The sequence below is a fragment of the Oncorhynchus gorbuscha genome, unplaced genomic scaffold, assembly GCF_021184085.1.
Source record: "Oncorhynchus gorbuscha isolate QuinsamMale2020 ecotype Even-year unplaced genomic scaffold, OgorEven_v1.0 Un_scaffold_1565, whole genome shotgun sequence".
Lineage (NCBI taxonomy): Eukaryota > Metazoa > Chordata > Actinopteri > Salmoniformes > Salmonidae > Oncorhynchus > Oncorhynchus gorbuscha.
In genome coordinates this window covers 58209-130297 of record NW_025746304.1, presented here as the reverse complement: position 1 = coordinate 130297, position 72089 = coordinate 58209, and the positions used below count along the sequence as shown (strand labels likewise).

The 72089-nt window shown below is 49.7% G+C and overlaps 1 protein-coding gene across 1 annotated transcript; it reads left to right on the top strand.

The window, feature by feature from the left end:
* Positions 1-12955: 12955 nt before the first annotated feature.
* LOC124023249 (receptor expression-enhancing protein 3-like) lies at positions 12956-43928 on the top strand (the record flags this gene model as incomplete). Its single annotated transcript, XM_046337784.1, has 8 exons — positions 12956-13028; positions 17098-17174; positions 22143-22263; positions 22524-22641; positions 29920-30057; positions 36300-36317; positions 38152-38288; positions 43746-43928. Coding segments are annotated over 8 exons (757 nt in total), but the record flags the coding sequence as incomplete, so codon positions are not given.
* Between the last annotated feature and the right edge of the window lie 28161 nt (positions 43929-72089).

The following is a 72089-nucleotide window of genomic DNA, read 5'->3' as shown; positions in this document are numbered from 1 at the left end:
TACAGGGCTAGTAGCCATATGCATTAGACAACATGTTCTAGTCTACAGGGCTAGTAGCCATATGCATTAGATAACACATGTTCTATTCTACAGGGCTAGTAGCCATATGCATTAGACAACATGTTCTAGTCTACAGGGCTAGTAGCCATATGCATTAGATAACATGTTCTAGTCTACAGGGCTAGTAGCCATATGCATTAGACAACACATGTTCTAGTCTACAGGGCTAGTAGCCATATGCATTAGACATGTTCTAGTCTACAGGGCTAGTAGCCATATGCATTAGATAACACATGTTCTAGTCTACAGGGCTAGTAGCCATATGCATTAGACATGTTCTAGTCTACAGGGCTAGCTAGTAGCCATATGCATTAGATAACACATGCTCTAGTCTACAGGGCTAGTAGCCATATGCATTAGACAATATGTTCTAGTCTACAGGGCTAGTAGCCATATGCATTAGACAACATGCTCTAGTCTACAGGGCTAGTAGCCATATGCATTAGACAACATGCTCTAGTCTACAGGGCTAGTAGCCATATGCATTAGACATGTTCTAGTCTACAGGGCTAGTAGCCATATGCATTAGACATGTTCTAGTCTACAGGGCTAGTAGCCATATGCATTAGATAACACATGTTCTAGTCTACAGGGCTAGTAGCCATATGCATTAGACAACATGCTCTAGTCTACAGGGCTAGTAGCCATATGCATTAGACAACATGCTCTAGTCTACAGGGCTAGTAGCCATATGCATTAGACAACATGCTCTAGTCTACAGGGCTAGTAGCCATATGCATTAGACAACATGCTCTAGTCTACAGGGCTAGTAGCCATATGCATTAGACATGTTCTAGTCTACAGGGCTAGTAGCCATATGCATTAGATAACACATGTTCTGGTCTACAGGGCTAGTAGCCATATGCATTAGATAACACATGTTCTAGTCTACAGGGCTAGCTAGTAGCCATATGCATTAGACATGTTCTAGTCTACAGGGCTAGCTAGTAGCCATATGCATTAGACAACATGCTCTAGTCTACAGGGCTAGTAGCCATATGCATTAGACAACATGCTCTAGTCTACAGGGCTAGTAGCCATATGCATTAGACATGTTCTAGTCTACAGGGCTAGTAGCCATATGCATTAGACATGTTCTAGTCTACAGGGCTAGTAGCCATATGCATTAGATAACACATGTTCTGGTCTACAGGGCTAGTAGCCATATGCATTAGATAACATGTTATAGTCTACAGGGCTAGTAGCCATATGCATTAGATAACACATGCTCTAGTCTACAGGGCTAGTAGCCATATGCATTAGACAACATGTTCTAGTCTACAGGGCTAGTAGCCATATGCATTAGACATGTTCTAGTCTACAGGGCTAGCTAGTAGCCATATGCATTAGACATGCTCTAGTCTACAGGGCTAGTAGCCATATTATGCTGCAGACAAGTTAACTTGGCAGTTACGGTCTGCCTGTATCCACGTTTAGCGTTTGAAGTTGTAACTCTGAAGTCTTGAGGGCAGAACGAGGCTCCTGCACTGATTCTGACGTCGCTCTGGTTTCACCTGATCAAACTAACCTGATCATGTGGCTAATCACATGATTTAATTCACCAATGACAAAAATAACTTTCCAATGTACTGGGGCATGTGTTGTACAGCCTTCTCTAAGTGGTTATTCCAGTTATTTAAGCACGTTATGGTTTAGTGGATTATCTTGTCTCCCAAGTCACGGTGAACCTTATAAGCATGTGTAAAACCAGTTCTTCCAGACTGCTGTGTGGCGTTGGCTGGGTCCTTTCCATAGGTTAGTAATTATAAGGTGTGTTCATGATTGATTTGTTTTTGAGGCGTCGTGGAATAGGAATGTGAAATTAGTCGTGTAACATACAATGAACTCGCTGTTTATGTGATCATCAATGGGAAAAAAAATTGGGGGGGGGGGTCAATTTGAGTATTTCTTACTACACTGAACAAAAAATATTAATCGCAAAATGCAACAATTTCAAAGTTAAAGTTTATATTAGGAAATCAATCAATTGAAATAAAGAAATTAGGCCTTAATTTATGGGTTTCACATGACTGGGAATACAGATATACACTACAAATCAAATCAAATACAATTTTATTTGTCACATACACATGGTTAGCAGATGTTAATGCGACTGTAGCGAAATGCTTGTGCTTCTAGTTCCGACAATGCAGTGATAACCAACAAGTAATCTAACTAACAATTCCAAAACTACTGTCTTATACACAGTGTAAGGGGATAAGGAATATGTACATAAGGATATATGAATGAGTGATGGTACAGAGCAGCATACAGTAGATGGTATCGAGTACAGTATATACATATGAGATGAGTGTGAAGACAAAGTAAACAAAGTGGCATAGTTAAAGTTATATATAGTTATATATTAAAGTGGCTAGTGATACATGTATTACATAAGGATGCAGTCGATGATGTAGAGTACAGTATATACATATGCATATGAGATGAATAATGTAGGGTAAGTAACATTATATAAGGTAGCATTGTTTAAAGTGGCTAGTGATATATTTACATCATTTCCCATCAATTCCCATTATTAAAATGGCTGGAGTTGGGTCAGTGTCAATGACAGTGTGTTGGCAGCAGCCACTCAATGTTAGTGGTGGCTGTTTAACAGTCTGATGGCCTTGAGATAGAAGCTGTTTTTCAGTCTCTCGGTCCCAGCTTTGATGCACCTGTACTGACCTCGCCTTCTGGATGATAGCGGGGTGAACAGGCAATGGTTCGGGTGGTTGATGTCCTTGATGATCTTTATGGCCTTCCTGTAACAACGGGTGGTGTAGGTGTCCTGGAGGGCAGGTAGTTTGCCCCCGGTGATGCGTTGTGCAGACCTCACTACCCTCTGGAGAGCCTTACGGTTGAGGGCGGAGCAGTTGCCGTACCAGGCGGTGCTACAGCCCGCCAGGATGCTCTCGATTGTGCATCTGTAGAAGTTTGTGAGTGCTTTTGGTGACAAGCCGAATTTCTTCAGCCTCCTGATGTTGAAGAGGCGCTGCTGCGCCTTCTTCACGACGCTGTCAGTGTGAGTGGACCAATTCAGTTTGTCTGTGATGTGTATGCCGAGGAACTTAAAACTAGCTACCCTCTCCACTACTGTTCCATTGATGTGGATAGGGGGGTGTTCCCTCTGCTGTTTCCTGAAGTCGTCTCCTGCAATCATCTCCTTAGTTTTGTTGACGTTGACAATCATCTCCTTAGACTTTTGTTGACGTTGATGACTGGGAATACAGTCTGTTGGTCACAGATATACACTACATGACTGGGAATACAGTCTGTTGGTCACAGATACACACTACATGACTGGGAATACAGTCTGTTGGTCACAGATATACACTACATGACTGGGAATACAGTCTGTTGGTCACAGATACACACTACATGACTGGGAATACAGTCTGTTGGTCACAGATATACACTACATGACTGGGAATACAGTCTGTTGGTCACAGATATACACTACATGACTGGGAATACAGTCTGCTGGTCACAGATATACACTACATGACTGGGAATACAGTCTGCTGGTCACAGATATACACTACATGACTGGGAATACAGTCTGCTGGTCACAGATATACACTACATGACTGGGAATACAGTCTGCTGGTCACAGATATACACTACATGACTGGGAATACAGTCTGCTGGTCACAGATATACACTACATGACTGGGAATACAGTCTGTTGGTCACAGATATACACTACATGACTGGGAATACAGTCTGTTGGTCACAGATATACACTACATGACTGGGAATACAGTCTGTTGGTCACAGATCTACATGACTGGGAATACAGTCTGTTGGTCACAGATGCACACTACATGACTGGGAATACAGTCTGTTGGTCACAGATGCACACTGACTGGGAATACAGTCTGTCACAGATACACACTACATGACTGGGAATACAGTCTGTCGGTCACAGATACACACTACATGACTGGGAATACAGTCTGTTGGTCACAGATACACACTACATGACTGGGAATACAGTCTGTTGGTCACAGATATACACTACATGACTGGGAATACAGTCTGTTGGTCACAGATACACACTACATGACTGGGAATACAGTCTGTCGGTCACAGATACACACTACATGACTGGGAATACAGTCTGTTGGTCACAGATATACACTACATGACTGGGAATACAGTCTGCTGGTCACAGATATACACTACATGACTGGGAATACAGTCTGTTGGTCACAGATATACACTACATGACTGGGAATACAGTCTGTTGGTCACAGATATACACTACATGACTGGGAATACAGTCTGTTGGTCACAGATATACACTACATGACTGGGAATACAGTCTGTTGGTCACAGATACACACTACATGACTGGGAATACAGTCTGTTGGTCACATACATGACTGGGAATACAGTCTGTTGGTCACAGATACACACTACATGACTGGGAATACAGTCTGTTGGTCACAGATATACACTACATGACTGGGAATACAGTCTGTTGGTCACAGATACACACTACATGACTGGGAATACAGTCTGTTGGTCACAGATACACACTACATGACTGGGAATACAGTCTGTTGGTCACAGATACACACTACATGACTGGGAATACAGTCTGTCTCACAGATACACACTGACTGGGAATACAGTCTGTCGGTCACAGATACACACTACATGACTGGGAATACAGTCTGTCGGTCACAGATACACACTACATGACTGGGAATACAGTCTGTCGGTCACAGATACACACTACATGACTGGGAATACAGTCTGTCGGTCACAGATACACACTACATGACTGGGAATACAGTCTGTTGGTCACAGACTGGGAATACAGTCTGTCGGTCACACACTACATGACTGGGAATACAGTCTGTCTGGTCACAGATATACACTACATGACTGGGAATACAGTCTGTCGGTCACAGATATACACTACATGACTGGGAATACAGTCTGTCGGTCACAGATATACACTACATGACTGGGAATACAGTCTGTCGGTCACAGATATACACTACATGACTGGGAATACAGTCTGTCGGTCACAGATATACACTACATGACTGGGAATACAGTCTGTCGGTCACAGATATACACTACATGACTGGGAATACAGTCTGTCGGTCACAGATATACACTACATGACTGGGAATACAGTCTGTCGGTCACAGATATACACTACATGACTGGGAATACAGTCTGTCGGTCACAGATATACACTACATGACTGGGAATACAGTCTGTCGGTCACAGATATACACTACATGACTGGGAATACAGTCTGTCGGTCACAGATACACACTACATGACTGGGAATACAGTCTGTCGGTCACAGATATACACTACATGACTGGGAATACAGTCTGTCGGTCACAGATATACACTACATGACTGGGAATACAGTCTGTCAGTCACAGATATACACTACATGACTCCAGTCTGTTGGTCACAGATACAGGGCCTTTTTCAGACTCCTTGACTTTTCCACATTTTCATGTTACAGCCTTATTCTAAAATTACTTTTTTCCAACCCTCATCAATCTACACACAAAACCAGTGTTTGCTTTGTCATTATGTGGTATTCAGAAATGGTTGTTAATTTCTATTTAAACTTATATATATATATTTACGCATTACTTTGTTGAAGCACCTTTGGCAGCGACTATAGCCTGGAGTCTTCTTGGGTATGACGCCACAAGCTTGGCACACCTGTATTTGGGGAGTTTCTCCCATTCTTCTCTACAGATCCTCTCAAGCTCTGTCAGGTTGGCTGGGGAGCGTCGTTGCACAGCTATTTTCCCTCGATCCTGACTATTCTCTCTGTTCCCACCACTGGAAAAACATCACCACAGCATGATGCTTTCACCACCATGCTTCACCGTAGGGATGGTGCCAGGTTTCCTCCAGATGTGATGCTGCCACCACCATGCTTCACCGTAGGGATGGTGCCAGGTTTCCTCCAGACATGATGCTGCCACCACCATGCTTCACCGTAGGGATGGTGCCAGGTTTCCTCCAGACCTGATGCTTGGCCTTAAGGACAAAGAGTTCAATCTTGGTTTAATCAGACCAGAGAGTCTTGTTTCTCATGGTCTGAGAGTCTTTAGGTGCCTTTTTGGCAAAACTCCAAGCGGGCTGTCATGTGCCTTTTTTTACTGAGGAGTGGCTTCTGTCTGGCCCACTCTACTAGACATGTGGCTGGTCTCAGACAATCCCGCAGGTGGTGAAGCCGATGTAGAGGTCCTGGGCTGGCGTGGTTATATGTGGTCTGTGGTTGAGGCCGGTTGGATGTAATGACAAATGGACTTTGGAGGCAGCTTCTCTGGCAGAAGCTCTGGTGGACATTCCTGCAGTCAGCAGGCCAACTGCACGCTCTGTCATCTTACCTTGGCAAAGGAGAAATGCTCCCTAACAGGGATGGAAACAAATTTGTGCACAAAAATAAGCTTTTTGTTCATATGGAAAATGTCTGGGATCTTTTATTTTGGCTCATGGGACCAACACTTTGTTTTTCTATTGTTTCGACTTCTACTGGAACGTTGTAATTTCAGTTTGGATAATGACCGGGACAGATTAGAAACGCCTGTCAGTTTAAACTCCTCTTTCTCCCAACTTGGTTAAATCCAAAACCAAGCCCCGTTTATTCAGAGGGCCGTTCTACAACGCTTTGAGCGCTCTCCCAGGCTCCACGTTCACGTAGCCTGACATTTCAGTCACAGATTTAATAACGTTTGTCCTTGTATTTCAAGATTGAAAAATATAACGACATTATGACGTGGACCGAACTAACCATTAACGTCCCTTAACGCTCAGACAGTCAATGGCTGTAGTCATAGTGTATTCTTAAATAAATATTTAAGAAATCATGAATAATAAGCATATGTTTTTACCTGATAATAGACTGCTAATGATAACAAAACAACTTGTAATACCAAGATAGTAACGTTAAGTAGTCTGGGTTAACTTAGCTGACCTTCAATACAGGGAATTCAGCAGAGTTTTCAGAGACACTTTTACAACTCACTGAAACTGAAAATGAATATATGGGCAAATGATACCAAACATGATGATGATTGGCATTACGGCAGGCAGCTAACTGTTCAATTACACTTTCCATCCTTACTGTGGAAGGTCACTGTCTCTGCGCTGGTCGCCTGTGAGTGAGACAACGTAGCTAGCCAATGAGAGTGTAGTAGAACGCCCCTCTGAATAACTGGGTGTGGTTTTGGCCTAACTGCGTTGGGGGAAACGAAAGACGCCATTTTAACCTCAAAAGATGGCTGACAGGACCACCGCTAAATTGTGCTGTAGCAATAGATGTGTATTTCCACAGGGGAAAGCCATCAGCCCTTTAGCCAGATGTGTATTTCCACATTTGTGTATTTCCACAGGGGAAAGCCATCAGCCCTTTAGCCAGATGTGTATTTCTACAGGAAAAGCCATCAGCCCTTTACCTTTGTAGTTGAAACCAGTATTTCCACAGGGAAAGCCATCAGCCCTTTAGGATGTGTAAAAGCCATCAGCCCTTTAGCCAGATTTCCACAGGGTCAGCCCTTTCCAGATGTGTATTTCCACAGGGGAAAGCCATCAGCCCTTTAACCAGATGGGGGAAAGCCATCAGCCCTTTAACCAGATGTGTATTTCCACAAGGGAAAGCCATCAGCCCTTTAACCAGATGTGTATTTCCCCATCAGCCCTTTAGCCAGATGAAAAAGCCAGATGTTGGAGATTGTATTTCCACAGGGGAAAGCCATGCCCTTTAGCCAGATCTTAAAATCCTTTAGCCAGATGTGTATTTCCACAGGGAAAGCCATCTTTATGTGTATTTCCCAGGGGAAAGCCAACCCTGTAGCTGAAACCAGATGTTGGAGTTGATCTCTGCCTGGATCTTAAAATCCTTCCTCCGTCTTTATCCCAGTAACTCTATATCTGACTCTCTCCCAGGCTTCATGCTAGGAGCCGTGAGTGGGCGGTGGGTGTACTGTCAGACATTACATTTTCTTATTTTTTTACCAGAACTGGGAAAGTTGATCTAAAACAGAATGTCAAGGCTTGTGTGTCGTGTTTTCCTGCTGCATACTGCTAGAGAGGCCCCATTTCACACAATTGTTTCAAGAAGCCTCTCTGCATGCTCTGTCTCCTTCATGTTCAAGGTTTCTGGAGAAATATTCCTCCTCCCCTGTGTGAAAATACTCCAGCCTGCCCCGAGCGGGACAGGGTCTATTTCTGCAGGCCAACAATGATTTATGTTTTATTTGTCCATCTGTAGGTGCTCTAAAAACTAACGACTAACACTAGCGCTAACCTTACTCTTCTCCTAACCCTTAACATGAACCCTGACCTCCTTAACCCTTAACATGAACCCTGACCTCTTAACCCTTATCCTAAGCCTCAACTTAACTCTGACCTCTTAACCCTTATCCTAAACCTAAACTTAACCCTAGCCTTAACGTTAACCCTAACCTTAGTAAGTAATTGCTTATCAACGGGTAGTTTGTTGATAGTATGACCATCCTGTAAGCATCTACAGATGGAAAATCCGGATTGTCCAAAATAAAGCGTGACCCAATGATTGTGTCCCAGAGACCTGACGGTGGGGTACCAGGACAACAACCTCTCCTTCATCGTCAGCAAGACAAAGGAACTGACGGTGGGGTACCAGGACAACAACCTCTCCTTCAACGTCAGCAAGACAAAGGAACTGACGGTGGGGTACCAGGACAACAACCTCTCCTTCAACGTCAGCAAGACAAAGGAACTGACGGTGGGGTACCAGGACAACAACCTCTCCTTCAACGTCAGCAAGACAAAGGAACTGACGGTGGGGTACCAGGACAACAACCTCTCCTTCAACGTCAGCAAGACAAAGGAGCTGATGATGGACAACAACCTCTCCTTCAACGGCAAACAAAGGAGCTGATGATGGACTACAGGAAACTGAGGGCCGAGCCACACACCCCCCTAGAGGGCTGAGCCACACCCCCAGAGGGCCGAGCCACACCCCCAGAGGGCCGAGCCACACCCCCCATTCACACCGACAGGGCTGTAGTGGAGCGGGTCGAGAGTGTCCACATCAATAACAACCAATCGTGGTCCAAACACACCTACGTGAAGATGGCACCTTCAGATCCTCAAAGTTCTTCACCATTGAGAGCGTCTTGACTGACTGCTTGACATCCGACCACAAGGCACCACAGAGGGTAGTACGGCCCAGTACGTCCCTGGGGCCAAGCTTCCTGCCATCCAGGACCTCTATAGAGGGTAGTACCAGGGAGCATCCCTGGAGGATCCAGGACCAAAGATTGTCAAAGACTCCCTGCCAAGCTTGTCATCCAGGACTGTTCCAGGGAGCATCGGAGGAAGGCCCAAAAGATTGTCAAAGACTCCAGCCACGCTTGTCATAGACTGTTCCCTATTTCTGTACTGCAAGTGAGTCTGGAACCAATAGGACCCTGAACAGCTTCTACCCCCGAGGGTGGCAGGTAGCCTAGCGGTTAAGTGTTGGCACGGTAACCGAAAGATCGCTGGTTCAAATCCCCGAGCTGGCAGTTAACTCACAACAACAGCTCCCCGGGCGCCGACAACGTGGGTTTTTAAGGCCTTAACTCTGTGAGTCAGAGGGGTGAAATGCAGAAGCCTCATTTCGGTTGAATGCCTTGTTGTACAACTGACAAGGTTTTACCTTCCCATTAGACTAGTTGGTGCAGGAAGCTATTTGAACTATTCAACTATCTGCATTTTCACTGACTTGTATGACTCATCACATACGCTGCTACTCTGATCAGTCACTATATTCCTAGTTATATGTACATATCTACATCAATTACTTGACACTCCCTGTATATAACCATGTTATTACCTGGTACTTCCTGTATGTAGCAGTGTTATTACCTGGTACTTCCTGTATGTAGCCGTGTTATTACCTGGTACTTCCTGTGTGTAGCCACGTGTTACCTGGTACCTGGTACTTCCTGGTACTTCCTGTAGCCGTGTTATTACCTGGTACTTCCTGTATGTAGCCACGTTATTACCTGGTACTTCCTGTGTATGTTATTACCTGGTACTTCCTGTATGTAGCCGTGTTATTACCTGGTACTTCCAGTATGTAGCAGTGTTATTACCTGGTACTTCCTGTCTGTAGCCGCGTTATTACCTGGTATCCTGCAGGGCAGCTCCTGTTCAAACGGAAGAACTAGATGAGGTGTGATAATATGCATATGCTTTATCATTATCTTTACTTTAAATGGTGGACTAAGTCGTTGCTGTCCAGTAGGAAGGGACGTTGGCGTTTTCTTCCCAGTGTAAATCTACTTCTGTGGTGTGTCTACTGCCTGCTATCTGTGTTGTGGGTGGTGCTAGGTTCAGCTGATTTTTAAGAACAGCAGCCAAATTGAAGGAAAAATGGCACCTATTAACTAAGCAGACCACCGTTTTAATTCAACAAGTAGCTGTTACATGGAAGGACTTTTCCAAATTACACCCTTCCTTCCTTCCCTGTTGGAGGCTTCGAGAAAGGACTGTCTGACTACAGCCAACCCACGGCTATTCTTGGAGACCCTGTATAGTCCTCTGCTGTTTCTATGGCAACAGCACAATAAACTCTGTCATGGAGGCGAGTGAGGTGGATCCCTGGACAGAGGCCATGAAACATAAAACGAACAGGAAGAGAATTTCACTCTTATACGCTCGCTGGCCAGTTTATTAGGTACACCCATCTAGTACTGGGTTGGATCCACCTTTGCCCCCAGAACACTGTGAATTCTTCAGGGAATCAATTTGCTACATTTTTATAAAGGGACCTTGAATAAAGAGAACCCTGGAATGAGTAGATTGAAGTGAGGGGGGGACATATATTTTCTTTTAATGCGGCTGTAACGTAGCAAAATGTGGAAAAAGTCAAGGGGTCTGAATATTTTTCACCTGCATTGTACATACGTACATACGTACATGCATACATACATACATGCATACATACATACATGCATACATGCATACATACATGCATACATGCATACATACATGCATGCATCGTGACTCCTCACTGCAGCCCGGTCTCAGATCATACATAATCCATAGGGCCTATATATAACACATACAGAGTACATCCCATATGGCAGCATTCCCTATATAGTGGACTACTTTTTACAGGGCTCATGGGCCAGTGGACTACTTTTACATACAGGGCTCATGGGGTTACATGGACTACTTTTTACGAGGGCTCATGGGCCAGTGGACTACTTTTTGACGAGGGCTCATGGGGTTACATGGACTACTTTTACATACAGGGCTCATGGGGTTTGTGGACTGCTTTTTACAGGGCTCATGGGGTTAGTGGACTACTTTTTGACAGGGCTCATGGGGTTTGTGGACTACTTTTACAGGGCTCATAGGGTTTGTGGACTACTTTTGACGAGGGCTCATGGGGTTAGTGGACTACTTTTTGACGAGGGCTCATGGGGTTTGTGGACTACTTTTTGACGAGGGCTCATGGGGTTAGTGGACTACTTTTTGACGAGGGCTCATGGGGTTAGTGGACTACTTTTTGACGAGGGCTCATGGGGTTAGTGGACTACTTTTTGACGAGGGCTCATGGGGTTAGTGGACTACTTTTTGACGAGGGCTCATGGGGTTAGTGGACTGCTTTTTGACGAGGGCTCATGGGGTTAGTGGACTGCTTTTTGACGAGGGCTCATGGGGTTAGTGGACTGCTTTTTGACGAGGGCTCATGGGGTTTGTGGACTGCTTTTTGACGAGGGCTCATGGGGTTTGTGGACTGCTTTTTGACGAGGGCTCATGGGGTTAGTGGACTGCTTTTTGACGAGGGCTCATGGGGTTAGTGGACTGCTTTTTGACGGGGGCTCATGGGGTTAGTGGACTGCTTTTTGACGGGGGCTCATGGGGTTATTGGACTACTTTTTGACAAGAGCTCATGGGGTTAATGGACTGCCATCCGGCATACAACCATGTGTAGGCTTTACATCTGGCGTGGGTCATCCACTGGGGCGTGCTGGGTTGTGTTCTCTCCCTGAGAACCCCAGGGCTCATGGGGTTTCCCAGACAACTTGGACCCCAGGTTGTAAATTAAGGCCCATGTTGGATCAAATCTCATGTTGTGGACAGTCACAGCTCCCCCCACGTCATGGGGTTTGTGGATCCTAACACCAGGCTCATAGGGTTTGGGACTACAGGAAACCCAGGGGTTTGTGGACTACAGTCACAGCTCCCCCATGTGGGGAGTGGACTGCATCCTAACACCAGGCTACATAGGGACTACAGGAAACCCAGGAGGCTGTTGTGAAACAGTCACAGCTCATGGGGTAGTGGAGTACATCCTAACACCAGGCTACATAGAGGATGCCATCCGGAAACTCAGGAGGCTGTTGTGAACATCTGGCGTCACAGTCATCCACGTGTAGGGTGCTGGGTTGTGTTCATCCTAAACCCAGGCTACAACCCCCCCCCCTCCCTCCCAGACAAGGACTTGGAAACCCAGGTTGTGAAATTCAGAGCTCCCCCCATGTTGGATCAAACACCAGGCTCTGTTCAGGAGGCTGTTGTGAAACAGTCACAGCTCCCCCCACGTGTAGGGAGTGGTAGTGCATCCTAACACCAGGCTACATAGAGGACTACAGGAAACCCAGGAGGCTGTTGTGAAACAGTCACAGCTCCCCCCACGTGTAGGGAGTGGTAGTACATCCTAACACCAGGCTACATAGAGGACTACAGGAAACTCCGGAGTCTGGTTCATTACAGCAGCTCTTAGCAGCCTGTGATTATGATGCTTTCGGTGTGTCTGGCTTGTTGTTGCTTTAGTTTAGCTGAATGTGTCCTTCTATATGTTCTCTCTTGGTGGTAAATGATTTGACGCTGATAGTTTCATATTTCTCTGGTCTCTACACAGGCTCGTCTTCGGGACCCTGTATCCTGCATACTATTCCTACAAAGCAGTGAAAACCAAAAATGTCAAGGAATATGTAAGTACGAAAACCCTTATTTCAACATCATTGATTTCATCATACGTGTGTGTGTGTGTGTGTGTGTGTGTGTGTGTGTGTGTGGGGGTGTCTTTTATGAGTTTGAAAAGCAGCCCATGTCTGGTCTGAAGGTATTGAGGACAGGTCCAGGCATGTGAATGGGAGTTAACTGCCTATGACTGGAACAAACACATTGACATGCTGATCTGTGGAGACGTGCAGCAGGGCACTGAAGGATGGGCTCCAAGCAGGGGCTTTACAGGAATGCTATATTGAGTGTGTGGCCAACAGGTTTAGGGGAGGTTCTTTATGAGGATATTATCGGTCTCCTCTCCTCAGCCCTTTCTCCTTTCCTCGGTCTCCCCCTCCTCTCCTCTGTCTCCCCCTCCTCTCCTCTGTCTCTCCCTCCTCTCCTCTGTCTCTCCCTCCTCTCCTCTGTCTCTCCCTCCTCTCCTCTGTCTCTCCCTCCTCTCCTCTGTCTCTCCCTCCTCTCCTCTGTCTCTCCCTCCTCTCCTCTGTCTCTCCCTCCTCTCCTCTGTCTCTCCCTCCTCTCCTCTGTCTCTCCCTCCTCTCCTGTCTCTCCCTCCTCTCCTCTGTCTCCCTTCTCCCCCCCCTCCTCCATCTCTCCCTCCGTCTCCTCCTCTCCTCAGCCCTCCGTCTCTCCCTCCTCTCCTCAGCCCTCCGTCTCTCCCTCCTCTCCTCCGTCTCTCCCTCCTCTCCTCCGTCTCTCCCTCCTCTCCTCCGTCTCTCCCTCTCCTCCGTCTCTCCCTCCTCCGTCTCTCCCTCTCCTCCTCCGTCTCTCCCTCTCCTCCGTCTCTCCCTCTCCTCCGTCTCTCCCTCCTCTCCTCCGTCTCTCCCTCCTCTCCTCCGTCTCTCCCTCCTCTCCTCCGTCTCTCCCTCCTCTCCTCCGTCTCTCTCTCCTCTCCTCCGTCTCTCTCTCCTCTCCTCCGTCTCTCCCTCCTCTCCTCCGTCTCTCCCTCCTCTCCTCCGTCTCCCTCTCCTCCGTCTCTCCCTCCTCTCCTCCCTTCTCCCTCTCCTCCGTCTCTCCCTCCTCCCTTCTCCCTCTCCTCCGTCTCTCCCTCCTCTCCTCCGTCTCCCTCTCCTCCGTCTCTCTCTCCTCTCCTCCGTCTCTCCCTCCTCTCCTCCGTCTCTCCCTCCTCTCCTCCGTCTCTCCCTCCTCTCCTCCGTCTCTCCCTCCTCTCCTCCGTCTCTCCCTCCTCTCCTCCGTCTCTCCCTCCTCTCCTCCGTCTCTCTCTCCTCCGTCTCTCCCTCCTCTCCTCCGTCTCTCCCTCCTCTCCTCCGTCTCTCTCTCCTCCGTCTCTCTCTCCTCCGTCTCTCTCTCCTCCGTCTCTCTCTCCTCCGTCTCTCCCTCTCCTCTCCTCCGTCTCTCCCTCCTCTCCTCCGTCTCTCCCTCCTCTCCTCCGTCTCTCCCTCCTCTCCTGTTGTCTCTCCCTCCTCTCCTCCGTCTCTCCCTCTCCTCTCCTCCGGCCTCTCCCTCCTCTCCTCCGTCTCTCCCTCCTGTTCCGTCTGTCCCTCCTCTTCCGTCTGTAGTCCTCTCCTGTCTCTCCCTCCTCTCCTCCAGTCTCCCCTCCTCTCCTCCGACTCTCCCCAATCCTCTAAGTGATTTTTCCCTCCTCTGTTCCAAAGTCTCTCCCTCCTGTTCCAACAGGTCTATCCCTAGCATACTGTCCATGTCTCTTGATTATCTCCTCCGTCTGTCCAACTCCTCTCCTCCGTCTGGATCCCTCCTCTCCTCCGTCTCTCCCCTCCTCTCCTCCGTCTCTCCCTCACTGTCCTCCGTCTGACTCCCTCCTCTCCTCCGTCTGACTACCCTCCTCTGACTAGACCTCCCTGTCTCCCTGACTACAGACCTCCGTCTCCTCCTCTGTCCGTCTGACTCCAGACCTCTCTGTAGCCTGGTGAGACTGAATCCAGACCTCCCTCCTGGTCCGACTGACTCAGACTCTCCTGTAGCCTGGTCTGACTCCCTCCTGTCCTCCGTCTGACTCCCTCCTCTCCTCCGAGACTGACTCAGACTCCGTCTCTCCCTGGTGAGACTCCTCCAGACTCTCCCTCCTCTCCTGGTGAGACTGACTCCCTCCTCTCCTGGGTCTGACTCCCTCGCTCTCCTGGGTCTCCTGACTCTCCTCGTCTCTCCCTGGTGAGACTGACTCCAGACCTCGCTGTCCCCTGGTCTCTGACTACAGACCTCCCTGTCCTGGGAGACTGACTCTCCTCGCTGTCTCCCTGGGGAGACTGACTACAGACCCTCTCCTGGGGAGACTGACTCCCTCCTCTCCTCCTGGGGAGACTCCTCTCCTCCTGTCTCCTCCCTCCTCTCCTTTATCTCTCCCTCCTCTCCTCCGTTTCTCCCTCCTCTCCTCCGTCTCTCCCTCCTCTCCTCCGTCTCTCCCTCCTCTCCTCCGTCTCTCCCTCCTCCTCTCCTCCGTCTCTCCCTCCTCTCCTCCGTCTCCCTCTCCTCCGTCTCCCTCTCCTCCGTTCCCCCTCCGTCAGTGTCCCTCCGTTTCTCCTGGCCCCGAATCTCTCTCCCTCCTCTCCTCCGTCTCTCCCTCCTCTCCTCCGTCTCTCCCTCCTCTCCTCCGTCTCTCCCTCCTCTCCTCCGTCTCTCCCTCCTCTCCTCCGTCTCTCCCTCCTCTCCTCCGTCTCTCCCTCCTCTCCTCCGTCTCTCCCTCCTCTCCTCCGTCTCCCTCTCCTCCGTCTCCCTCTCCTCCGTCTCCCTTTCCTCCGCTCCCCTTTCCCTCCGTCTCTCCCTCCTTCCTCCGTCTCTCCCTTTCCCTCCGTCTCCCTCTCCTCAGTCTCTCCCTCCGTCACCCTCCGTCTCTCCCTTTCCCTAACTCTCTCCCTTTCCCCTAACTCTAACTCTTTCCCTAACTCTCCTTTCCCTAACGCTCTTTCCCGTCTCTCCCTTTCCTTTCCCCCCTTTCCCTCCGTCTCTCTCCCTCCCCCCTAGCGTCTCTCCCTTTCCCCCGTCTCTCTTTCCCTAACCTCCCCCTTTCCCTCTCTCTCTCCCTCCCCCGTCTCTCTCTCCCTAACGCTCCTCTTTCCCTCTCTCTCTCCCCTCCCCGTCTCTCCTTTCCCTGACGTCTCTCTCTTTCCTCTAACCCGTCTTTCCTGACCTAACTCCCCCCCTCTCTCTCTCCTTTCCCCCGTCTCGCTAACTCCTCTCTCCCGTCCTAACCCAATGCCTTTCCCTAACGCTAACCCTTTCCCTCTCCCCCGCTAACCCTTTCCCTCCCCCGTCTTTCCCTACTCCTCTCCCCCCTCTCTCCCTTTCCCCGTCTCTCTCCCTTTCCCTGTCTCTCTCTTTCCCTCTCCCCGCTTTCCCTCCTCTCTTTCCCCGTCTCTAACCCTTTCCCCGTCTCGCTAACCTCTTTCCCCGTCTCCCTAACCCTTCCCCCCGTCTCGCTCTCCTCTCCCCCGTCTCGCTCTCCTCCTCCCCCGTCTCGCTCTCCTCTCCCCCGTCTCGCTAACTCCTCTCCCCCGTCTCGCTCTCCTTCCCCGTCTCGCTCTCCTTTCCCTAACGTCTCGCTCCCTTTCCCCGTCTCGCTAACCCTTTCCCCGTCTCGCTCTCCTCTCCCCCGTCTCCCTTTCCTCTCCCCCCGTCTCGCTCTCCTCTCCCCGTCTCGCTCTCCCTCTCCCCGTCTCGCTCTCCTCTCCCCCTTTCCCTCCTCTCCCCTCCCTAACTCCTCTCCCCCGTCTCTCCCTCCTCTCCCTCCGTCTCTCCCTCCTCTCCTCAGTCTCTTCCCCAGTTGGCCTGTAGGCCGGCCTGTTGGCCTGTAGGCCGGCCTGTTGGCCTGTAGGCCGGCCTGTTGGCCTGTAGGCCGTCCTGTTGGTCTGTAGTCCTGTACTGTGCTGCTCACACCTTATTGCAGTTCCCTGGTGCTTCTTTTTGGACATAGCACTGTAAAACACCAGCCAATCAGCTCTAAGTGACTTTTAATTTAAGAAATCTGTTCCAAAGTATATCTTTGTTGTTCCAACAGGTGTATGTCTAGCATACTGTAACATGTAGGAAGTGTTGATTATCTCTCTCTCTCTGTTCCAACAGGTCCGTTGGATGATGTACTGGATTGTGTTTGCTCTCTACACCGTAGTGGAGACCATCACAGACCTCACTGTAGCCTGGTAAGACTGACTACAGACCTCACTGTAGCCTGGTAAGACTGACTACAGACCTCACTGTAGCCTGGTGAGACTGAATACAGACCTCACTGTAGCCTGTGGAGACTGAATACAGACCTCACTGTAGCCTGGGGAGACTGAATACAGACCTCACTGTAGCCTGGGGAGACTGACTACAGACCTCACTGTAGCCTGGTAAGACTGACTACAGACCTCACTGTAGCCTGGTAAGACTGACTACAGACCTCACTGTAGCCTGGTAAGACTGACTACAGACCTCACTGTAGCCTGGTAAGACTGACTACAGACCTCGCTGTAGCCTGGGGAGACTGACTACAGACCTCGCTGTAGCCTGGGGAGACTGACTACAGACCTCGCTGTAGCCTGGGGAGACTGACTACAGACCTCGCTGTAGCCTGGGGAGACTGACTACAGACCTCGCTGTAGCCTGGGAGACTGACTAACCTTTCGCTGTAGCCTGGGAGACTGACTACAGACCTCGCTGTAGCCTGGGAGACTGACTACAGACCTCGCTGTAGCCTGGGAGACTGACTACAGACCCTCGCTGTAGCCTGGGGAGACTGACTACAGACCTCGCTGTAGCCTGGGGAGACTGACTTTCCCTGACCTCGCTGTAGCCTGGGGAGACTGACTACAGACCTCGCTGTAGCCTGGGAGACTGACTACCCTGACCTCGCTTTCCCTGGGGAGACTAACTTTCCCAGACCTAACGCTGTTTCCTGGGGAGACTTTCCCTGACCTCGCTTTCCCTGGGGAGACTGACTTTCCTGACCTCCCTTTCCCCTGGTGAGACTGACTACATACCTCACTGTTGCCTTAATACAGACAGAAGCATGCTATGCCGACAACAATCCAGGCTTAATGAGATTTAATTAAGATTCAGTCTTATAAATTTGTTGTTCAGATTTAATGAGGAGCGTCATGTCGGCTGGTTAATAGGATTTAGGCAGTGTATGTTTGACTGGCAGAAAATGAATAGCAGTGGATGGCTTTCGCTAACCCTTTCCCTAACGCTAACCCTTTCCCTAACGCTAACCCTTTCCCTAACGCTAACCCTTTCCCTAACGCTAACCCTTTCCCTGACGCTAACGCTAACTCTTTCCCTAACCGTAACCCAATGCCTTTCCCTAACGCTAACCCTTTCCCTGATGCTAACCCTTTCCCTAACGCTAACCCTTTCCCTAACCGTAACCCAATGCCTTTCCCTGACGCTAACGCTAACTCTTTCCCTAACCGTAACCCAATGCCTTTCCCTGGCGCTAACCCTTTCCCTGACGCTAACCCTTTCCCTGACGCTAACCCTTTCCCTGACGCTAACCCTTTCCCTGACGCTAACCCTTTCCCTGACGCTAACCCTTTCCCTGACGCTAACCCTTTCCCTAACGCTAACCCTTTCCCTAACCGTGCTTTCCCTCCTAACCCTTTCCTGACGCTAACCCTTTCCCTGACGCTAACCCTTTCCCTGACGCTAACCCTTTCCCTGACGCTAACCCTTTCCCTGACGCTAACCCTTTCCCTAACGCTAACCCAATGCCTTTCCCTAACGCTAACCCAATGCCTTTCCCTGACGCTAACCCTTTCCCTAACGCTAACCCTTTCCCTAACCGTAACCCAATGCCAACCCTTTCCCTAACGCTAACCGTAACCCTTTCCCTAACGCTAACCGTAACCCTTTCCCTAACGCTAACCGTAACCCTTTCCCTGACGCTAACCCTTTCCCTGACGCTAACCCTTTCCCTGACGCTAACCCTTTCCCTAACGCTAACCCTTTCCCTAACCGTGACCTAACCCAATAACCTTTCCCTAACCCAATGCCTTTCCCTACCGCTAACCCTTTCCCTAACGCTAACCCTTTCCCTGACGCTAACCCTTTCCCTGACGCTAACCCTTTCCCTGACGCTAACCCTTTCCCTGACGCTAACCCTTTCCCTGACGCTAACCCTTTCCCTGACGCTAACCCTTTCCCTAACCGTGACCCAATGCCTTTCCCTGACGCTAACCCTTTCCCTGACGCTAACCCTTTCCCTGACGCTAACCCTTTCCCTGACGCTAACCCTTTCCCTGACGCTAACCCTTTCCCTGACGCTAACCCTTTCCCTGACGCGATAACCCTTTCCCTGACGCTAACCCTTTCCCTGACGCTAACCCTTTCCCTGACGCTAACCCTTTCCCTGACGCTAACCCTTTCCCTGACGCTAACCCTTTCCTGACGCTAACCCTTTCCCTGACGCTAACCCTTTCCCTAACCGTAACCCAATGCCTTTCCCTGACGCTAACCCTTTCCCTGACGCTAACCCTTTCCCTAACCGTAACCCAATGCCTTTCCCTGACGCTAACCCTTTCCCTGACGCTAACCCTTTCCCTGACGCTAACCCTTTCCCTAACCGTAACCCAATGCCTTTCCTTGACGCTAACCCTTTCCCTGACGCTAACCCTTTCCCTAACGCTAACCCTTTCCCTAACGCTAACCCTTTCCCTAAATGCCTTTCCCTAACGCTAACCCTTTCCCTAACGCTAACTCTTTCCCTGAACGCTAACCCTTTCCCTAACGCTAACCCTTTCCCTAACCGTAACCCTTTCCCTAAAACTGCCTTTCCCTAACGCTAACCCTTTCCCTAACGCTAACCCTTTCCCTAACGCTAAGCCTTTCCCTAACGCTAAGCCTTTCCCTAACGCTAAGCCTTTCCCTAACGCTAAGCCTTTCCCTAACGCTAACCCTTTCCCTAACGCTAACCCTTTCCCTAACGCTAAGCCTTTCCCTAACGCTAACCCTTTCCCTAACGCTAACCCTTTCCCTAACGCTAACCCTTTCCCTAACGCTAACCCTTTCCCTAACGCTAACCCTTTCCCTAACCGTAACCCAATGCCTTTCCCTAACGCTTTCCCTAACCCCCTTTCCCTAATTTCCCTAACGCTAACCCTTTCCCTAACGCTAACCCTTTCCCTACCCGTAACCCAATGCCTTTCCCTAACGCTAACCCTTTCCCTGACCGTAACCCAATGCCTTTCCCTAACGCTAACCCTAACCCTTTCCCTGACCGTAACCCAATGCCTTTCCCTAACGCTAACCTGAATTTCCCTAACCTTAATCTAACCCTCGTTCCTAACACTCACCTGTACTATGAGATATCCTCTTCCTCTACGCTCCCCCTTTCCCTGAGATATCTGGTCTAACTCTCTAGGTTCCCCCTGTACTATGAATATCTTTCCTCTGAGGTTCCCCCTTTCCCTGAGATATCTGGTCTAACCCTTCTCCCCCTGTACTATAGACCCTGGTCTCTCTCTAGGTTCCCCCTTTCCCTGAGATATCTGGTCTCTCTCTTTCCCCCTGTAATATAGATATCTGGTTCCTCTAGGTTCCCCCTTTCCTATGAGATATCTGGTCTAACCCTTTCCCCCTGTAACCCAGATATCTGGTCTCTCTCTAGGTTCCCCCTGTACTAAGATATCTGGTCCCTCGCTAAGCCTTTCCCCCTGTAACGAGATATCCTTCTCCTCTAGGTTCCCCCTGTACTAAGATATCTTCTCTCTCTCTAACTCTAAGCCTTTCCCTAACCCCCTGTACTATGAGATATCTGGTCTCTCTCTAACCCTTCCCCCTGTACTAACGTTGGTCTCCCTAACGCTAAGTTTCCCCTAACTATGAGATATCCTTTCCTCTAACCCTAATATGAGATATCTGGTCTCTTCCCTAGGTTCCCCCTGTACTATGAGATATCTGGTTCCCTAGGTTCCCCCTGTACTATGAGATATCTGGTCTCTCTCTCTCTAGGTTCCCCCTTCCTATAACTGGTCTCTCTCTCTCTAGGTTCCCCCTGTAATATGAGATATCTGGTTCTCCTAAGGTTCCCCCTTTCCTATGAGATATCTGGTCTCTCTCTAGGTTCCCCCTGTACTATGAGATATCTGGTCTTCTCTCTAACCCCCTGTAATATGAGATATCTGGTCTCTTTCTCTCTAACGTTCCCCCTGTAATATGAGATATCTGGTCTCTCTCTAGGTTCCCCCTGTAATATGAATATCTGGTCTCCTCTCTCTAGGTTCCCCCTTTCCCTAATATCTGGTCTCTCTCTTTCCCCCTGTAATATGAGATATCTGGTCTTTCTCCTGGTTCCCCCTGTAATATGAGATATCTGGTCTCTCTCTAGGTTCCCCCTGTACTATGAGATATCTGGTCTCTCCTCTCTAGGTTCCCCCTGTAATATGAGATATCTGGTCTTCTCTCTCTAACGTTCCCTGAATATATATCTGGTCTAACCCCCTGTAATATGAGATATCTGGTCTCTCTCTCTCTAGGTTCCCCCTGTAATATGAGATATCTGGTCTGGTCTCTCTCTCTCTAGGTTCCCCCTGTACTATGAGATATCTGGTCTCTCTCTCTCTCTAGGTTCCCCCTGTAATATGAGATATCTGGTCTCTCTCTCTCTAGGTTCCCCCTGTAATATGAGATATCTGGTCTCTCTCTCTCTAGGTTCCCCCTGTAATATGAGATATCTGGTCTCTCTCTCTCTAGGTGCCCCCTGTACTATGAGATATCTGGTCTCTCTCTCTCTAGGTTCCCCCTGTACTATGAGATATCTGGTCTCTCTCTAGGTTCCCCCTGTACTATGAGATATCTGGTCTCTCTCTCTCTAGGTTCCCCCTGTACTATGAGATATCTGGTCTCTCTCTCTCTAGGTTCCCCCTGTAATATGAGATATCTGGTCTCTCTATAGGTTCCCTCTGTACTATGAGATATCTGGTCTCTCTCTCTAGGTTCCCCCTGTACTATGAGATATCTGGTCTCTCTCTCTAGGTTCCCCCTGTACTATGAGATATCTGGTCTCTCTCTCTCTAGGTTCCCCCTGTACTATGAGATATCTGGTCTCTCTCTCTCTCTCTAGTTTCCCCCTGTTCTATGAGATATCTGGTCTCTCTAGGTTAATACTGTAATGTGGTGTCTCTCTCTAGGTTCCCCTTGTACTATGAGATTAAGATAGCATTTGTTATCTGGTTGCTGTCTCCCTACACCAGAGGAGCTAGTCTCATCTACCGGAAGTGTCTCCATCCTCTACTGTCCTCAAGAGAGAGGGTAAGACTGACTGACTGAGCACTTTAAACTGTGTATTGAATATGAAGCCTAGTCAAACAGAAGACTACGTTTCAATCCTATGTCTGTTTTTATTCCTTCTACTAAGAAAGCTGGCTGACACGTAAAATGATCTGCTGTCAGTTGATGACAAGATATTTAGCTTTTGTGTTGTCATGGGTTTTTGACATGTTGTTGCATACTATAGTTGTTATTCTGTGAACTGACTCTCTGTTTGTCTCTGTAACGGTTGTTGTCACCAGGAGATAGATGAGTACATTGTCCAGGCCAAGGAGCGTAGCTACGAGACCATGGTGACCTTCGGCAAGCAGGGCCTAAGTATAGCTGCTACTGCAGCTGTCTCCGCAGCTGTCAAGGCAAGTACTGCACGACTCGTCTCCCCCCCACCACCACCCCTTGTTACTGGCTCTGACTTTGCTAATATGATACTTTGAGGGAAAATGTACTTACTGTGATATGTGGTTGTCCCACCTAGCTCTCTTAAGATGAATGCCCTAAATAAGTCGCTCTGGATAAAGAGTCTGTTAAAGGGCTGACGTGGAAACGTGTCTGTCTAAAGGACTGACGTGGAAACGTGTCTGTTGAAGGACTGACGTGGAAACGTGTCTGTTGAAGGACTGACGTGGAAACGTGTCTGTTAAAGAAACGTGTGTGTGAGATTCTCTATTGAGCAGCACGGGCCAGTCCCTGGGCTAACAGCCATGCACAGGGCAGCACGTGCCAGGGCTGCACGCACAGGGCAAACGTGCCAGTCCCTGGGCTAACAGCCATGCACAGGGCAGCACGTGCCAGTCCCTGGGCTAACAGCCATGCACAGGGCAGCACGTGCGGAAAATGTTTTGTCCCTGGGCTAACAGCCATGCACAGGGCAGCACGTGCCAGTCCCTGGGCTAACAGCCATGCACAGGGCAGCACGTGCCAGTCCCTGGGCTAACAGCCATGCACAGGGCAGCACGTGCCAGTCCCTGGGCTAACAGCCATGCACAGGGCAGCACGTGCCAGTCCCTGGGCTAACAGCCATGCTGGGCAGCACGGGGCTAACAGCCATGCTCAGGGCAGCACGGGCCAGTCCCTGGGCTAACAGCCATGTGCAGGGCAGCACGGGCCAGTCCCTGGGCTAACAGCCATGTGCAGGGCAGCACGGGCCAGTCCCTGGGCTAACAGCCATGTTAAGGGCAGCACGTGTCCCTGGGCAAAGGACATGAGAGCAGCACGGGCCAGTCCCTGGGCTAACAGCCATGCGCAGGCAGCACGGGCCAGTCCCTGGGCTAACAGCCATGCGCAGAGCAGCACGGGCCAGTCCCTGGGCTAACAGCCATGCGCAGAGCAGCACGGGCCAGTCCCTGGGCTAACAGCCATGCGCAGAGCAGCACGGGCCAGTCCCTGGGCTAACAGCCATGCGCAGAGCAGCACGGGCCAGTCCCTGGGCTAACAGCCATGCGCAGAGCAGCACGGGCCAGTCCCTGGGCTAACAGCCATGCGCAGAGCAGCACGGGCCAGTCCCTGGGCTAACAGCCATGCGCAGAGCAGCACGGGCCAGTCCCTGGGCTAACAGCCGCAGAGCAGCACGGGCCAGTCCCTGCAACAGAGCAGCACGTGGCCAGTCCCTGGGCTAACAGCCATGCACAGAGCAGCACGGGCCAGTCCCTGGGCTAACAGCCATGCGCAGAGCAGCACGGGCCAGTCCCTGGGCTAACAGCCATGCGCAGAGCAGCACGGGCCAGTCCCTGGGCTAACAGCCATGCGCAGAGCAGCACGGGCCAGTCCCTGGGCTAACAGCCATGCGCAGAGCAGCACGGGCCAGTCCCTGGGCTAACAGCCATGCGCAGAGCAGCACGGGCTAGTCCCTGGGCTAACAGCCATGCGCAGAGCAGCACGGGCCAGTCCCTGGGCTAACAGCCATGCGCAGAGCAGCACGTGTCTGTCCCTGGGCTAACAGCCATGCGCAGAGCAGCAGGTGCCAGTCCCTGGGCTGTGTCATCAGGATTCAACACAGAGGGACTCGTGTCTGTTCTCCTTCTCTACTCTTAATAGAACTGTTGTTGTTTCAGAGACAGAGAGTTCCATGGAGGCATCGGTCTGTTTGTTCTCCTTCTCTACTCTTAATAGGACTGTTGTTGCTTCAGAGACAGAGAGTTCCATGGAGGCATCGGTCTGTCTGTTCTCCTTCTCTACTCTTAATAGGACTGTTGTTGCTTCAGAGACAGAGAGTTCCATGGAGGCATCGGTCTGTCTGTTCTCCTTCTCTACTCTTAATAGGACTGTTGTTGTTTCAGAGACAGAGAGTTCCATGGAGGCATCGGTCTGTTTGTTCTCCTTCTCTACTCTTAAGAGGACTGTTGTTGCTTCAGAGACAGAGAGTTCCATGGAGGCATCGGTCTGTCTGTTCTCCTTCTCTACTCTTAATAGGACTGTTGTTGCTTCAGAGACAGAGAGTTCCATGGAGGCATCGGTCTGTTTGTTCTCCTTCTCTACTCTTAATAGAACTGTTGTTGTTTCAGAGACAGAGAGTTCCATGGAGGCTTCGGTCTGTCTGTTCTCCTTCTCTACTCTTAATAGGACTGTTGTTGTTAGACAGAGAGTTCCATGGAGGCTTCGGTCTGTCTGTTCTCCTTCTCTACTCTTAATAGAACTGTTGTTGCTTCAGAGACAGAGAGTTCCATGGAGGCATCGGTATTGTCTGTTGAAGCCTGACTGATCTGATTGATGTGCTGGTATTGTGTCCGGTGGCTGACTGGTTGTGACTAACAATAGGAACATGCTAGTGTTGAGCCCTATAAAGTCTGCCATGAGGACGGAATCACGAAATAGACATTTTAAAACGGAATTCAACAATAATCTAAAATGTGTTGACCTTAGTAGGAAATCAACTAAATGTATTGAATTTAGTAGAAAACATATATTAGTTTGAACCCAGTTAATCAAAACATATGAACAAAATGTATCAGTGATTTGGTATTTTCCTACAACTTTCTGGAAGGACACAGGAATGTCCCAGTGTGTGTGTCTACCTGTTAGCGTTGACGCAATTTATGATAACCGTCTTCTGGTAGATGGAAAGGCTTTCCAAAAAACCCAAATGTTTCTATTAAATGTTAACTACAAAGTAGCCTCTGCCTACCTGCCAGAATGAGATGATTATTTGCTACAGGAACACCGCTAACTATACAAGTTTCTTGCACTTGAATTAAAGGGTATCAACACCAAATAAATTTGCATATTTCTTAGATTTTTCCCAGACCTCCAAAGTGGTCTCCACATTATGGACTAAGAACATCCAAAAGGTTTTCTTCTATTAGTGTGATTTTTGCGAGAAGAAAATAGGCAGAAATCTGAAACCTGGGGTGGGGAAACAGATTTGGGACAGAACCTCGGTCCAGGCCTGGATAAACAACCTGGGCATGCTAGCTGGGACAGAGCCTCGGTCCAGGCCTGGATAAACAACCTGGGCATGCTAGCTGGGACAGAGCCTCGGTCCAGGCCTGGATAAACAACCGGAGCATGCTAGCTGGGACAGAGCCTCGGTCCAGGCCTGGATAAACAACCTGAGCATGCTAACTGGGACAGAGCCTGGGACAGAGCCTCGGTCCAGGCCTGGATAAACAACCGGAGCATGCTAGCTGGGACAGAGCCTCGGCCAGGCCTGGATAAACAACCGGAGCATGCTAGCTGGGACAGAGCCTCGGTCCAGGCCTGGATAAACAACCGGAGCATGCTAGCTGGGACAGAGCCTCGGTCCAGGCCTGGATAAACAACCGGAGCATGCTAGCTGGGACAGAGCCTCGGTCCAGGCCTGGATAAACAACCTGGGCATGCTAGCTGGGACAGAGCCTCGGTCCAGGCCTGGATAAACAACCAGAGCATGCTAGCTGGGACAGAACCTCGGTCCAGGCCTGGATAAAACAATAGGCTGCCTTCTTTCTATGTCCTATCTCTCAACACAAAGTCAGAAACCGCATATAACCTTGACTCTGCATCCAGCAGCCTCTCTCACTGTCTCTTCCTGGAGCTTGTAAATACATATATTTTATGACTCTACTCTGACTCTATCAAACCAGCCAATTGATCAGGTCTTCTATGGCTCTACTTTTCCCCTCCTCCTAGTCTATTCTTTTTGTCCTGTTTTCCTGTCCTCCTGACTGTGGTCTAACGTTGGTGTTGATCTGTCTTTCTACCAATCTTGTCTGACATGCAGTCTGTCTCTAGGGGCACAGCACTACTAGTGGCAGCTCTCTGAGGTAATAATGATAGAGATATATTTTACTGTAGCATGAAGAAATACCTCAGATCTAGGGCTGGGCGATTATGGCCAAAATCTCACATATCCCAATAATGATACATATCACGATTATAGCAATTTCTTTGTAAATTCAATTTCTGCATATTGAGAATTTCCACACTGTCCTGTAGGCCTGCATTATATGGGCAAGTCATCTGGGCCTTATTTTTAACCAAATGTTGCAATTTGACTTGAGATTTAGAGTGAAACACTTGGGAATCATGGGAATAGAATGTATATTATAATTATATAGTAAAAATATAATTGGGCACTTTTAATACAGTGTTTGACTGAGACAACGAATGAAATTGCCCCCAGGGAGTTGTTGTGGCAGGGTAGGAACTAATGTGTTGATAAGTGTTTCCTGGGGGATCCTATAATCTTTGGCTAGATTGAACGTGTTGTCATAACTACTTCATGTAGCTAACATATTCTTGCTTTGCGTTTACCTCTTTAATTTATAAGACACTGTTGCACAAACAACATGCTGATTTAGGCCTACACAATCACTGGTATTATCAGGCTGTATTCGCTCGCTAAGTTACGTTTGCTCTTACGCAGTACATTTATTAGCTAGCTAGCGATTAGCATTAGTGGCTAACAATTAGCGGCTAACAAGATTTAGGAACAACTTACTAAGAAAAGAAAAACAAGCTAATAGTGTAATTATAGAACGCTAGTAGATTTATATATTAAGAAGCAAAGGGAGCATTGTTGTCGTCAACAGTGTTACTTGTGCTGCATTGACCAGGCAGACTGAACACACGGGTCACGTGGTTGAGGAACATCCAATGCGCTCCTTGAATGACATGGGGCGGGGCTTGGTGTGTGCGGAAGCGGAAGAGCGAGGAACACATGGACGTTACACACTGCCATCACATTTAACAAGTCAAACATTCAAATACCTGGGATAGAAGGTAAAGTTAAAAACCCAAACCAGTCCGTGCATCAATACCGGTATATCGCTAAACACAGTATACCGCCCAGCCCTACTCAGATCATTCATAGATTCACCTATTCATCGTTTTTTATGGCGTTTGCTAGGCTTTTATCTTTTTGGTATTTTCTGTGATGTTGTCAAGCTGTGCTGCACACACAACCACTAATGTTCTCTTCATGATAGTACACATCCTGTCTGTTCCCCAGTTCTGTTATGGAAAAGGTTCTGCGTTGTCATAAGCTGTTTGAAAACACAATGATTAACACTGAATAGATTCTAGGAATTTAACTTATGTAGTCGTTTTACACAAACACAAACACTCCCTCAGCATGTTACTGTGTCAGAACACAAACACTCCCTCAGCATGTTACTGTGTCCGAACACAAACACTCCCTCAGCATGTTACTGTGTCAGAACACAAACACTCCCTCAGCATGTTACTGTGTCAGAACACAAACACTCCTCAGCATGTTACTGTGTCAGAACACAAACACTCCCTCAGCATGTTACTGTGTCAGAACACAAACACTCCCTCAGCATGTTACTGTGTCAGAACACAAACACTCCCTCAGCATGTTACTGTGTCCGAACACAAACACTCCCTCAGCATGTTACTGTGTCAGAACACAAACACTCCCTCAGCATGTTACTGTGTCAGAACACAAACACTCCCTCAGCATGTTACTGTGTCAGAACACAAACACTCCCTCAGCATGTTACTGTGTCAGAACACAAACACTCCCTCAGCATGTTACTGTGTCAGAACACAAACACTCCCTCAGCATGTTACTGTGTCCGAACACAAACACTCCTCAGCATGTTACTGTGTCAGAACACAAACACTCCCTCAGCCTGTTACTGTGTCAGAACACAAACACTCCCTCAGCATGTTACTGTATCAGAACACAAACACTCCCTCAGCATGTTACTGTGTCAGAACACAAACACTCCCTCAGCATGTTACTGTGTCAGAACACAAACACTCCCTCAGCATGTTACTGTGTCAGAACACAAACACTCCCTCAGCATGTTACTGTGTCAGAACACAAACACTCCCTCAGCATGTTACTGTGTCAGAACACAAACACTCCCTCAGCCTGTTACTGTCTGTCAGAACACAACAACACAAACACTCCCTCAGCATGTTACTGTGTCAGAACACAACAACACAAACAGTCCCTCAGCATGTTACTGTGTCAGAACACAAACACTCCCTCAGCATGTTACTGTGTCAGAACACAAACACTCCCTCAGCATGTTACTGTGTCAGAACACAAACACTCCCTCAGCATGTTACTGTGTCAGAACACAAACACTCCCTCAGCATGTTACTGTGTCAGAACACAAACACTCCCTCAGCATGTTACTGTGTCAGAACACAAACACTCCCTCAGCATGTTACTGTGTCAGAACACAAACACTCCCTCAGCATGTTACTGTGTCAGAACACAAAACTCCCTCAGCATGTTACTGTGTCCGAACACAAACACTCCCTCAGCATGTTACTGTGTCCGAACACAACAACACAAACAGTCCCTCAGCCTGTTACTGTGTCAGAACACAACAACAAACACTCCCTCAGCATGTTACTGTGTCAGAACACAACAACACAAACACTCCCTCAGCATGTTACTGTGTCAGAACACAAACACTCCTCAGCCATGTTACTGTGTCAGAACACAAACACTCCCTCAGCATGTTACTGTGTCAGAACACAAACACTCCCTCAGCATGTTACTGTGTCAGAACACAAACACTCCCTCAGCATGTTACTGTGTCAGAACACAAACACTCCCCAATCAGCATGTTACTGTGTCAGAACACAAACACTCCCTCAGCATGTTACTGTGTCAGAACACAAACACTCCCTCAGCATGTTACTGTGTCACAACACAAACACTCCCTCAGCATGTTACTGTGTCAGAACACAAACACTCCTCAGCATGTTACTGTGTCAGAACACAACAACACAAACACTCCCTCAGCATGTTACTGTGTCAGAACACAACAACACAAACAGTCCCTCAGCATGTTACTGTGTCAGAACACAACACACAAACACTCCCTCAGCCTGTTACTGTGTCAGAACACAAACACTCCCTCAGCATGTTACTGTGTCAGAACACAAACATCCCTCAGCATGTTACTGTGTCAGAACACAAACACTCCCCTCAGCCTGTTACTGTGAGAACACAAACACTCCCTCAGTATGCACTGTGTCAGAACACAACAACACAAACACTCCCTCAGCATGTTACTGTGAGAACACAAACACTCCCTCAGCATGTTACTGTATTTTGTGGAGCACAGTAAGATACTGGAGCCATGATGTCATGAGGAGAGGGTCTAACCGTTTAGAGGACAGTGTTATCCCTGTGGTGACGCTGTGTGTGTGTGTGTGGTGTGTGTGTGTGTGTAGGGCCAGGGGCGATCACAGAGAAGCTGAGGAGCTTCAGTATGCACGACCTGACTCAGATACCCCTCGACGACGCAGCAGCCAATCAGATCTATACAGCCCATGCCGGCAACCCTGCCGTGAGCAGGAGGGCGCTCGCCAGTGATTCAAACTGTTACCGACAGGACAGGTAGGACATGTTCACACACACACACACACACACACACACACACACACACACACGCACAGGTCCTTACATGAACCCATCACCAAGTAGCTTCCACTGGTCTGTTAATCATTGATCTGAAGAGCAAGCCAATTATACCACAGTAAGACTCTGGTCTCCACCTTCCTCAAACATCCTCTATAGCTGGGTCTGTGTTGAGTAGCACAGGGTTAACCCTCCCTGTTCCCTATTAGTAACGCTTAACCCTCCCTGTTCCCTATTAGTAGTGCGTGGGTTAACCCTCCCTGTTCCCTATTAGTAACGTACCTCCCTGTTCCCTCAGGTTAGTAACGGAGGGTTAACCCTCCCTGTTCCCTATTAGTAACAGAGGGTTAACCCTCCCTGTTCCCTATTATAACGCAGGTTAACCCTCCCTGTTCCCTATTAGTAAGCGGGTTAACCCTCCCTGTTCCCTATTAGTAACAGCTTAACCCTCCCTGTTCCCTATGAGTAACAAACCCTCCCTGTTCCCTATGAGTAACACGGGTTAACCCTCCCTGTTCCCTATGAGTAACACGGGTTAACCCTCCCTGTTCCCTATGAGTAACGGAGGGTTAACCCTCCCTGTTCCCTAGGTAACAGGGTCAACCCTCCCTGTGAGTAACAGGGAGTTAACCCTCCCTATGAGTAACGGAGGGTTAACCCTCCCTATGAGTAACAGTACAGGGTTAACCCTCCCTAGGTTGAGTAATGCGGGAGGGGTTAACCCTCCCTATGAGTAAGGCGGGTTAACCCTCCCTAGGTTGAGTAGTACAGGGGGTTAACCCTCCCTAGGTGAGTAACGGAGGGTTAACCCTCCCTAGAGTAACGGGGTTAACCCTCCCTAGGTGAGTAGTACAGGGAGGGGTTGGTTAACCCTCCCTGTGAGTAATCAGTACAGGGAGGGGTTAACCCTCCCTATGAGTAACGCTTTGGCTAACCCTCCCTAGAGCTGATCAGTACAGGGGGGTTAACCCTCCCTGTGAGTCAACAGGGAGGGGTTAACCCTCCCTGTGAGTAACAGGGGTTAACCCTCCCTGTGAGTAACAGGGGTTAACCCTCCCTGTGAGGATCAACAGGGGTTAACCCTCCCTATGAGTAACATGGGGGTTAACCCTCCCTATGAGCCCTGGTCTAAAGCAGTGTCCTCTATAGGATGTAGGGTGCCTATGAGCCAGTAATTCCAGCTGTTAGTCTCTAAGAGCTTTGGCAGTGATTCCAGCTGTTAGTCTCTCAGAGCTTTGGGAGGGGTTGGTCTCTCAGAGATTTGGCAGTGATTCCAGCTGTTAGTCTCTCAGAGCTTTGGCAGTGATCGTCTCTCAGAGCTTTGGCAGTGATTCCAGCTGTTAGTCTCTCAGAGCTTTGGCAGTGATCTGTCTCTCAGAGCTTTGGCAGTGATTCCAGCTGTTAGTCTCTCAGAGCTTTGGCAGTGATTCCAGCTGTTTGGTCTCTCAGAGCTTTGGCAGTGATTCCAGCTGTTCTGTCTCTCAGAGCTTTGGCAGTGATTCCAGCTGTTAGTCTCTAAGAGCTTTGGCAGTGATTCCAGCTGTTAGTCTCTAAGAGCTTTGGCAGTGATTCCAGCTGTTCGTCTCTCAGAGCTTTGGCAGTGATTCCAGCTGTTAGTCTCTCAGAGCTTTGGCAGTGATTCCAGCTATTCGTCTCTAAGAGCTTTGCACACCTGGATTGTACAACATTTGCCCATTTCTATTATTTTCAAACTGCTTCATGCTCTTTCGAATTGGTTGTTGATCACTGCTAGACAACCGTTCTGCACCCTATTCCCTATGTAGTGCACCCTATTCCCTATGTAGTGCACCTATTCCCTATGTAGGTGACCAGTTGCAAGCTCAGATGTGGTGGTTCCTTTCTGCACCCTATTCCCTATGTAGTGCACCCTATTCATGTAGTGTGACCAGTTGCAAGCTCAGATGTGGTGGTTCCTTTCTGGTTGACCCTATTCCCTATGTAGTGTCTCCTCAGGTTGATTCAGTACAGGGAGGGGTTGGTTCTGTTCTCCTCAGGTTGACAGAGGATCAGTACAGGGAGGGGTTGGTTCTGTTCTCCTCAGGTTGACAGAGGATCAGTACAGGGAGGGGTTGGTTCTGTTCTCCTCAGGTTGATCAGTACAGGGAGGGGTTGGTTCTGTTCTACTCAGGTTGACAGAGGATCAGTACAGGGAGGGGTTGGTTCTGTTCTCCTCAGGTTGACAGAGGATCAGTACAGGGAGGAGTTGGTTCTGTTCTCCTCAGGTTGACAGAGGATCAGTACAGGGAGGGGTTGGTTCTGTTCTCCTCAGGTTGATCAGTACAGGGAGGGGTTGGTTCTGTTCTACTCAGGTTGATCAGTACAGGGAGGGGTTGGTTCTGTTCTACTCAGGTTGATCAGTACAGGGAGGGGTTGGTTCTGTTCACCTCAGGTTGACAGAGGATCAGTACAGGGAGGGGTTTGTTCTGTTCTCCTCGGGTTGATCAGTACAGGGAGGGGTTGGTTCTGTTCTCCTCAGATTGACAGAGGATCAGTACAGGGAGGGGTTGGTTCTGTTCTCCTCAGATTGACAGAGGATCAGTACAGGGAGGGGTTGGTTCTGTTCTCCTCAGGTTGACAGAGGATCAGTACAGGGAGGGGTTGGTTCTGTTCTCCTCAGGTTGACAGAGGATCAGTACAGGAGGGGTTGGTTCTGTTCTCCTCAGGTTGACAGAGGATCAGTACAGGGAGGGGTTGGTTCTGTTCTCCTCAGGTTGACAGAGGATCAGTACAGGGAGGGGTTGGTTCTGTTCTCCTCAGGTTGACAGAGGATCAGTACAGGGAGGGGTTGGTTCTGTTCTCCTCAGGTTGATCAGTACAGGGAGGGGTTGGTTCTGTTCTCCTCGGGTTGATCAGTACAGGGAGGGGTTGGTTCTGTTCTCCTCAGGTTGATCAGTACAGGGAGGGGTTGGTTCTGTTCTCCTCAGGTTGACAGAGGATCAGTACAGGGAGGGGTTGGTTCTGTTCTCCTCAGGTTGATCAGTACAGGGAGGGGTTGGTTCTGTTCTCCTCAGGTTGACAGAGGATCAGTACAGGGAGGGGTTGGTTCTGTTCTCCTCAGGTTGACAGAGGATCAGTACAGGGAGGGATTGGTTCTGTTCTCCTCGGGTTGATCAGTACAGGGAGGGGTTGGTTCTGTTCTCCTCAGGTTGAGAGAGGATCAGTACAGGGAGGGGTTGGTTCTGTTCTACTCAGGTTGACAGAGGATCAGTACAGGGAGGGGTTGGTTCTGTTCTCCTCAGGTTGACAGAGGATCAGTACAGGGAGGGGTTGGTTCTGTTCTACTCAGGTTGATCAGTACAGGGAGGGGTTGGTTCTGTTCTACTCAGGTTGACAGAGCATCAGTACAGGGAGGGGTTGGTTCTGTTCTCCTCAGGTTGACAGAGGATCAGTACAGGGAGGGGTTGGTTCTGTTCTCCTCAGGTTGAGAGGATCAGTACAGGGAGGGGTTGGTTCTGTTCTACTCAGGTTGACAGAGGATCAGTACAGGGAGGGGTTGGTTCTGTTCTACTCAGGTTGACAGAGGATCAGTACAGGGAGGGGTTGGTTCTGTTCTCCTCAGGTTGACAGAGGATCAGTACAGGGAGGGGTTGGTTCTGTTCTCCTCGGGTTGACAGAGGATCAGTACAGGGAGGGGTTGGTTCTGTTCTCCTCAGGTTGAGAGGATCAGTACAGGGAGGGGTTGGTTCTGTTCTACTCAGGTTGACAGAGGATCAGTACAGGGAGGGGTTGGTTCTGTTCTCCTCAGGTTGACAGAGGATCAGTACAGGGAGGGGTTGGTTCTGTTCTCCTCAGGTTGACAGAGGATCAGTACAGGGAGGGGTTGGTTCTGTTCTCCTCAGGTTGACAGAGGATCAGTACAGGGAGGGGTTGGTTCTGTTCTCCTCAGGTTGACAGAGGATCAGTACAGGGAGGGGTTGGTTCTGTTCTACTCAGGTTGATCAGTACAGGGAGGGGTTGGTTCTGTTCTCCTCAGGTTGATCAGTACAGGGAGGGGTTGGTTCTGTTCTACTCAGGTTGACAGAGGATCAGTACAGGGAGGGGTTGGTTCTGTTCTTCTCAGGTTGATCAGTACAGGGAGGGGTTGGTTCTGTTCTCCTCAGGTTGACAGAGGATCAGTACAGGGAGGGGTTGGTTCTGTTCTACTCAGGTTGACAGAGGATCAGTACAGGGAGGGGTTGGTTCTGTTCTACTCAGGTTGACAGAGGATCAGTACAGGGAGGGGTTGGTTCTGTTCTCCTCAGGTTGATCAGTACAGGGAGGGATTGGTTCTGTTCTCCTCGGGTTGATCAGTACAGGGAGGGGTTGGTTCTGTTCTCCTCAGGTTGACAGAGGATCAGTACAGGGAGGTGTTGGTTCTGTTCTTCTCAGGTTGATCAGTACAGGGAGGGGTTGGTTCTGTTCTACTCAGGTTGATCAGTACAGGGAGGGGTTGGTTCTGTTCTCCTCAGGTTGACAGAGGATCAGTACAGGGAGGGGTTGGTTCTGTTCTCCTCAGGTTGACAGAGGATCAGTACAGGGAGGGGTTGGTTCTGTTCTCCTCAGGTTGACAGAGGATCAGTACAGGGAGGGGTTGGTTCTGTTCTCCTCAGGTTGATCAGTACAGGGAGGGGTTGGTTCTGTTCTACTCAGGTTGACAGAGGATCAGTACAGGGAGGGCTTGGTTCTGTTCTACTCAGGTTGACAGAGGATCAGTACAGGGAGGGGTTGGTTCTGTTCTACTCAGGTTGATCAGTACAGGGAGGGGTTGGTTCTGTTCTCCTCAGGTTGACAGAGGATCAGTACAGGGAGGGGTTGGTTCTGTTCTCCTCAGGTTGACAGAGGATCAGTACAGGGAGGGGTTGGTTCTGTTCACCTCAGGTTGACAGAGGATCAGTGATCAGTACAGGGAGGGGTTGGTTCTGTTCACCTCAGGTTGACAGAGGATCAGTACAGGGAGGGGTTGGTTCTGTTCTCAGGGAGGGATAGTCACATTACTCGTCATCACGCAAGTATGCTCTGGGCTGGACTGCTCTGGGCTGGACTGTTCTGGGCTGTTCTGGACTAGCTCAGCCATGACCAGTCAGAGGTATGCTAGAAGACAGATAAATAAATCATTAGTGGGATGAATTGAATGGGCTCCTCACCTTTGTCCTACTAGGAAAATGATATCTGATGTGGAGAATTACATATTTCTCCTAAAACAGCTGTCAACCAATAGGGCTCAATAGCTTCATCTGATACCAGTTTGCCTTGGACTGTGTGAAGGCTAGCATAAAAAAACACATTTCTTAGGTTGCTGAAAGTTTAAATCCTCAAACAAATATGAACAGCCTTGTAGAGTTAATAGTGGCTCCAGATCCCAAGGATCTTTCTAGAATGGAGAGCAGATGTGACTACAGGAACAAAGGAGAGGAGGACTGGAGGCTGTTACTATGTTACTGCTGCCCCCTGGTGGAGGCTGGTAGAATGTCAGCTGTTGTGACTCACAACACATAACAGCCCCAGTCAGTTAGTAGGGGTCGTAGCCCAGTAATGATATTACATAACAGCCCCAGTCAGTTAGTAGGGGTCATAGCCTAGTGATGGTATTACAGAACAGCCCCAGTCAGTTAGTAGGGGTCATAGCCCAGTGATGGTATTACAGAACAGCCCCAGTCAGTTAGTAGGGGTCATAGCCCAGTGATGGTATTACAGAACAGCCCCAGTCAGTTAGTAGGGGTCGTAGCCCAGTAATGATATTACATAACAGCCCCAGTCAGTTAGTAGGGTCGTAGCCCAGTGATGGTATTACAGAACAGCCCCAGTCAGTTAGTAGGGGTCATAGCCCAGTGATGGTATTACAGAACAGCCCCAGTCAGTTAGTAGGGGTCGTAGCCCAGTGATGGTATTACAGAACAGCCCCAGTCAGTTAGTAGGGGTCATAGCCCAGTGATGGTATTACAGAACAGCCCCAGTCAGTTAGTAGGGGTCATAGCCCAGTGATGGTATTACAGAACAGCCCCAGTCAGTTAGTAGGGGTCATAGCCCAGTGATGGTATTACAGAACAGCCCCAGTCAGTTAGTAGGGGTCATAGCCCAGTGATGGTATTACAGAACAGCCCCAGTCAGTTAGTAGGGGTCATAGCCCAGTGATGGTATTACAGAACAGCCCCAGTCAGTTAGTAGGGGTCATAGCCCAGTGATGGTATTACAGAACAGCCCCAGTCAGCTAGTAGGGGTCATAGCCCAGTGATGGTATTACAGAACAGAACAGCCCCAGTCAGTTAGTAGGGGTCATAGCCCAGTGATGGTATTACAGAACAGCCCCAGTCAGTTAGTAGGGGTCATAGCCCAGTGATGGTATTACAGAACAGCCCCAGTCAGTTAGTAGGGGTCATAGCCCAGTGATGGTATTACAGAACATCCCCAGTCAGTTAGTAGGGGTCATAGCCCAGTGATGGTATTACAGAACAGCCCCAGTCAGTTGTGGTCCTTCTGTAGCTCAGTTGGTAGAGCATGGCGCTTGTAACGCCAGGGTAGTGGGTTCGATCCCCGGGACCACCCATACGTAGAATGTATGCACACATGACTGTAAGTCGCTTTGGATAAAAGCGTCTGCTAAATGATATATATATATATATTTATTTTAGTATGGGTCATAGCCCAGTGATGGTATTACAGAACAGCCCCAGTCAGCTAGTAGGGGTCATAGCCCAGTGATGGTATTACAGAACAGAACAGCCCCAGTCAGTTAGTAGGGGTCATAGCCCAGTGATGGTATTACAGAACAGCCCCAGTCAGTTAGTAGGGGTCATAGCCCAGTGATGGTATTACAGAACAGCCCCAGTCAGTTAGTAGGGGTCATAGCCCAATGATGGTATTACAGAACAGCCCCAGTCAGTTAGTAGGGGTCATAGCCCAATGATGGTATTACAGAACATCCCCAGTCAGTTAGTAGGGGTCATAGCCCAGTGATGGTATTACAGAACAGCCCCAGTCAGTTAGTAGGGGTCATAGCCCAGTGATGATATTACAGAACAGAACAGCCCCAGTCAGTTAGTAGGGGTCATAGCCCAGTGATATTACAGAACATCCCCAGTCAGTTAGTAGGGGTCATAGCCCAGTGATATTACATAACATCCCCAGTCAGTTAGTAGGGGTCATAGCCCAGTGATATTACAGAACATCCCCAGTCAGCTAGTAGGGGTCATAGCCCAGTGATATTACAGAACAGCCCCAGTCAGTTAGTAGGGGTCATAGCCCAGTGATGGTATTACAGAACAGCCACAGTCAGTTAGTAGGGGTCATAGCCCAGTGATGATAGAACAGCCACAGTCAGTACATATGATATTACAGCCCCAGTCAGTTAGTAGGGGTCATGTGGAATTCATCCCCAGTGATTGGCTCTGTCCCCTGTGATTGGCTCTGTCCCCTGTGATTGGCTCCGTCCCCAGTGATTGGCTCCGTCCCCAGGCAGCCGGTCTCTCTCTCTCCCTCTCTCCAACACACCAGTCAGAATGTCAGTCAGCCCCCCTCGGACTCAGCACTTCTACCATGAGGACACGACCTAGGAGTCTGGTCAGAAGACCAAGATAACCTTCTTCTGGTTTAGTTGTACCCTGTCTAACTGATAGGGACGTGTCTCCCCAGAGTACCCTGTCTAACTGATAGGGATGTGTCTCCCCAGAGTACCCTGTCTAACTGATAGGGACGTGTCTCCCCAGAGTACCCTGTCTAACTGATAGGGACGTGTCTCCCCAGAGTACCCTGTCTAACTGATATGAACATGTCTCTCCAGAGTACCCTGTCTAACTGATAGGGACGTGTCTCCCCAGAGTACCCTGTCTAACTGATAGGGACGTGTCTCCCCAGAGTACCCTGTCTAACTGATAGGGACGTGTCTCCCCAGAGTACCCTGTCTAACTGATAGGGACGTGTCTAACTGATAGGGACTTGTCTCCCCAGAGTACCTAACTGATAGGGACGTGTCTCCCCAGAGTACCTAACGGATAGGGACGTGTCTCCCCAGAGTACCCTGTCTAACTGATAGGGACGTGTCTCCCCAGAGTACTATGCCTATGATCAGGAGGACAGGACAGACGAGGAGGGGGAACAACTCTTCTCAGAGGACGAGGCTGTCACCCAGAGAGGTCTGAGGAGGTCCCAGAGTGTCAAGATCGTGCGCTCTAAAGCCCGCAAAGATGTAAGTCTGAATATAACACACTGTAGAGATGTCTGTCTGAATATAACACACTGTAAAGATGAATACAACACCCTGTAAAGATGTCTGTCTGAATATAACACACTGTAAAGATGTCTGTCTGAATACAACACACTGTAAAGATGTCTGTCTGAATACAACACACTGTAAAGATGTCTGTCTGAATATAACACACTGTAAAGATGTCTGTCTGAATACAACACACTGTAAAGATGTCTGTCTGAATACAACACACTGTAAAGATGTCTGTCTGAATACAATAATAATATAATATATGCCATTTAGCAGACGCTTTTATCCAAAGCGACTTACAGTAATGTGTGCATACATTCTACAACACACTGTAAAGATGTCTGTCTGAATATAACACACTGTAGAGATGTCTGTCTGAATATAACACCCTGTAAAGATGAATATAACACACTGTAGAGATGTCTGTCTGAATATAACACCCTGTAAATATGAATATAACACACTGTAGAGATGTCTGTCTGAATATAACACACTGTAGAGATGTCTGTCTGAATATAACACACTGTAGAGATGTCTGTCTGAATATAACACACTGTAGAGATGTCTGTCTGAATACAACACACTGTAAAGATGTCTGTCTGAATATAACACACTGTAAAGATGTCTGTCTGAATATAACACACTGTAAAGATGTCTGTCTGAATATAACACACTGTAAAGATGTCTGTCTGAATATAACACACTGTAAAGATGTCTGTCTGAATATAACACACTGTAAAGATGTCTGTCTGAATATAACACCCTGTAAAGATGAATATAACACCCTGTAAAGATGTCTGTCTGAATACAACACACTGTAAAGATGTCTGTCTGAATATAACACACTGTAAAGATGAATATAACACCCTGTAAAGATGTCTGTCTGAATACAACACCCTCTGCGGCTGCTCTCCTCTGGTTTGGATAGGTTAAATACTGCTGTGATAATGTATTAGACCAGGCATATAGCCACTGTGCTGTGATAATGTATTAGACCACGCATATAGCCACTGTGCTGTGATAATGTATTAGACCAGGCATATAGCCACTATGCTGTAATAATGTATTAGACCAGGCATATAGCCACTATGCTGTGATAATGTATTAGACCAGGCATATAGCCACTATGCTGTGATAATGTATTAGACCAGGCATATAGCCACTATGCTGTGATAATGTATTAGACCAGGCATATAGCCACTATGCTGTGATAATGTATTAGACCAGGCATATAGCCACTATGCTGTGATAATGTATTAGACCAGGCATATAGCCACTATGCTGTGATAATGTATTAGACCGGGCATATAGCCACTATGCTGTGATAATGTATTAGACCAGACATATAGCCACTATGCTGTGATAATGTATTAGACCAGACATATAGCCATTATGCTGTGATAATGTATTAGACCAGGCATATAGCCACTATGCTGTAATAATGTATTAGACCAGGCATATAGCCACTATGCTGTAATAATGTATTAGACCAGGCATATAGCCACTATGCTGTGATAATGTATTAGACCAGGCATATAGCCACTATGCTGTAATAATGTATTAGACCAGGCATATAGCCACTATGCTGTAATAATGTATTAGACCAGGCATATAGCCAATATGCTGTGATAATGTATTAGACCAGGCATATAGCCACTATGCTGTGATAATGTATTAGACCAGGCATATAGCCACTATGCTGTGATAATGTATTAGACCAGGCATATAGCCGCTGTGATAATGTATTAGACCAGGCATATAGCCACTATGCTGTGATAATGTATTAGACTGGGCATATAGCCACTATGCTGTAATAATGTATTAGACCAGGCATATAGCCACTATGCTGTGATAATGTATTAGACCGGGCATATAGCCACTATGCTGTGATAATGTATTAGACCAGGCATATAGCCACTATGCTGTGATAATGTATTAGACCAGGCATATAGCCACTATGCTGTGATAATGTATTAGACCAGGCATATAGCCACTATGCTGTGATAATGTATTAGACCAGGCATATAGCCACTATGCTGTGATAATGTATTAGACCAGGCATATAGCCACTATGCTGTGATAATGTATTAGACCAGGCATATAGCCACTATGCTGTGATAATGTATTAGACCAGGCATATAGCCACTATGCTGTGATAATGTATTAGACCAGGCATATAGCCACTATGCTGTGATAATGTATTAGACCAGGCATATAGCCACTATGCTGTGATAATGTATTAGACCAGGCATATAGCCACTATGCTGTGATAATGTATTAGACCAGACATATAGCCACTATGCTGTGATAATGTATTAGACCAGACATATAGCCACTATGCTGTGATAATGTATTAGACCAGGCATATAGCCACTATGCTGTGATGATGTATTAGACCAGGCATATAGCCATTATGCTGTGATAATGTATTAGACCAGGCATATAGCCACTATGCTGTAATAATGTATTAGACCAGGCATATAGCCACTATGCTGTAATAATGTATTAGACCAGGCATATAGCCACTATGCTGTGATAATGTATTAGACCAGGCATATAGCCACTATGCTGTAATAATGTATTAGACCAGGCATATAGCCAATATGCTGTAATAATGTATTAGACCAGGCATATAGCCAATATGCTGTGATAATGTATTAGACCAGGCATATAGCCACTATGCTGTGATAATGTATTAGACCAGGCATATAGCCACTATGCTGTGATAATGTATTAGACCGGGCATATAGCCGCTGTGATAATGTATTAGACCAGGCATATAGCCGCTGTGATAATGTATTAGACCAGGCATATAGCCACTATGCTGTGATAATGTATTAGACCAGGCATATAGCCACTATGCTGTGATAATGTATTAGACCAGGCATATAGCCATTATGCTGTGATAATGTATTAGACCAGGCATATAGCCACTATGCTGTGATAATGTATTAGACCAGGCATATAGCCACTATGCTGTGATAATGTATTAGACCAGGCATATAGCCACTATGCTGTGATAATGTATTAGACCAGGCATATAGCCACTATGCTGTGATAATGTATTAGACCAGGCATATAGCCACTGTGATAATGTATTAGACCAGGCATATAGCCACTATGCTGTAATAATGTATTAGACCAGGCATATAGCCACTATGCTGTGATAATGTATTAGACCAGACATATAGCCATTATGCTGTGATAATGTATTAGACCAGGCATATAGCCACTATGCTGTAATAATGTATTAGACCAGGCATATAGCCACTATGCTGTAATAATGTATTAGACCATGCATATAGCCACTATGCTGTGATAATGTATTAGACCAGGCATATAGCCAATATGCTGTGATAATGTATTAGACCAGGCATATAGCCACTATGCTGTGATAATGTATTAGACCAGGCATATAGCCGCTGTGATAATGTATTAGACCAGGCATATAGCCACTATGCTGTGATAATGTATTAGACCAGGCATATAGCCACTATGCTGTGATAATGTATTAGACCAGGCATATAGCCACTATGCTGTGATAATGTATTAGACCAGGCATATAGCCACTATGCTGTGATAATGTATTAGACCAAGCATATAGCCATTATGCTGTGATAATGTATTAGACCAGGCATATAGCCACTATGCTGTGATAATGTATTAGACCAGGCATATAGCCACTATGCTGTGATAATGTATTAGACCAGGCATATAGCCACTATGCTGTGATAATGTATTAGACCAGGCATATAGCCACTGTGATAATGTATTAGACCAGGCATATAGCCACTGTAATAATGTATTAGACCAGGCATATAGCCACTGTGATAATGTATTAGACCAGGCATATAGCCACTGTGATAATGTATTAGACCAGGCATATAGCCACTGTGATAATGTATTAGACTGTAATATATATAATATACCAGTCTGATGGTCTGTTTCAGGAGGCTGTAATGCTTGTTATCGTATATTAACTAGGTCAGAGTTATACCAGTCTGATGGTCTGTTCTGTTTCAGGAGGCTGTAATGCTTGTTATCGTATATTAACTAGGTCAGAGTTATACCAGTCTGATGGTCTGTTTCAGGAGGCTGTAATGCTTGTTATCGTATATTAACTAGGTCAGAGTTATACCAGTCTGATGGTCTGTTTCAGGAGGCTGTAATGCTTGTTATAGTATATTAACTAGGTCAGAGTTATACCAGTCTGATGGTCTGTTCTGTTTCAGGAGGCTGTAATGCTTGTTATCGTATATTAACTAGGTCAGAGTTATACCAGTCTGATGGTCTGTTTCAGGAGGCTGTAATGCTTGTTATCGTATATTAACTAGGTCAGAGTTATACCAGTCTGATGGTCTGTTCTGTTTCAGGAGGCTGTAATGCTTGTTATCGTATATTAACTAGGTCAGAGTTATACCAGTCTGATGGTCTGTTTCAGGAGGCTGTAATGCTTGTTATCGTATATTAACTAGGTCAGAGTTATACCAGTCTGATGGTCTGTTTCAGGAGGCTGTAATGCTTGTTATAGTATATTAACTAGGTCAGAGTTATACCAGTCTGATGGTCTGTTCTGTTTCAGGAGGCTGTAATGCTTGTTATCGTATATTAACTAGGTCAGAGTTATACCAGTCTGATGGTCTGTTTCAGGAGGCTGTAATGCTTGTTATAGTATATTAACTAGGTCAGAGTTATACCAGTCTGATGGTCTGTTCTGTTTCAGGAGGCTGTAATGCTTGTTATAGTATATTAACTAGGTCAGAGTTACACCAGTCTGATGGTCTGTTTCAGGAGGCTGTAATGCTTGTTATAGTATATTAACTAGGTCAGAGTTATACCAGTCTGATGGTCTGTTTTTCAGGAGGCTGTAATGCTTGTTATAGTATATTAACTAGGTCAGAGTTATACCAGTCTGATGGTCTGTTTCAGGAGGCTGTAATGCTTATTATAGTATATTAACTAGGTCAGAGTTACACCAGTCTGATGGTCTGTTTCAGGAGGCTGTAATGCTTGTTATAGTATATTAACTAGGTCAGAGTTATACCAGTCTGATGGTCTGTTTCAGGAGGCTGTAATGCTTGTTATAGTATATTAACTAGGTCAGAGTTATACCAGTCTGATGGTCTGTTCTGTTTCAGGAGGCTGTAATGCTTGTTATCGTATATTAACTAGGTCAGAGTTATACTAGTCTGATGGTCTGTTTCAGGAGGCTGTAATGCTTGTTATCGTATATTAACTAGGTCAGAGTTATACCAGTCTGATGGTCTGTTTCAGGAGGCTGTAATGCTTGTTATCGTATATTAACTAGGTCAGAGTTATACCAGTCTGATGGTCTGTTTCAGGAGGCTGTAATGCTTGTTATAGTATATTAACTAGGTCAGAGTTATACCAGTCTGATGATGATAATTAATCTGTTCTGTCCAACAGGCCCGTTATGGATCTCTGAAGATCAAAGGGAAGCGGAGGCCGGTTCTGGGTGCTGCTACCTACAGTGCCATGTAATGACCGGCCCAGGTGACTGCTGGCTGGTGCCATGGATGGGTTTCCTTCTGTAGTGCTCTACTGTTGAGCCCTGGCCAACAGTACTGCATTATGGGCCCTGGCCAACAGTAGTGCTACGAGAATGGGAATAGGCTTTTCAGGACGGACCAGGAAATCAGTCAACAATTCAGGAAGGACTCAGGAAGGACGGCTCCACCATCCATATCAGTGACTACTGACGGCTCCACCATCCATATCAGTGACTACTGACGGCTCCACCATCCATATCAGTGACTACTGACGTGTCAGACCATCCATATCAGTGACTACTGACGTGTCAGACCATCCATATCAGTGACTACTGACGTGTCAGACCATCCATATCAGTGACTACTGACGTGTCAGACCATCCATATCAGTGACTACTGACGTGTCAGACCATCCATTCTATGGAGAACGATGCTGTGGAACTGTTCTGCTGGTGTTTTTATAACTGTCCTGGGGTCTAATTCTATTCACGCTGGGAGCATCTGTCTTTTTTTAAATGAACCATCAACTCACTATATTTATGACATGATTCTGACTGTGTGTATTTAAACCATCGTACAGCGGCAGCTGTAAGGAAAGAATCTTAAGGTTTCCTGTCTTTTAGTTGTGTGTTTTTGTTGCATGGATCTTATTTTCTGGGTCGTTTTAATGTGCGGATGTGGACTTTTTAGGATCTTGGCTTTTTTTTTCGGAGGGGGGTTATATAATTATTTTAGCTTCATTTTGTCATATATGCTGCCTTGTATTTTGAGTTTAGCCTATTAAATAGTAGAATACCTTATAATAGTGATCATTCTGACACACTTAAAAAGATTGTTACAAAGTAACAGCTGACCAAAAAGTGTCCCTAAACCAATGATGAGAGAAAGGGAACAGAGAATCCTGTTATTGGCTTGTGTCCCAAATGGCATCATTCCCTATACAGGGCACTACCCAATGGGCCCTGGTCTAAAGTAGTGCGCTGTGTAGGGAATAGGGTTCCATCGGGCCCTGCTCTAAAGTAGTCCACTATGTAGGGAATAGGGTTCCATAGGGCCCTGCTCTAAAGTAGTGCACTACGTAGGGAATAGGGTTACATAGGGCCCTGCTCTAAAGTAGTGCACTACGTAGGGAATAGGGTTCCATAGGGCCCTGCTCTAAAGTAGTGCACTACGTAGGGAATAGGGTGCCATTAGGGATGCAAACCCAATGTTGAGGTATGTTTGTTGACTGTAACTGGCCTGTCCAGTTTGAATGACTGCATTTCCTGTTTTAGATTTTGGAACAAAGCTTTTTTCATAACCAATCTTTTTGCACACTCTCTTCCAAAACGATGTCCTTTTGGAAGGCTTTGATGTCATCTGTTTTTAGAATGTGTCCTGCTGCATTCTGGGATGCTTTTAACCACGTGATGAAACCTATTTAATACCAAAGCTTTATCTACTAAACCAGTGACCTGGGTCTGATTCGTGTGGGAATGTATCATAGAGGTGTTGTAAATAAATGTATACATTCAAGAATGTCTGCAAAGTAATTCAACTTTTGATCATGTGGTTTTCAACAAAACAATGGCAACAAGTGGAATATAATGCATGACTACCAATCAACAGCTGATAGGGTTATATCTCTTCCTCTGATGGGACTTCTAGGCACCACATTTCACATGCTGATTACAACCGCTGTCGACCTTACAGTGACATTCTGACTGACAAGCTCTTTCCCAACGACACAGAGTCCTGACCCTGAATGATGACGGCCATTCTAAGGTCAGACCACAATCACAGGAGAAAACCCTCCCGGCCTGATCTGTCGGGAGAGACGGTCTGATCTGTCGGGAGAGACGGCCCGATCTGTCGGGAGAGACGGCCCGATCTGTCGGGAGAGACGGCCCGATCTGTCGGGAGAGACGGCCCGATCTGTCGGGAGAGACGGCCCGATCTGTCGGGAGAGACGGCCCGATCTGTCGGGAGAGACGGCCCGATCTGTCGGGAGAGACGGCCCGATCTGTCGGGAGAGACGGCCCGATCTGTCGGGAGAGACGGCCCGATCTGTCGGGAGAGACGGTCGGTGTATCACCCAGCCTAGATATGTGTCCCAAATGGAGCCCTATGGGATAAAAGTAGTGCGCTATATAGGTAATGAGGTTCCATTTGGGACTCAGACTGGGGCCTAGATGAGGACACAGGCTGGGGCCTAGATGAGGACACAGGCTGGGGCCTAGATGAGGATACAGGCTGGGGCCTAGATGAGGATACAGGCTGGGGCCTAGATGAGGATACAGGCTGGGGTCTAGATGAGGACACAGGCTGGGGTCTAGATGAGGATATAGGCTGGGGCCTAGATGAGGATACAGGCTGGGGCCTAGATGAGGATACAGGCTGGGGTCTAGATGAGGATACAGGCTGGGGCCTAGATGAGGATACAGGCTGGGGCCTAGATGAGGACACAGGCTGGGGCCTAGATGAGGACACAGGCTGGGGCCTAGATGAGGACACAGGCTGGGGCCTAGATGAGGACACAGGCTGGGGTCTAGATGAGGATACAGGCCTGCTCTGGCCACAAAAAGCCTGGAGGTGAGGGATGTCTGTATTACAGACTCAACCTATCTGGGAATCATTATTTATATTTGTATTTTTTATTTTACCTTTATTTAACCAGACAAGTCAGTTAAGAACAAATTCTTATTTTCAATGATGGCCTGGGAACAGTGGGTTAACTGCCTGTTCAGGGGCAGAACGACAGAATTGTACCTTGTCAGCTCGGGGATTTGAACTCGCAACCTTCCGGTTACTAGTCCAACGCTCTTAATTAACAAGCACATACACCCTAAGGCTGGATGGTCTATCTGCTTACTATATTGAGCCCCCATACTCTGCTGGCGGACCGCGGTCCGAACCAGAACAGGGCCAACTTGGTCGGGCTTCGACCCCTGGTATCATATAAACACACACAACACATAGTAGAATGTGGAGAATTACAGGAAATTCGTTTTAAAACGGCAAAATATTCTCTCTGCAAACAAGAAGGGTGTAAATAGTTTGACCATGTTTGGGGTCGAATAGGTTGTGAGGTGTGGGTTCGTTACTACGGCGATAAATAACTATATCCATCTGAACCTTTGCCACCTAGGACATTTCCCCTCCCCACCTCAATGGACCCCCCCCCCCCCATATAATATTTATATATTATTATACTTGTATTGTGTGTGAATATTCCTTTGTTTACCTGTCATCCTGTTGTTGTTACCGGGAGGTAAGTGCCCTTCTCTGGCCAGTTCTCTTCAAGCCACTCACAACAGATTTAATTTCCCCCAGTTCTAATCGCCTCCACCAGGGGTCGCTGTGGAACATTAAAACCAGAAAAAGAGAGGACTTTGGTATTCAATGCAACAAATTTTGGGATTCCACATTTCCCATAGTACACCAACTAGACCAGAAAAACATTTAACATGGTTTGAATAAAACAGAGTCAAATGATTAAAAGATCACATGGTGCAGCTAACTACATTTATATTGATTATAGCAACATCCTTCCATGAGTTAACCTTCACTAAATCACTTCATTCAGAGGAACAATCAGTGATTTATTAAATATTGTTCATTACTAAAACACACCGACCACTTGTTTAGAAGAAGTGCTGATTGACGCTGGACTATGAGGTAGAGAATGATGGAGGGATGGGGGATGAAGGGATGGATGATGGAGGGATGAAGGATGGAGGGATGAAGGATGGGGATGAAGAGATTGAGGGATGGGGGATGAGGGATGGAGGGATGAAGGATGGAGGATGGGGGATGAAGGATGGAGGGATGAAGTATGGAGGGATGGGGGATGAAGGCATGGAGGATGAAGGGATGGGGGATGGAGGGATGGAGAATGAAGGAGTGGGGGATGAAGGAGTGGAGGATGAAGGGATGGAGGATGAAGGGGTGGGGGATGAAGGGATGGGGGATGGAGGGATGGAGAATGAAGGAGTGGGGGATGGAGGATGAAGGGATGGAGAATGAAGGAGTGGGGGATGAAGGGATGGAGGATGGAGGGATGGGGGATGGAGGGATGGGGGATGAAGGGATGGGGATGGAGAGATGGGGATGGAGGGATGGAGGATGAAGGGATGGGGGATGGAGAGAGAGCGCTAAGAACCTTGCCGTGATCCTGGACAACACCCTGTCGTTCTCAACCAACATCAAGGCGGTGGCCCGTTCCTGTAGGTTCATGCTCTACAACATCCGCAGAGTACGACCCTGCCTCACACAGGAAGCGGCGCAGGTCCTAATCCAGGCACTTGTCATCTCCCGTCTGGATTACTGCAACTCGCTGTTGGCTGGGCTCCCTGCCTGTGCCATTAAACCCCTTCAACTCATCCAGAACGCTGCAGCCCGTCTGGTGTTCAACCTTCCCAAGTTCTCTCACGTCACCCCGCTCCTCCGTTCTCTCCACTGGCTTCCAGTTGAAGCTCGCATCCGCTACAAGACCATGGTGCTTGCCTACGGAGCTGTGAGGGGAACGGCACCTCAGTACCTCCAGGCTCTGATCAGGCCCTACACCCAAACAAGGGCACTGCGTTCATCCACCTCTGGCCTGCTCGCCTCCCTACCACTGAGGAAGTACAGCTCCCGCTCAGCCCAGTGAAAACTGTTCGCTGCTCTGGCCCCCCAATGGTGGAACAAACTCCCTCACGACGCCAGGACAGCGGAGTCAATCACCACCTTCCGGAGACACCTGAAACCCCACCGCTTTAAGGAATACCTAGGATAGGATAAGTAATCCCTCTCACCCCCCCCCTTTAAGATTTAGATGCACTATTGTAAAGTGACTGTTCCACTGGATGTCATAAGGTGAATGCACCAATTTGTAAGTCGCTCTGGATAAGAGCGTCTGCTAAATGACTTAAATGTAAATGTGGTAAATGTGAGAGATGGGGATGAAGGGATGGAGGGATGGAGAATGAAGGGATGGGGGATGAAGGGCCGGAGGGATGGGGGATGAAGGATGAAGGGATGGGGGATGGGGGATGGAGGGATGGGGGATGAAGGGATGGAGGATGAAGGGATGGGGGATGAAAGAGAGGCTGAGCCAGAGAGACAGGGTAGAGAACCAGAGGGCTGAGACAGGGTAGAGAACCAGAGGGTTGAGGGGCTGAGACAGGGTAGAGAACCAGAGGGCTGAGAGGCTGAGACAGGGTAGAGAACCAGAGGGCTGAGACAGGGTAGAGAACCAGAGGGTTGAGGGGCTGAGACAGGGTAGAGAACCAGAGGGCTGAGAGGCTGAGACAGGGTAGAGAACCAGAGGGCTGAGAGGCTGAGACAGGGTAGAGAACCAGAGGGCTGAGGGGCTGAGACAGGGTAGAGAACCAGAGGGCTGAGAGGCTGAGCAAGAGAGACAGGATAGAGAACCTGAGGGTTGAGGGGCTGAGCCAGAGAGACAGGATAGAGAACCAGAGGGCTGAGGGGCTGAGCCAGAGAGACAGGGTAGAGAACCAGAGGGCTGAGGGGCTGAGCCAGAGAGACAGGATAGAGAACCAGAGGGCTGAGGGGCTGAGCCAGAGAGACAGGGTAGAGAACCAGAGGGCTGAGGGGCTGAGCCAGAGAGACAGGGTAGAGAACCAGAGGGCTGAAGGGCTGAGCCAGAGAGACAGGATAGAGAATCAGAGGGCTGAGGGGCTGAGCCAGAGAGACAGGATAGAGAACCAGAGGGCTGAGCCAGAGAGACAGGGTAGAGAACCAGAGGGCTGAGCCAGAGAGACAGGGTAGAGAACCAGAGGGCTGAAGGGCTGAGCCAGAGAGACAGGATAGAGAACCAGAGGGCTGAGGGGCTGAGCCAGAGAGACAGGGTAGAGAACCAGAGGGCTGAAGGGCTGAGCCAGAGAGACAGGATAGAGAACCTGAGGGCTGAGGGGCTGAGCCAGGCCATGTAAAGTAGTTAGGGGTCTTTAATTAAGCAAACAGGAGCAGTGTTCAATGGGACAGGAGGCATCATAAATCTGTTCTGCTGACAGCAGACTGACTCTACTGCCCCCCTCGACTGCCTGGGTTCCTCCTTGCCTGTCACATGTTAGGCCTTCAGCTAACAGCCAACAGCAGGAGCTCTCACATGACAGCAGGAGCACTCACATGACAGCAGGAGCACTCACATGACAGCAGGACAGTGGGACGATGTCACAGGTATTCACCCAGGACCGGTGTCACAGGTATTCACCCAGGACCGATGTCACAGGTATTCACCCAGGACCGATGTCACAGGTATTCACCCAGGACCGGTGTCACAGGTATTCACCCAGGACCGGTGTCACAGGTATTCCCCCAGGACCGGTGTCACAGGTATTCACCCAGGACCGGGGTCACAGGTATTCACCCAGGACCGGTGTCACAGGTATTCACCCAGGACCGGTGTCACAGGTATTCCCCCAGGACCGGTGTCACAGGTATTCCCCCAGGACCGGTGTCACAGGTATTCACCCAGGACCGGTGTCACAGGTATTCACCCAGGACCGGTGTCAACCAACAGGTTTCCATCTCTTTCCTTTGGATGTTTGAGGTGGTCGTAACCACCTGTTACTGTGTGTTTATAAAGTGTGAAACTTGGACTGGCAGAGGTGGGAAATGCAGAGACGGGGCTTGTGATTGGCTGAACAGGAGCTGTCCACAGATGGAGTTCGTTTCTCTCTCACGAACACACACACAGCTGTTATCCACAAGCGTTGGCCTGACGAGCATCAATAAACAGGAAAAGTTCACATTCCCGAAGGCACAGGGGTCAGGACCTTAAAAACGGACAAATCTGATTGAATCAGCTCGTGTCTTTGGGGCTGGGAGTCGGGGAGGAAAGGAAAGGGGGTGAGATGAGGCAAGGAGGAGGTGGAGGTGAGGGGGTGAGAGTTTAAAGCAAGGGCAGAGGCTGCCTGTGTGCTTCTGTCCTCTCTGCGACCTCCCTACCGCCTCCACAGATCAATGACAGGGGTGTGTGTTCTGATGCTTTACTTCCTAACCTGGTTCCTCTGTCTGTTCTGTCCGCTCCAGCCATGTCCCTGTGACAGCAGGTTTTACCTTCTAGGATCAAGGTCTGGGTTCTAGGAGGGTTCCTGTGTGAAGAGGCTTGAGGTCTGTGTCAGGGGCCCAGGACACTCTATGGTGTGGCCAAGGCATGGGGTCTGTCGACTGGACCGGGCCAAAGACAACATGTTTGGGGGTCTGAGGGTGATTTATCCTGCTGCTCTGGGTGATCTCCTGCTCAGTGGGTGACCTGATGTTATCTACTGTTTTCACACTCGGTACATAGTCAGTCCTTCCCTCCCTCAGTCCCTCCCTCAGTCTCTCCCTCAGTCCCTCCCTCAGTCCCTCCCTCAGTCTCTCCCTCAGTCCCTCCATCAGTCCCTCCCTCAGTCCCTCCCTCAGTCTCTCCCTCAGTCCCTCCATCAGTCCCTCCATCAGTCTCTCCCTCAGTCCCTCCATCAGTCTCTCCCTCAGTCTCTCCCTCAGTCCCTCCATCAGTCTCTCCCTCAGTCCCTCCATCAGTCTCTCCATCAGTCTCTCCCTCAGTCCCTCCATCAGTCCCTCCATCAGTCCCTCCATCAGTCTCTCCCTCAGTCCCTCCATCAGTCTCTCCATCAGTCTCTCCATCAGTCTCTCCATCAGTCTCTCCATCAGTCTCTCCCTCAGTCCCTCCATCAGTCCCTCCATCAGTCTCTCCCTCAGTCCCTCCATCAGTCTCTCCCTCAGTCCCTCCATCAGTCCCTCCATCAGTCTCTCCCTCAGTCCCTCCATCAGTCTCTCCATCAGTCTCTCCCTCAGTCCCACCTTCCCTCCCTCCATCAGTCTCTCCCTCAGTCTCTCCCTCAGTCTCTCCATCAGTCTCTCCCTCAGTCCCATCACCCCCCCCCCTTCCCTCCCTCAGTCTCTCCCTCAGTCCCTCCCTCAGTCTCTCCCTCAGTCCCTCCCTCAGTCTCTCCCTCAGTCCCTCCATCAGTCTCTCCCTCAGTCCCTCCATCAGTCTCTCCCTCAGTCTCTCCCTCAGTCCCTCCATCAGTCCCTCCATCAGTCCCTCCATCAGTCTCTCCCTCAGTCTCTCCCTCAGTCTCTCCCTCAGTCCCATCACCCCCTCCATCCCTCCATCAGTCTCTCCATCAGTCTCTACCTCAGTCTCTCCCTCAGTCCCTCCATCAGTCTCTACCTCAGTCCCTCCTTCCCTCCATCAGTCTCTCCATCAGTCCCTCCATCAGTCTCTCCCTCAGTCTCTCCCTCAGTCCCTCCATCAGTCTCTCCCTCAGTCTCTCCCTCAGTCCCATCACCCCCCCCTTCCCTCCCTCAGTCTCTCCCTCAGTCCCATCACCCCCCCCCCCTTCCCTCCATCAGTCTCTCCCTCAGTCCCTCCATCAGTCTCTCCCTCAGTCTCTCCCTCAGTCCCATCACCCCCCCTTCCCTCCATCAGTCTCTCCCTCAGTCCCATCACCCCCCCTTCCCTCCATCAGTCTCTACCTCAGTCCCTCCATCCCTCCATCAGTCTCTCCCTCTGTCCCACCATCCCTGCCTCCCTCCATCAGTCTCTCCCTCTGTCCCACCTTCCCTCCCTCCATCAGTCTCTCCCTCTGTCCCACCTTCCCTCCCTCCATCAGTCTCTCCCTCTGTCCCATCATCCCTCTTTCCCTCCATCATGCTCCCTCAATCCCACCATCCCTACCTCCCTCCATCAGTCTCTCCCTCAGTCCCACCATCCCTGCCTCCCTCCATCAGTCTCTCCCTCTGTCCCACCTTCCCTCCCTCCATCAGTCTCTCCCTCTGTCCCACCATCCCTCCCTCCATCAGTCTCTCCCTCTGTCCCACCATCCCTACCTCCCTCCATCAGTCTCTCCCTCTGTCCCATCATCCCTCTTTCCCTCCATCAGTCTCTCCCTCAGTCCCACCATCCCTACCTCCCTCCATCAGTCTCTCCCTCAGTCCCACCATCCCTGCCTCCCTCCATCAGTCTCTCCCTCTGTCCCACCAGGGTAAGGGGATCCTCCAGGGTTAGGGGAGCAGGGAGGGACCCTCCAGGGTTAGGGGAGCAGGGAGGGATCCTCCAGGGTTAGGGGATCCTCCAGGGTTAGGGGAGCAGGGAGGGGTCCTCCAGGGTTAGGGGGTCCTCCAGGGTTAGGGGAGCAGGGAGGTCCTCCAGGGTTAGGGGATCCTCCAGGGTTAGGGGAGCAGGGAGGGATCCTCCAGGGTTAGGGGAGCAGGGAGGATCCTCCAGGGTTAGGGGAGCAGGGAGGGATCCTCCAGGGTTAGGGGAGCAGGGAGGATCCTCCAGGGTTAGGGGAGCAGGGAGGATCCTCCAGGGTTAGGGGGCAGGGAGGATCCTCCAGGGTTAGGGAGCAGGGAGGATCCTCCAGGGTTAGGGGATCCTCCAGGGTTAGGGGGAGCAGGGAGGGAACCTCCAGGGTTAGGGGATCCTCCAGGGTTAGGGATCCTCCAGGGTTAGGGGGAGCAGGGAGGGATCCTCCAGGGTTAGGGGAGCAGGGGGATCCTCCAGGGTTAGGGGAGCAGGGAGGATCCTCCAGGGTTAGGGGAGCAGGGAGGGATCCTCCAGGGTTAGGGGAGCAGTAGGGGATCCTCCAGGGTTAGGGGAGCAGGGAGGGATCCTCCAGGGTTAGGGGAGCAGGGAGGGATCCTCCAGGGTTAGGGGAGCAGGGAGGATCCTCCAGGGTTAGGGGAGCAGGGAGGGATCCTCCAGGGTTAGGGGAGCAGGGAGGATCCTCCAGGGTTAGGGGAGCAGGGAGGATCCTCCAGGGTTAGGGGAGCAGGGAGGATCCTCCAGGGTTAGGGGAGCAGGGAGGATCCTCCAGGGTTAGGGGATCCTCCAGGGTTAGGGGAGCAGGGAGGGAACCTCCAGGGTTAGGGGATCCTCCAGGGTTAGGGGATCCTCCAGGGTTAGGGGAGCAGGGAGGGATCCTCCAGGGTTAGGGGAGCAGGGGGGATCCTCCAGGGTTAGGGGAGCAGGGAGGATCCTCCAGGGTTAGGGGAGCAGGGAGGGATCCTCCAGGGTTAGGGGAGCAGTAGGGGATCCTCCAGGGTTAGGGGAGCAGGGAGGGATCCTCCAGGGTTAGGGGAGCAGGGAGGGATCCTCCAGGGTTAGGGGAGCAGGGAGGGATCCTCCAGGGTTAGGGGAGCAGGGAGGATCCTCCAGGGTTAGGGGAGCAGGGAGGGATCCTCCAGGGTTAGGGGAGCAGGGAGGATCCTCCAGGGTTAGGGGAGCAGGGAGGATCCTCCAGGGTTAGGGGAGCAGGGAGGATCCTCCAGGGTTAGGGGAGCAGGGAGGATCCTCCAGGGTTAGGGGATCCTCCAGGGTTAGGGGAGCAGGGAGGGAACCTCCAGGGTTAGGGGATCCTCCAGGGTTAGGGGATCCTCCAGGGTTAGGGGAGCAGGGAGGGATCCTCCAGGGTTAGGGAGCAGGGGATCCTCCAGGGTTAGGGGAGCAGGGAGGATCCTCCAGGGTTAGGGGAGCAGGGAGGGATCCTCCAGGGTTAGGGGAGCAGTAGGGGATCCTCCAGGGTTAGGGGAGCAGGGAGGGATCCTCCAGGGTTAGGGGAGCAGGGAGGGATCCTCCAGGGTTAGGGGATCCTCCAGGGTTAGGGGATCCTCCAGGGTTAGGGGAGCAGGGAGGGATCCTCCAGGGTTAGGGGAGCAGGGAGGATCCTCCAGGGTTAGGGTATCCTCCAGGGTTAGGGGAGCAGGGAGGGAACCTCCAGGGTTAGGGGATCCTCCAGGGTTAGGGATCCTCCAGGGTTAGGGAGCAGGGAGGGATCCTCCAGGGTTAGGGGAGCAGGGGGGATCCTCCAGGGTTAGGGGAGCAGGGAGGATCCTCCAGGGTTAGGGGAGCAGGGAGGGATCCTCCAGGGTTAGGGGAGCAGTAGGGGATCCTCCAGGGTTAGGGGAGCAGGGAGGGATCCTCCAGGGTTAGGGGAGCAGGGAGGGATCCTCCAGGGTTAGGGGAGCAGGGAGGATCCTCCAGGGTTAGGGGAGCAGGGAGGGATCCTCCAGGGTTAGGGGAGCAGGGAGGATCCTCCAGGGTTAGGGGAGCAGGGAGGATCCTCCAGGGTTAGGGGAGCAGGGAGGACCCTCCAGGGTTAGGGGAGCAGGGAGGGAACCTCCAGGGTTAGGGGATCCTCCAGGGTTAGGGGATCCTCCAGGGTTAGGGGAGCAGGGAGGGATCCTCCAGGGTTAGGGGAGCAGGGGGGATCCTCCAGGGTTAGGGGAGCAGGGAGGATCCTCCAGGGTTAGGGGAGCAGGGAGGGATCCTCCAGGGTTAGGGGAGCAGTAGGGGATCCTCCAGGGTTAGGGGAGCAGGGAGGGATCCTCCAGGGTTAGGGGAGCAGGGAGGGATCCTCCAGGGTTAGGGGAGCAGGGAGGATCCTCCAGGGTTAGGGGAGCAGGGAGGGATCCTCCAGGGTTAGGGGAGCAGGGAGGATCCTCCAGGGTTAGGGGAGCAGGGAGGATCCTCCAGGGTTAGGGGAGCAGGGAGGATCCTCCAGGGTTAGGGGAGCAGGGAGGATCCTCCAGGGTTAGGGGATCCTCCAGGGTTAGGGGAGCAGGGAGGGAACCTCCAGGGTTAGGGGATCCTCCAGGGTTAGGGGATCCTCCAGGGTTAGGGGAGCAGGGAGGGATCCTCCAGGGTTAGGGGAGCAGGGGGGATCCTCCAGGGTTAGGGGAGCAGGGAGGATCCTCCAGGGTTAGGGGAGCAGGGAGGGATCCTCCAGGGTTAGGGGAGCAGTAGGGGATCCTCCAGGGTTAGGGGAGCAGGGAGGGATCCTCCAGGGTTAGGGGAGCAGGGAGGGATCCTCCAGGGTTAGGGGATCCTCCAGGGTTAGGGGATCCTCCAGGGTTAGGGGAGCAGGGAGGGATCCTCCAGGGTTAGGGGAGCAGGGAGGGATCCTCCAGGGTTAGGGGATCCTCCAGGGTTAGGGGAGCAGGGAGGGATCCTCCAGGGTTAGGGGATCCTCCAGGGTTAAGGGAGCCTCCAGGGTTAGGGGAGCAGGGAGGTCCTCCAGGGTTAGGGGATCCTCCAGGGTTAGGGGAGCAGGGAGGGATCCTCCAGGGTTAGGGGATCCTCCAGGGTTAAGGGAGCCTCCAGGGTTAGGGGAGCAGGGAGGTCCTCCAGGGTTAGGGGATCCTCCAGGGTTAGGGGAGCAGGGAGGGATCCTCCAGGGTTAGGGGAGCAGGGAGGGATCCTCCAGGGTTAAGGTTAGCTTTCCAGCACCTCCAGCATATCCCCACTTCTTTTCCAGTCATTCTGCCTCCCTCCCTCCCTGCTGCCCCCTTCTCTTCTCTTCTGCCCCTGACAGAGTGTCCCCCCAGGCTCTGACTGCGCAGCTGACATCTCTACCCTGGTGGCCGTGTATTCACCCAGTGACCGTAAAACAGACTGCTCCCTCCGCAGCTCGCTGGCTGGCTATTGGCTTCTTGGCTCCTGGCCCAGTAGTGCAGGTGCAGTCAGATCCTGTAACAGATCAGATGAGAGCATTGTTAGATTCCTGGAATAAGATACAAACAACCGATTGGTCAGCCAGGAGACAACAATAGCAGAAGGCAACAAAAAAAACTTGTTTCAACCGATCTAAGTATTGCACTGTTTCACACACAGTTGAAACCACACCATAACAACAGATATTTTGAAGGAGATATCTGGTGGTGGTATGACTGAAGGGTGGTATGACTGGAGATATCTGGTGGGGGTATGACTGGAGATATCTGGTGGGGGTATGACTGAAAATATTTGGTGGTGGTATGACTGGAGATATCTGGTGGGGGTATGACTGAAGGGTGGTATGACTGGAGATATCTGGTGGGGGTATGACTGAAAATATTTGGTGGTGGTATGACTGGAGATATCTGGTGGGGGTATGACTGAAGGGTGGTATGACTGGAGATATCTGGTGGGGGTATGACTGAAAATATTTGGTGGTGGTATGACTGGAGATATCTGGTGGGGGTATGACTGAAGGGTGGTATGACTGGAGATATCTGGTGGTGGTATGACTGGAGATATCTGGTGGGGGTATGACTGGAGATATCTGGTGGGGGTATGACTGAAAATATTTGGTGGTGGTATGACTGGAGATATCTGGTGGGGGTATGACTGAAGGGTGGTATGACTGGAGATATCTGGTGGGGGTATGACTGAAAATATTTGGTGGTGGTATGACTGGAGATATCTGGTGGGGGTATGACTGAAGGGTGGTATGACTGGAGATATCTGGTGGGGGTATGACTGAAAATATTTGGTGGTGGTATGACTGGAGATATCTGGTGGGGGTATGACTGAAGGGTGGTATGACTGGAGATATCTGGTGGGGGTATGACTGAAAATATTTGGTGGTGGTATGACTGGAGATATCTGGTGGGGGTATGACTGAAGGGTGGTATGACTGGAGATATCTGGTGGGGTATGACTGAAGAGTGGTATGACTGGAGATATCTGGTGGGGGTATGACTGAAGGGTGGTATGACTGGAGATATCTGGTGGGGGTATGACTGAAGAGTGGTATGACTGAAGATATCTGGTGGGGGTATGACTGGAGATATCTGGTGGGGTATGACTGAAGATATCTGGTGGGGGTATGACTGAAGGGTGGTATGACTGGAGATATCTGGTGGGGTATGACTGAAGGGTGGTATGACTGAAGGGTGGTATGACTGAAGATATCTGGTGGGGGTATGACTGAAGGGTGGTATGACTGGAGATATCTGGTGGGGTATGACTGAAGGGTGGTATGACTGGAGATATCTGGTGGGGGTATGACTGAAGGGTGGTATGACTGGAGATATCTGGTGGGGGTATGACTGAAGATATCTGGTGGTGGTATGACTGAAGGGTGGTATGACTGGAGATATTTGGTGGGGGTATGACTGGAGATATCTGGTGGGGGTATGACTGAAGGGTGGTATGACTGGAGATATCTGGTGGGGGTATGACTGGAGATATCTGGTGGGGGTATGACTGAAGATATCTGGTGGGGGTATGACTGAAGGGTGGTATGACTGGAGATATCTGGTGGGGGTATGACTGGAGATATCTGGTGGGGGTATGACTGAAGGGTGGTATGACTGGAGATATCTGGTGGGGGTATGACTGGAGATATCTGGTGGGGGTATGACTGAAGGGTGGTATGACTGGAGATATCTGGTGGGGGTATGACTGAAGGGTGGTATGACTGGAGATATCTGGTGGGGGTATGACTGAAGGGTGGTATGACTGGAGATATCTGGTGGGGGTATGACTGAAGATATCTGGTGGGGGTATGACTGGAGATATCTGGTGGGGGTATGACTGGAGATATCTGGTGGGGGTATGACTGAAGGGTGGTATGACTGAAGATATCTGGTGGGGGTATGACTGGAGATATCTGGTGGGGGTATGACTGAAGGGTGGTATGACTGGAGATATCTGGTGGTGGTATGACTGAAGGGTGGTATGACTGGAGATATTTGGTGGGGGTATGACTGGAGATATCTGGTGGGGGTATGACTGAAGGGTGGTATGACTGGAGATATCTGGTGGGGGTATGACTGGAGATATCTGGTGGGGGTATGACTGGAGATATCTGGTGGGGGTATGACTGAAGATATCTGGTGGGGGTATGACTGAAGGGTGGTATGACTGGAGATATCTGGTGGGGGTATGACTGGAGATATCTGGTGGGGGTATGACTGAAGGGTGGTATGACTGGAGATATCTGGTGGGGGTATGACTGGAGATATCTGGTGGTGGTATGACTGGAGAATATCTGGTGGGGGTATGACTGGAGATATCTGGTGGGGGTATGACTGAAGGGTGGTATGACTGGAGATATTTGGTGGGGTATGACTGAAAATATTTGGTGGTGGTATGACTGGAGATATCTGGTGGGGGTATGACTGAAGAGTGGTATGACTGGAGATATCTGGTGGGGGTATGACTGAAGGGTGGTATGACTGGAGATATCTGGTGGGGGTATGACTGAAGAGTGGTATGACTGAAGATATCTGGTGGGGGTATGACTGGAGATATCTGGTGGGGGTATGACTGAAGATATCTGGTGGGGTATGACTGAAGGGTGGTATGACTGGAGATATCTGGTGGGGGTATGACTGAAGGGTGGTATGACTGAAGGGTGGTATGACTGAAGGGTGGTATGACTGGAGATATCTGGTGGGGGTATGACTGAAGGGTGGTATGACTGGAGATATCTGGTGGGGGTATGACTGAAGGGTGGTATGACTGGAGATATCTGTTGGGGGTATGACTGAAGGGTGGTATGACTGGAGATATCTGGTGGGGGTATGACTGAAGATATCTGGTGGGGGTATGACTGGAGATATCTGGTGGGGGTATGACTGGAGATATCTGGTGGGGGTATGACTGAAGGGTGGTATGACTGAAGATATCTGGTGGGGGTATGACTGGAGATATCTGGTGGGGGTATGACTGGAGATATCTGGTGGGGGTATGACTGGAGATATCTGGTGGGGGTATGACTGGAGATATCTGGTGGGGGTATGACTGAAGGGTGGTATGACTGGAGATATCTGGTGGGGGTATGACTGAAAATATTTGGTGGTGGTATGACTGGAGATATCTGGTGGGGGTATGACTGAAGGGTGGTATGACTGGAGATATCTGGTGGGGGTATGACTGAAAATATTTGGTGGTGGTATGACTGGAGATATCTGGTGGGGGTATGACTGAAGGGTGGTATGACTGGAGATATTTGGTGGAGGCATGACTGGAGATATCTGGTGGGGGTATGACTGGAGATATCTGGTGGGGGTATGACTGAAGGGTGGTATGACTGGAGATATCTGGTGGGGGTATGACTGAAGATATCTGGTGGGGGTATGACTGAAGGGTGGTATGACTGGAGATATCTGGTGGGGGTATGACTGAAGGGTGGTATGACTGAAGGGTGGTATGACTGAAGGGTGGTATGACTGGAGATATCTGGTGGGGGTATGACTGAAGGGTGGTATGACTGGAGATATCTGGTGGGGGTATGACTGAAGGGTGGTATGACTGGAGATATCTGGTGGGGGTATGACTGAAGATATCTGGTGGGGGGTATGACTGGAGATATCTGGTGGGGGTATGACTGGAGATATCTGGTGGGGTATGACTGAAGGGTGGTATGACTGAAGATATCTGGTGGGGGTATGACTGGAGATATCTGGTGGGGGTATGACTGAAGGGTGGTATGACTGGAGATATCTGGTGGTGGTATGACTGAAGGGTGGTATGACTGGAGTATATGGTGGTGGTATGACTGGAGATATCTGGTGGGGGTATGACTGAAGGGTGGTATGACTGGAGATATCTGGTGGGGGTATGACTGAAGAGTGGTATGACTGAAGATATCTGGTGGGGGTATGACTGGAGATATCTGGTGGGGGTATGACTGAAGATATCTGGTGGGGGTATGACTGAAGGGTGGTATGACTGGAGATATCTGGTGGGGGTATGACTGAAGGGTGGTATGACTGAAGGGTGGTATGACTGAAGGGTGGTATGACTGGAGATATCTGGTGGGGGTATGACTGAAGGGTGGTATGACTGGAGATATCTGGTGGGGGTATGACTGAAGGGTGGTATGACTGGAGATATCTGGTGGGGTATGACTGAAGGGTGGTATGACTGGAGATATCTGGTGGGGTATGACTGAAGATATCTGGTGGGGGTATGACTGGAGATATCTGGTGGGGGTATGACTGGAGATATCTGGTGGGGGTATGACTGAAGGGTGGTATGACTGAAGATATCTGGTGGGGGTATGACTGAAGATATCTGGTGGGGGTATGACTGGAGATATCTGGTGGGGGTATGACTGGAGATATCTGGTGGGGGTATGACTGGAGATATCTGGTGGGGGTATGACTGAAGGGTGGTATGACTGGAGATATCTGGTGGGGTATGACTGAAAATATTTGGTGGTGGTATGACTGGAGATATCTGGTGGGGGTATGACTGAAGGGTGGTATGACTGGAGATATCTGGTGGGGGTATGACTGAAAATATTTGGTGGTGGTATGACTGGAGATATCTGGTGGGGGTATGACTGAAGGGTGGTATGACTGGAGATATTTGGTGGAGGCATGACTGGAGATATCTGGTGGGGGTATGACTGGAGATATCTGGTGGGGTATGACTGGAGATATCTGGTGGGGGTATGACTGAAGATATCTGGTGGGGTATGACTGAAGGGTGGTATGACTGGAGATATCTGGTGGGGTATGACTGAAGGGTGGTATGACTGAAGGGTGGTATGACTGAAGGGTGGTATGACTGGAGATATCTGGTGGGGGTATGACTGAAGGGTGGTATGACTGGAGATATCTGGTGGGGGTATGACTGAAGGGTGGTATGACTGGAGATATCTGGTGGGGGTATGACTGAAGATATCTGGTGGGGGTATGACTGGAGATATCTGGTGGGGGTATGACTGGAGATATCTGGTGGGGGTATGACTGAAGGGTGGTATGACTGAAGATATCTGGTGGGGGTATGACTGGAGATATCTGGTGGGGGTATGACTGAAGGGTGGTATGACTGGAGATATCTGGTGGTGGTATGACTGAAGGGTGGTATGACTGGAGATATATGGTGGTGGTATGACTGGAGATATATGGTGGGGGTATGACTGGAGGGTGGTATGACTGGAGATATCTGGTGGTGGTATGACTGAAGGGTGGTATGACTGGAGATATATGGTGGTGGTATGACTGGAGATATCTGGTGGGGGTATGACTGGAGATATCTGGTGGGGGTATGACTGAAGGGTGGTATGACTGGAGATATATGGTGGTGGTATGACTGGAGATATATGGTGGGGGTATGACTGGAGGGTGGTATGACTGGAGATATCTGGTGGTGGTATGACTGAAGGGTGGTATGACTGGAGATATATGGTGGTGGTATGACTGGAGATATCTGGTGGGGGTATGACTGGAGATATCTGGTGGGGGTATGACTGAAGGGTGGTATGACTGGAGATATCTGGTGGGGGTATGACTGAAGGGTGGTATGACTGGAGATATTTGGTGGGGGTATGACTGGAGATATCTGGTGGGGGTATGACTGAAGGGTGGTATGACTGGAGATATCTGGTGGGGGTATGACTGGAGATATCTGGTGGGGTATGACTGAAGATATCTGGTGGGGGTATGACTGAAGGGTGGTATGACTGGAGATATCTGGTGGGGGTATGACTGGAGATATCTGGTGGGGGTATGACTGAAGGGTGGTATGACTGGAGATATCTGGTGGGGGTATGACTGGAGATATCTGGTGGTGGTATGACTGGAGATATCTGGTGGGGGTATGACTGGAGATATCTGGTGGGGGTATGACTGAAGGGTGGTATGACTGGAGATATCTGGTGGGGGTATGACTGAAGGGTGGTATGACTGGAGATATCTGGTGGGGGTATGACTGGAGATATCTGGTGGTGGTATGACTGGAGATATCTGGTGGGGGTATGACTGGAGATATCTGGTGGGGGTATGACTGGAGATATCTGGTGGGGGTATGACTGAAGGGTGGTATGACTGGAGATATCTGGTGGGGTATGACTGAAGGGTGGTATGACTGGAGATATCTGGTGGTGGTATGACTGAAGGGTGGTATGACTGGAGATATCTGGTGGGGTATGACTGGAGATATCTGGTGGGGGTATGACTGGAGATATCTGGTGGGGGTATGACTGAAGGGTGGTATGACTGGAGATATCTGGTGGGGGTATGACTGGAGATATCTGGTGGGGGTATGGCTGGAGATATCTGGTGGGGGTATGACTGGAGATATCTGGTGGGGGTATGACTGGAGATATCTGGTGGGGGTATGACTGAAGGGTGGTATGACTGGAGATATCTGGTGGGGGTATGACTGGAGATATCTGGTGGTGGTATTACATTTTTTACATTTAACATTTAAGTCATTTAGCAGACGCTCTTATCCAGAGCGACTTACAAATTGGTGCATTCACCTTATGACATCCAGTGGGACAGTCACTTAACAATAGTGCATCTAAAACTTAGGGGGGGTGGGGTGAGAGGGATTACTTAACCTATCCTAGGTATTCCTTAAAGAGTTGGGGTTTCAGGTGTCTCCGGAAGGTGGTGATTGACTCCGCTGTCCTGGCGTCGTGAGGGAGTTTGTTCCACCATTGGGGGGCCAGGGCAGCGAACAGTTTTGACTGGGCTGAGCGGGAGCTGTACTTCCTCAGTGGTAGGGAGGCGAGCAGGCCAGAGGTGGATGAACGCAGTGCCCTTGTTTGGGTGTAGGGCCTGATCAGAGCCTGGAGGTACTGAGGTGCCGTTCCCCTCACAGCTCCGTAGGCAAGCACCATGGTCTTGTAGCGGATGCGAGCTTCAACTGGAAGCCAGTGGAGAGAACGGAGGAGCGGGGTGACGTGAGAGAACTTGGGAAGGTTGAACACCAGACGGGCTGCGGCGTTCTGGATGAGTTGAAGGGTTTAATGGCACAGGCAGGGAGCCCAGCCAACAGCGAGTTGCAGTAATCCAGACGGGAGATGACAAGTGCCTGGATTAGGACCTGCGCCGCTTCCTGTGTGAGGCAGGGTCGTACTCTGCGGATGTTGTAGAGCATAAACCTACAGGAACGGGCCACCGCCTTGATGTTAGTTGAGAACGACAGGGTGTTGTCCAGGATCACGCCAAGGTTCTTGGCGCTCTGGGAGGAGGACACAATGGAGTTGTCAACCGTGATGGCGAGATCATGGAACGGGCAGTCCTTCCCGGGAGGAAGAGCAGCTCCGTCTTGCCGAGGTTCAGCTTGAGGTGGTGATCCGTCATCCACACTGATATGTCTGCCAGACATGCAGAGATGCGATTCGCCACCTGGTCATCAGAAGGGGGAAAGGAGAAGATTAATTGTGTGTCGTCTGCATAGCAATGATAAGAGAGACCATGTGAGGTTATGACAGAGCCAAGTGACTTGGTGTATAGCGAGAATAGGAGAGGGCCAAGAACAGAGCCCTGGGGGACACCAGTGGTGAGAGCGCGTGGTGAGGAGACAGATTCTCGCCACGCCACCTGGTAGGAGCGACCTGTCAGGTAGGACGCAATCCAAGCGTGGGCCGCGCCGGAGATGCCCAACTCGGAGAGGGTGGAGAGGAGGATCTGATGGTTCACAGTATCGAAGGCAGCCGATAGATCTAGAAGGATGAGAGCAGAGGAGAGAGAGTTAGCTTTAGCAGTGCGGAGCGCCTCCGTGATACAGAGGAGAGCAGTCTCAGTTGAATGACTAGTCTTGAAACCTGACTGATTTGGATCAAGAAGGTCATTCAGAGAGAGATATCTGGTGGGGGTATGACTGGAGATATCTGGTGGGGGTATGACTGGAGATATCTGGTGGGGGTATGACTGGAGATATCTGGTGGGGGTATGACTGAAGGGTGGTATGACTGGAGATATCTGGTGGTGGTATGACTGGAGATATCTGGTGGGGTATGACTGGAGATATCTGGTGGGGTATGACTGAAAATATTTGGTGGTGGTATGACTGGAGATATCTGGTGGGGTATGACTGAAAATATTTGGTGGTGGTATGACTGGAGATATCTGGTGGGGGTATGACTGAAGGGTGGTATGACTGGAGATATCTGGTGGGGGTATGACTGAAAATATTTGGTGGTGGTATGACTGGAGATATCTGGTGGGGGTATGACTGAAGGGTGGTATGACTGGAGATATCTGGTGGGGGTATGACTGAAAATATTTGGTGGTGGTATGACTGGAGATATCTGGTGGGGGTATGACTGAAGAGTGGTATGACTGGAGATATCTGGTGGGGGTATGACTGAAGGGTGGTATGACTGGAGATATCTGGTGGGGGTATGACTGAAGAGTGGTATGACTGAAGATATCTGGTGGGGTATGACTGGAGATATCTGGTGGGGGTATGACTGAAGATATCTGGTGGGGGTATGACTGAAGGGTGGTATGACTGGAGATATCTGGTGGGGGTATGACTGAAGGGTGGTATGACTGAAGGGTGGTATGACTGAAGGGTGGTATGACTGGAGATATCTGGTGGGGTATGACTGAAGGGTGGTATGACTGGAGATATCTGGTGGGGGTATGACTGAAGGGTGGTATGACTGGAGATATCTGGTGGGGGTATGACTGAAGGGTGGTATGACTGGAGATATCTGGTGGGGTATGACTGAAGATATCTGGTGGGGGTATGACTGGAGATATCTGGTGGGGGTATGACTGGAGATATCTGGTGGGGGTATGACTGAAGGGTGGTATGACTGAAGATATCTGGTGGGGTATGACTGGAGATATCTGGTGGGGGTATGACTGGAGATATCTGGTGGGGTATGACTGGAGATATCTGGTGGGGGTATGACTGAAGGGTGGTATGACTGGAGATATCTGGTGGGGGTATGACTGAAAATATTTGGTGGTGGTATGACTGGAGATATCTGGTGGGAGTATGACTGAAGGGTGGTATGACTGGAGATATCTGGTGGGGTATGACTGAAAATATTTGGTGGTGGTATGACTGGAGATATCTGGTGGGGGTATGACTGAAGGGTGGTATGACTTGAGATATTTGGTGGAGGCATGACTGGAGATATCTGGTGGGGGTATGACTGGAGATATCTGGTGGGGTATGACTGGAGATATCTGGTGGGGGTATGACTGAAGAGTGGTATGACTGGAGATATCTGGTGGGGGTATGACTGAAGGGTGGTATGACTGGAGATATCTGGTGGGGGTATGACTGAAGAGTGGTATGACTGAAGATATCTGGTGGGGGTATGACTGGAGATATCTGGTGGGGGTATGACTGAAGATATCTGGTGGGGGTATGACTGAAGGGTGGTATGACTGGAGATATCTGGTGGGGTATGACTGAAGGGTGGTATGACTGAAGGGTGGTATGACTGAAGGGTGGTATGACTGGAGATATCTGGTGGGGGTATGACTGAAGGGTGGTATGACTGGAGATATCTGGTGGGGTATGACTGAAGGGTGGTATGACTGGAGATATCTGTTGGGGGTATGACTGAAGGGTGGTATGACTGGAGATATCTGGTGGGGGTATGACTGAAGATATCTGGTGGGGGTATGACTGGAGATATCTGGTGGGGGTATGACTGGAGATATCTGGTGGGGGTATGACTGAAGGGTGGTATGACTGAAGATATCTGGTGGGGGTATGACTGGAGATATCTGGTGGGGGTATGACTGGAGATATCTGGTGGGGTATGACTGGAGATATCTGGTGGGGGTATGACTGGAGATATCTGGTGGGGGTATGACTGAAGGGTGGTATGACTGGAGATATCTGGTGGGGGTATGACTGAAAATATTTGGTGGTGGTATGACTGGAGATATCTGGTGGGGGTATGACTGAAGGGTGGTATGACTGGAGATATCTGGTGGGGGTATGACTGAAAATATTTGGTGGTGGTATGACTGGAGATATCTGGTGGGGGTATGACTGAAGGGTGGTATGACTGGAGATATTTGGTGGAGGCATGACTGGAGATATCTGGTGGGGGTATGACTGGAGATATCTGGTGGGGGTATGACTGAAGGGTGGTATGACTGGAGATATCTGGTGGGGGTATGACTGAAGATATCTGGTGGGGGTATGACTGAAGGGTGGTATGACTGGAGATATCTGGTGGGGGTATGACTGAAGGGTGGTATGACTGAAGGGTGGTATGACTGAAGGGTGGTATGACTGGAGATATCTGGTGGGGGTATGACTGAAGGGTGGTATGACTGGAGATATCTGGTGGGGGTATGACTGAAGGGTGGTATGACTGGAGATATCTGGTGGGGGTATGACTGAAGATATCTGGTGGGGGTATGACTGGAGATATCTGGTGGGGGTATGACTGGAGATATCTGGTGGGGGTATGACTGAAGGGTGGTATGACTGAAGATATCTGGTGGGGGTATGACTGGAGATATCTGGTGGGGGTATGACTGAAGGGTGGTATGACTGGAGATATCTGGTGGTGGTATGACTGAAGGTGGTATGACTGGAGATATATGGTGGTGGTATGACTGGAGATATATGGTGGGGGTATGACTGGAGGGTGGTATGACTGGAGATATCTGGTGGTGGTATGACTGAAGGGTGGTATGACTGGAGATATATGGTGGTGGTATGACTGGAGATATCTGGTGGGGGTATGACTGGAGATATCTGGTGGGGGTATGACTGAAGGGTGGTATGACTGGAGATATCTGGTGGGGGTATGACTGAAGAGTGGTATGACTGAAGATATCTGGTGGGGGTATGACTGGAGATATCTGGTGGGGGTATGACTGAAGATATCTGGTGGGGGTATGACTGAAGGGTGGTATGACTGGAGATATCTGGTGGGGGTATGACTGAAGGGTGGTATGACTGAAGGGTGGTATGACTGAAGGGTGGTATGACTGGAGATATCTGGTGGGGGTATGACTGAAGGGTGGTATGACTGGAGATATCTGGTGGGGTATGACTGAAGGGTGGTATGACTGGAGATATCTGGTGGGGGTATGACTGAAGGGTGGTATGACTGGAGATATCTGGTGGGGTATGACTGAAGATATCTGGTGGGGTATGACTGGAGATATCTGGTGGGGGTATGACTGGAGATATCTGGTGGGGGTATGACTGAAGGGTGGTATGACTGAAGATATCTGGTGGGGGTATGACTGAAGATATCTGGTGGGGGTATGACTGGAGATATCTGGTGGGGGTATGACTGGAGATATCTGGTGGGGGTATGACTGGAGATATCTGGTGGGGTATGACTGAAGGGTGGTATGACTGGAGATATCTGGTGGGGGTATGACTGAAAATATTTGGTGGTGGTATGACTGGAGATATCTGGTGGGGGTATGACTGAAGGGTGGTATGACTGGAGATATCTGGTGGGGGTATGACTGAAAATATTTGGTGGTGGTATGACTGGAGATATCTGGTGGGGGTATGACTGAAGGGTGGTATGACTGGAGATATTTGGTGGAGGCATGACTGGAGATATCTGGTGGGGGTATGACTGGAGATATCTGGTGGGGGTATGACTGGAGATATCTGGTGGGGTATGACTGAAGATATCTGGTGGGGGTATGACTGAAGGGTGGTATGACTGGAGATATCTGGTGGGGGTATGACTGAAGGGTGGTATGACTGAAGGGTGGTATGACTGAAGGGTGGTATGACTGGAGATATCTGGTGGGGGTATGACTGAAGGGTGGTATGACTGGAGATATCTGGTGGGGGTATGACTGAAGGGTGGTATGACTGGAGATATCTGGTGGGGGTATGACTGAAGATATCTGGTGGGGGTATGACTGGAGATATCTGGTGGGGTATGACTGGAGATATCTGGTGGGGGTATGACTGAAGGGTGGTATGACTGAAGATATCTGGTGGGGGTATGACTGGAGATATCTGGTGGGGGTATGACTGAAGGGTGGTATGACTGGAGATATCTGGTGGTGGTATGACTGAAGGGTGGTATGACTGGAGATATATGGTGGTGGTATGACTGGAGATATATGGTGGGGGTATGACTGGAGGGTGGTATGACTGGAGATATCTGGTGGTGGTATGACTGAAGGGTGGTATGACTGGAGATATATGGTGGTGGTATGACTGGAGATATCTGGTGGGGGTATGACTGGAGATATCTGGTGGGGGTATGACTGAAGGGTGGTATGACTGGAGATATATGGTGGTGGTATGACTGGAGATATATGGTGGGGGTATGACTGGAGGGTGGTATGACTGGAGATATCTGGTGGTGGTATGACTGAAGGGTGGTATGACTGGAGATATATGGTGGTGGTATGACTGGAGATATCTGGTGGGGGTATGACTGGAGATATCTGGTGGGGGTATGACTGAAGGGTGGTATGACTGGAGATATCTGGTGGGGGTATGACTGGAGATATCTGGTGGTGGTATGACTGAAGGGTGGTATGACTGGAGATATTTGGTGGGGGTATGACTGGAGATATCTGGTGGGGGTATGACTGAAGGGTGGTATGACTGGAGATATCTGGTGGGGGTATGACTGGAGATATCTGGTGGGGTATGACTGAAGATATCTGGTGGGGGTATGACTGAAGGGTGGTATGACTGGAGATATCTGGTGGGGGTATGACTGGAGATATCTGGTGGGGGTATGACTGAAGGGTGGTATGACTGGAGATATCTGGTGGGGGTATGACTGGAGATATCTGGTGGTGGTATGACTGGAGATATCTGGTGGGGGTATGACTGGAGATATCTGGTGGGGGTATGACTGAAGGGTGGTATGACTGGAGATATCTGGTGGGGTATGACTGAAGGGTGGTATGACTGGAGATATCTGGTGGGGGTATGACTGGAGATATCTGGTGGTGGTATGACTGGAGATATCTGGTGGGGGTATGACTGGAGATATCTGGTGGGGGTATGACTGGAGATATCTGGTGGGGGTATGACTGAAGGGTGGTATGACTGGAGATATCTGGTGGGGGTATGACTGAAGGGTGGTATGACTGGAGATATCTGGTGGTGGTATGACTGAAGGGTGGTATGACTGGAGATATCTGGTGGGGGTATGACTGGAGATATCTGGTGGGGGTATGACTGGAGATATCTGGTGGGGGTATGACTGAAGGGTGGTATGACTGGAGATATCTGGTGGGGGTATGACTGGAGATATCTGGTGGGGGTATGGCTGGAGATATCTGGTGGGGGTATGACTGGAGATATCTGGTGGGGTATGACTGGAGATATCTGGTGGGGTATGACTGAAGGGTGGTATGACTGGAGATATCTGGTGGGGGTATGACTGGAGATATCTGGTGGTGGTATTACATTTTTACATTTAACATTTAAGTCATTTAGCAGACGCTCTTATCCAGAGCGACTTACAAATTGGTGCATTCACCTTATGACATCCAGTGGGACAGTCACTTAACAATAGTGCATCTAAAACTTAGGGGGTGGGGTGAGAGGGATTACTTAACCTATCCTAGGTATTCCTTAAAGAGTTGGGGTTTCAGGTGTCTCCGGAAGGTGGTGATTGACTCCGCTGTCCTGGCGTCGTGAGGAGTTTGTTCCACCATTGGGGGGCCAGGGCAGCGAACAGTTTTGACTGGGCTGAGCGGGAGCTGTACTTCCTCAGTGGTAGGGAGGCGAGCAGGCCAGAGGTGGATGAACGCAGTGCCCTTGTTTGGGTGTAGGGCCTGATCAGAGCCTGGAGGTACTGAGGTGCCGTTCCCCTCACAGCTCCGTAGGCAAGCACCATGGTCTTGTAGCGGATGCGAGCTTCAACTGGAAGCCAGTGGAGAGAACGGAGGAGCGGGGTGACGTGAGAGAACTTGGGAAGGTTGAACACCAGACGGGCTGCGGCGTTCTGGATGAGTTGAAGGGGTTTAATGGCACAGGCAGGGAGCCCAGCCAACAGCGAGTTGCAGTAATCCAGACGGGAGATGACAAGTGCCTGGATTAGGACCTGCGCCGCTTCCTGTGTGAGGCAGGGTCGTACTCTGCGGATGTTGTAGAGCATAAACCTACAGGAACGGGCCACCGCCTTGATGTTAGTTGAGAACGACAGGGTGTTGTCCAGGATCACGCCAAGGTTCTTGGCGCTCTGGGAGGAGGACACAATGGAGTTGTCAACCGTGATGGCGAGATCATGGAACGGCAGTCCTTCCCGGGAGGAAGAGCAGCTCCGTCTTGCCGAGGTTCAGCTTGAGGTGGTGATCCGTCATCCACACTGATATGTCTGCCAGACATGCAGAGATGCGATTCGCCACCTGGTCATCAGAAGGGGAAAGGAGAAGATTAATTGTGTGTCGTCTGCATAGCAATGATAAGAGAGACCATGTGAGGTTATGACAGAGCCAAGTGACTTGGTGTATAGCGAGAATAGGAGAGGGCCAAGAACAGAGCCCTGGGGGACACCAGTGGTGAGAGCGCGTGGTGAGGAGACAGATTCTCGCCACGCCACCTGGTAGGAGCGACCTGTCAGGTAGGACGCAATCCAAGCGTGGGCCGCGCCGGAGATGCCCAACTCGGAGAGGGTGGAGAGGAGGATCTGATGGTTCACAGTATCGAAGGCAGCCGATAGATCTAGAAGGATGAGAGCAGAGGAGAGAGAGTTAGCTTTAGCAGTGCGGAGCGCCTCCGTGATACAGAGGAGAGCAGTCTCAGTTGAATGACTAGTCTTGAAACCTGACTGATTTGGATCAAGAAGGTCATTCAGAGAGATATCTGGTGGGGGTATGACTGGAGATATCTGGTGGGGGTATGACTGGAGATATCTGGTGGGGTATGACTGGAGATATCTGGTGGGGGTATGACTGAAGGGTGGTATGACTGGAGATATCTGGTGGTGGTATGACTGGAGATATCTGGTGGGGGTATGACTGGAGATATCTGGTGGGGGTATGACTGAAAATATTTGGTGGTGGTATGACTGGAGATATCTGGTGGGGGTATGACTGAAAATATTTGGTGGTGGTATGACTGGAGATATCTGGTGGGGTATGACTGAAGGGTGGTATGACTGGAGATATCTGGTGGGGGTATGACTGAAAATATTTGGTGGTGGTATGACTGGAGATATCTGGTGGGGGTATGACTGAAGGGTGGTATGACTGGAGATATCTGGTGGGGGTATGACTGAAAATATTTGGTGGTGGTATGACTGGAGATATCTGGTGGGGGTATGACTGAAGCGTGGTATGACTGGAGATATCTGGTGGGGGTATGACTGAAGGGTGGTATGACTGGAGATATCTGGTGGGGTATGACTGAAGAGTGGTATGACTGAAGATATCTGGTGGGGGTATGACTGGAGATATCTGGTGGGGGTATGACTGAAGATATCTGGTGGGGGTATGACTGAAGGGTGGTATGACTGGAGATATCTGGTGGGGGTATGACTGAAGGGTGGTATGACTGAAGGTGGTATGACTGAAGGGTGGTATGACTGGAGATATCTGGTGGGGGTATGACTGAAGGGTGGTATGACTGGAGATATCTGGTGGGGGTATGACTGAAGGTGGTATGACTGGAGATATCTGGTGGGGGTATGACTGAAGGGTGGTATGACTGGAGATATCTGGTGGGGGTATGACTGAAGATATCTGGTGGGGGTATGACTGGAGATATCTGGTGGGGGTATGACTGGAGATATCTGGTGGGGGTATGACTGAAGGGTGGTATGACTGAAGATATCTGGTGGGGGTATGACTGGAGATATCTGGTGGGGGTATGACTGGAGAT